A 71,845-nucleotide genomic window follows, 5' to 3' on the forward strand; every position below is an offset into this window, starting at 1 on the left:
CTTCGGCGCTAGAACCACTGGGGACGCCCAGGGACTTTGTGAGGGTCTCACCGCACCGGTGTCAATCATCTCGTCAAGGGCACAGTCGAGAAGCTGCCTCTTATGCGCACTTAACGGCCTCGGGTTACACCTGAAAGGGCGCGTATCACCCGTCTGAATCTCGTGCTGAAGCAGGTCGGTTCTGCCCGGTTTCTCTGTGAAGCAATCCGAAAACGGGAGTAAAGTTTCCGCGAGCCTTCGGCGCTGACTACTGGGTCCTGAGAAAGACGCAATAATCGCTTCTAACGGGCCACCGTCTCTCAGCGTCTCGAGGGAGCTCACCTGCCTTTCTGTCGCACAGGTGTGGACAACCACCTTTTGTGCAGGACAGCCGGGCAAGGATGCGCTTTCGAAGGGAATGAGGGGGGCGAGCTGGCTGTAACGATAGCCATTCTCCCCCATGTCGAGCACAATGCCTTCGCTCGAGAGAAAATCCCTTCCCAGAATTACTGGTATTGACAAGCCAGGCAGATAGACGAAGCGATGTCTCCGCTTTCTGCCGTCAAAACGCATCGTAAGACGCACTGCTCCCTTTGCCTTTGCCGCCCCAGCTGCTAAGCTTAACGGGGTTTCGGCCGGTCTGACACGGATGTTACCTATCCGGCAGGCCTCGTACACCTCGTCACCGACCAGTGACAGCGTTGAGCCCGTGTCTACGAGTGCGGAGTAGCATCGACCCGCTAACTGCACTAGCATAAAAGGGCTTGAGCGCGGAACGACTCCCTGAGTTCTACAGGCGAGCGGGACAAAGGCCTCCCCGTCGCCGGCGCGGGAGTTCTTTTCCTGACTAGCGCCTTGACAACCATGAAATTCTCCCGCTGACGGTGAAAGGTCGGTGCCACCAGACATCACCGCCAGCGCCTGGCGTTTCCCTGCATACGCCTAGCTTGGCATTCGCGTGCCACGTGGCCGGGCTGATTGCAATTCCAGCAAAGCCGGTCGTTGACCCGCCGCGTGGACGGAGGACCCCTCGTTCCACGAAGCGGTTGGGGACGACTCTCCCCTTTCTCCGCGCATTCCTGACGCTCGCTCCGCGCGTGGCCTGTGAGACCGGCACGACGCCGCTGCTCTAATGCGTACGGGTCAAGCGCACGAGGGACAACAGGGGGTTCCGCCTGATTTTCCACGGCCATTACCTCGGCGCGCCGAGCCCTCATCGCGCATTCTCGGCCTCCATCCCATGCGCATCCCGGTTCCAGCGATTCGGCCGGCCTGGGGGGCGGCCGGTAGCGCAGTTCGGCGAGTAAATCCGCCTGCACGGTCTTGGCCTCCTGCGCTAGGGCCTCGAGGTTTGTAAAACTGCGGCCCCGCAGATACGGCTTGAAGCGTGGATGGCACTGCCTGATCACACGCGCAACCTGATCTCGGTCGGTTGCCGTCGGGTCTGCCCTCTTGTACAGCTCTTGCATTGCGCGTACGTACTCGAGGAGGCTTTCCTCTGGGTGTTGGGTGCGCAACGCGAGCTCATCCAGCATCCGGCGCTCATAATCAGGCGGCAAGAACTCGGCGCGGAAACGGTCTTTGAAGTCCGCCAGCGACTGGAAAGTCGGCTGGCAGCGCCTCCATCGCGCCGCGCTCTCGACGAGTGCTACAGGCAGGACCTGCCCTAGCATTACGTCATCTGGGGCGCCCAGAGCCGTCTGGTAGTCCTCGAGTTGTTGCAAAAACTCGTGGACTGATTTCGCGTCCGTGTACCCGGTAAAGGAGGGGACCTCCATATTTATCCGCGGGCGCGATGCTGTCGCCGATGCTACCGATGCTGCGGCCTGGTTGGCGCCAGCCACCGAACCGAGCTGACGGGCTAATGCGGCAAACATCTCAGTCACCTGCCCCATTACGGCCGCCGCGTCGGCCGTCTCACTACCGGCCGCCCCGCCATCCAAAGCCGTGGCTGAAACATCCTTTCTGGGAGGCATAGTTCGCGCTAACTGTCCGGCCGCACCGGCTAACTGCTCATGGCAACAAGAACATTCACATACACAACAATCTATCTACAAACACGCGGAAATACACAACACAAAACGCCCGAAAACTACATAAATAACACAAAACCCCTAACAAATTTACAACACTACACAAGTCGCTACCCCGCGAACATTCCGCCTGACCCGCTCCTTAACCCTATCGGTCCGGCGTGGCCCTGAACAAAGAGGGCCTGCCACGAGTCTGGCTGCACATCCCAAAATCGGCAGAGAAATCGTCCACAAGGTGTTAATTAAAGCCCCACGTTGGGCGCCATTATTTGTGGGCAATTCCTCTGCGCGGGGGCGCACAGGCAGTCACTCGAGGCAGGACTTTGTACAAAGGGTTTATTCTCACATCAGGGGGGCCGGTCGTAGTCGTGGCAGCTGGGTCAGGTGGTCCTTTCGGCAGGGCCGGTCCAAGAGCAAGAGACCGCGAGCCTCTCCGGTCTCGCCTTATAAAGGCTTTCTCCTCGCCTCTCTCCCCCCGCCCCACCACTCGGGAAGAAGGGTTCCAGACTACCCGCGGTGAGCGGCGCGGGATTTGACTTGCCCGCGAGCAGACCCTACAAATTTCAAACATTTAAATTATGAATTGTAGGAGTTATTATTACACAACTAATAAAAATTACCTAAACAGCTTTCTAATTCCCATGAGCCACCATTTTTTGACCTAGCTCCACGAGCACTGTTATTCCTACGCTGCAAAAGCCGTTTTGATTCCTCAAAAAGCCGCTTTGAAAAATAAGAAACGTGAACCCACCGGTAACCCACAGCGAAAACCCGGCTGGCAACACGAAGTGGAGCAGGTACGTATGGTCACATTTCTCTTTAAAACGTGGGTGCCGCGGAAGGCACTGACCTAGCGTTGCGTGCTCGTTGAGTGCTGGAAGCAACTAGAAAACGATGCGCACGACTAGAGGCGCACGCCTGATGCACGCGTTGTTCTGCATCATGCACTGCCCCTTTCGGTCCTTCCAGACAGAGTCTGAGGCCCGCTTGTATGAAGGAAATTAGATAGTCTAGTTCCCAGTCTAACTTTGTTCGCAGTTTAGATCACGGTACTGAAAGTATTCTCGGCATTCTGCAGGATTTAAAGAATGGAAATGCGCATAAATGGTTCACTTTGCCGGTAGACACCTCAACCGCGCCGTGGGACGAAAATACGAACGATAGCTGCAAACAAGCTTGTACTCGGCGTTCATGTTTTTCTCTCACGGTGTTGAATGTGCCCCGCAAAGCGGGCATTGTCATACAATCTCGGATAAATTTTGATAAGTAGACTCAGAATGGTTTATGCGTTAGCCTGCAGTTGAAGCCAGGCAGCCGAATGCTCTCTAATAAGGTCTTTGTGGGGAAAAGGGTACGCTTTACCATGTTACATAGGCCTGTCAATAAACAGAGGCATCTCCAAAAAACAACAGTTCAACACCGGAGCCGTGGGAAGCTGCGGTATATTGTTGGAAGCCTGAAAAACAGCTCAAACTGGTCGACTGATCTCGCAAGGCGGCAGAGGCCACTGGGGCCCTGTACAGAGGGCCCCACCTTTGCGGGCAAATACCTCGGCGACAATAAAATTTTCCGCGCAATTGAGGATACCTCAACCGGCGCGGTTGAGGTATCCACGGGGAAAGTGAGCCAGTTATGCATCTTTCCTTTCTTCAGATCAAGCGTAAATCTAGATAACTTCTAGCTCTGTGGTCTCAGCTGCGAATAAGGCTAGACTAGAACTAGGCGGCCTACTCTTATTCGCGGTGTAAATGCCCTCTTAATCTTGTGGAAATCAGAGGCGCATAACTGGCTCTCTTTGTGCGTGCACACTTAAATGCCGCATTGAGGAAAAAAACTCCTCCCTCTCTTCCACTGCTACCACCGGCTAGACCATGTTACGCGTGGGATGCTGATACGTTAAATGGTTGACGTTGTCTCCCCAACTTGTGCTTGGTTTGAGGCTTTGGCCGCAAAAATTAGGGGCTTCGCTGACAGACCCGGTACAAAGAGATCAGTGGTGTAGCGCGCTTAGCCTGAAACTAAGCCTTTAGAATATTAATCAGCAGCAACAGAGGCCTTCGTGGATATGAAATGAATTCCTGCTTGGTGATAAAGACAAAAAGAAGCCTGAATATCAGATTTCCAGTTCTTACGCAAGTGCGCCTCTAAACAGGTTGAGTGCATGCGTTCCACGTGTGGCCGGTTGGTCTTCGACCATTGCTTTGCGTGGTGCAGTGAGAGAGGCGGTGTTTTTCTGGGACATTCTTCAGCGGACAATCAAAAAGGACATCGAGATTTCGCCTTACATTACAAGTTTCTTGCCTGTCCTGAAAGACTCCGTGATTCCGTGCTATGCGGTAATGCTGATTAGAATTTTTAGCCCGTGGAAGATCCTCATGATGGATCGACACCAGAACCATCTAGTTCATCTAAGTCTGTGGTCAGTGAACAGCGTGCCTTGGTGCCGAGCGTTAAGGCTGCGCAGGACCGGCCGCTTGGATGGTGGCCGGTTCTTCACGCATGTACAGTCTTTGTCCAAAGTAACCAGGCTGCATGGTTTGCTTCTAGCTCGTACAGTGGAGCCCTTACAGCTTCCCTGAAGCTGAAATGGTCGTCAAAGGTAAGGACTGGGGGTCTTCTTACCTTCCAACATCTTTTGGTCTTTAGGAAAGTCACAAGGGCTCCACTATACAAGCTAGAAGCAAACCGTGCAGCCCGCTTACTTTTGACAAAGACTGTACATTTTCCCGCAATTTTGATGCGCAGGTGGAGTGCAGAGGATGAAGTCGTGAGAATGTGTGTCTGCATCGCGGAAGAGTATATATGTACGTAAAGCATTTGTTAGCTCTGCGGAATTTATTTCCATGCAATAAAAAAATTAAACCGTTGGTCTAAGATTATGATTCTCGCTTTGGGTGCGAGAGATCACGTGTTCAAATCCCGGACGGGTCCGATATTTTTTAAAGCATGCTTTCTTTTTTTTTTAATGCGCGAGCTCTGATGTACTCACCCATTTCAACAGTGTTTGTCGGGCTAAGCTTGATCCAGCTGTCCCTCTAGTTGGCAAGTGAGCAACATAGTTCACGTGACTTTGTGTCTTTATCGTAACCTCTTCACAGGATTGAGAGCAAACTCCCGGCAGTGGCAGGTGACAGTTAAGTTAAGGATTGGTCCCAAGAGGTCACTTCGCGAAGGGCAACGTGCGGCTCACAAGCTCCACAAGTGGCGTCACCTGCCATCACGAGGCTGTTGCACATCACTTAGACTGCTGCGCACCACTGTTCCAGCAGTGGTATCAGGATTCCCAGCGATCGATGAATGCAAAGTAGAGAATGACCAATTTCGCATATATGGGCATTAAGCCATTAACGCTTTCGTGTCATACCCTTAAAGCCGAGAATAAGTTAGCTCTCCAGTTTTACTGTATTTCATAGAGGAGGCACTTCACCCGTACCACTTGCAGATGAACAAAAAAAAATTAGGTCACAGTTTAGTGTGGCTGAGTGCAGAATATTGTTATTTTGCACTATTTACGGTGCGCACTCAAGGTGCATACGTTCTAAAGACACAAGACCTAACGGCCTTGACTATAATGTCCTTTACCCGGAATCGAGTTTCCATGAAGGCATTCAACTTAAAGGCCATTACCATAAGGTCTTTGCCCCAAACGCGTTTTACCTAAACGAATTTGACCTCAATGCCTTTAACACAGAGGCATTCGACCTAAAGGTCTTTAATGAGGGCTTCTCACCTAAATGCCTTTGCCGTGAAGGCATATACCTTGAAGACCTACTCTCAGGTGAAAGCCAGCAAGCCAGCCAGGTGACCAAACCTGGCAGCCCTTCACCTGCATTTAGGCCTTTACCTCGGTCTTAACCCAAATTTCCTTAGGGTGCAGTGCTTCACGATAAATGCCTGATAGTGGAGGTATTCATGGCAAATGTCATCAGGCGAATGCTTTTAAGTTGAATTCTTTTTGGCCAAAGCTCTTTATATTAAAGGTTTTTAGGTAAATGCCCCTAGCGTATAAGGATCTTATGTGCCCACCGTAACTGGTGCTTTTGCACTATATTCCGCGCTTAGGCACTCTAAACCGTCTGATAATTTTGTTGTCATAGCCAGCTGCAGGCACCAGTCGCGAGGTGTTGTCATGAAGCTAGCAGTTGTGTGCACCGTAAGGTAGGGGTACATCTGCGCGTCACGCATGGTCAGCGATCAGCATTATGGCCCTTCAACTTGGTACCTTGCAATGGCACTTGCGTGATGGCAACTCATTCTGGTTTGTGAGTGCGATGAGGACGGCACATAAATGGAGCCATAGCCCTAGGAGCTGGGACGTTAAAAAAAAATTCATTTGAAACTGTCGAGTTCGAAACGTCGATGTTATCTCCTAGTAGCCACGACAAATGGTAACAAGAAATTGTAAATCGCACCTCCTTATCATTCATCGCTAGTTTGCGGCCAGTGCGAGGCATCCTCGAAACAAGTCCACAGTGGTAAACCGCGCTAGCTTACCGTTGCTCGTGCGGTGTGAAAAAGGTGTCTCAAATCTCGATTCCTTGTGGTGCCCTGGCCTGAACAGCGATAACAAAAACGGAAAAGCGAACCTTGAGAATGTTTGTTGCGTTCCACTTTGCGTGCGTTTTGTGAAACTTTGTGTTGCCAGCGGCCTCCTCCGATTTCCGAGAAGATGCAAGACTTCTACCTCAAAACATGAAAATAGAAAAAAAAAACTTTTCAGGAGGTTTCATCCTGATCCAGTACGAATTTCTGCGAAGCCTGGAGCAATTGGAAATGAAAAGGTAGTTAAGTAACTCAGGGCATGGTGTAAAACTGAGGCACACATGGCAAAGCAAGGGAACGCATGACCCTCGTATAAGACGGGCCTTCGTCCGGTCTAGTTCAGGGAAACAGCCGCAAAAAAAAAAAAAACTGGCAGTGGCTTAGCTCTGCTATGCCAGGATATACGTAGCGTGAGGTGAGGGCGAGGTGTCCACATCTCAGTGGACACCTGAACCAGAGGGAAGGCGCATAACTGCCCTCTTGGAACAGTGGACACCTGAACCGTGCTTTAAGCTAAATGGCGGTAGTGAAAGCTGTGCGCTGCATACGTTGGCATTGACAACGTCGTGTCAGAAACGCGGCGCTGAAGCCATGGCCGTCCTCGTTCGTTGCGTTCATGAGCGTTAGCGTTGTCAACTTTTTACACTCCGATCATTTCAAGGAAAGGAAGTGCGCATAATGGCTCCCTGGGTCAGTGGACGTGTATAGACATCGCACCGTACACGGGCGACAATAATTTCGCCTCTATCGCAATCAAACCCGCGTCTTTCAGCTCAGCAGCCGAGCACCATAACCATGAGCCACCTCTGCGGCTTAAACACAAAGGTCAATAATAGGTCTTTATTGTGTTTTATATTTTGAAAATCACCTTTTATAGGAAGTGCTGCAAACGTGGATAGATGGTCGCTATTATCAGAACACAGGACGCCATACAGTTGTGTTGTCGACGGAGGCGCTCCGGTTTCTTGAGACAAGTGCACAGGCGACGCCGTCCGTTCGAGTCCTGCAGCGGTCGCCATTCTCCGAGCACCGGCGACCACGCTCCCCTTCTTGGAAGAGCAGCGGGAGGCCCGAGAGACGCGGAGCCACATCTGGACACCGCTCGCCGGTTACCGGGGCCCCCTCGACATCCGGTCGGAGAGAGGGACACGAGCAGTGCCGTACGAACTCGCTTGCGGAAAAGGACATGCGTGCTGTGCTCCGTCTTTTCTGTGTTCTTATGTAACCTTCGCAGGCTAATAAACCTGCCCATTTATTTGTTTTATCTGGACGTTTGTTGTGTCGACTACATCAACTACATCTTCAGAAGTGGGATTGTGACTGCCTTGCAAAACTGGCGCCTTCAACGAGAGCTTCGACCACGTAAGCCACGATGATGCTCCGATCGAAGCCAACGACGGAAGGTCCTGCGAGCAAGGTAGCACCACGACCGGGCCTTTCAACGGACAGCGACGCGCCCAACGATGTGGGGGCAAGGGAGGCGGCACTCAGCGAAAGCGATACTCTACGAAACGACGAGGGGCAGTCTAATTCAGGGCGGGGATCCATGAACGCCGACACGGTAGACGGACACGGACTGGACAACCCCAACGGAAGAGCCCCCGGGGCCTTCGACTTCCAGGCGCTGATGCAGGCTGCGGTGCAGACGGCAGTACGTGAGGCCTTGCAGGGAGCAGCCCAGCTTCTGCAGGCGGCTCAAACGCCACATCACCCACCAACGGGAACATCAAGCGTCGTGGATGGACGACTGGCCACGGCAAGCGCACAACTTGTGCCAAGTTATGACCCGTCATCTAACGACCAGCCAACAGTCGAAATGTGGCTGAACAAGGTAGACAACCTGGCTGCAGCGTACGGTTGGAGCGACCAGCAAACGACGTGCTTCGCACTCACAAAGCTGCAAGGTGTTGCCAAGACGTGGTACGACGGCCTGACGAATGTCCAGCGCACTTGGGCAGAGTGGAAACGCGAGTTGAAGAAGGCATTTCCGTCAGCATCCAGTTTCCAGCACACCTTCCGGGACATGGAAGCACGCAAGAAACTGCGCCATGAAAGTATAGAGGCGTACTTCTACGACAAGCTGGCGAAAGCAAGGCGCTGCAATGTCGGTGACACGGCCTGTATTGAATACCTTATCACTGGACTCGACAATGAAGATCTTGTGCGGTCCCTCGGCGTAAGAGACTACGCCAGCCCCGACGAGTTGCTCAGGTGCATGAAGCGGCTCTACGAGCGTACAGAAGTCGTAAAGGAAACTAGAGCCAAGACGCTGTATCAACCACCAGCTATTCGGCACCCTCAACGCGTCTTAGGAGGAAACAATTCGTCACCAGCAGCGCCTCAGCTTCAACACTGCGCTGGAGACAACGGATCGACGAGGGCTCCCCGACGCAAATTCAACGACAAAGGCGAGCCACTTTGTTTTAATTGTTCTTCATATGGACATTTCTCGGCAGCATGTCCAAAACCTCAGCGTAGACCGCGCTGCACGAATTGTGGAAAAGCAGGCCATGAGAGCAAAGACTGCTATTCGAGGAAAGGCTCGACAGCCAGCGACACAGCTAAAACAGCCGTCCTAGCCCAAGAAAGCAGCAGTACAAGTGGCAGCATGGTGCTAAATCAGAAGTACTTCATGGATGCCAACGTGAATGGGAAGGCGATCAAAGCGTACATCGACATGGGCTGCCAATGCTTAACGATACGAGAAAGCGAAGCGGAAAAGTTACACCTCTCTTATGAAGCACTCAGCCGTCCATTCACTGTCAGAGGGTTTGGAATGGGAAAAACAACACCCCTGGGAAGCTTCGAAGCGAGGCTGACGGTGGACCAGGCTACGGCCGACGTCAAGGTACACGTTGTCCGCGACGAAGTGCAGGCTGTCCCATTGCTTGTCGGTCAACCCTTTACTGAGCAGCCTCACATTACGGTGGTGCGCCGTAAGAACACCGTGCGCATTTTCGAGGAGCGTAACGGGTCGGAGGACGAAGACGGAACTCTCACCAATCTTGCTATACCGGCCCTACCTCCACGACGTGTGAACTTGTGGGCGAAGAAGGCCGTTGTCATACCTCCTAATTACGTCGGGTTCATTGCGCTTGGGAGTGACAACGTTACGCACAGCGACATCTTCGTTCGCGGCAGGCTGCACGAGACGAGCGGCGGGTATGTGCCAAGCTGCGTATTAAGAGAAGATGAACTGGGCGAGATATGCCTGCCCGTGGCAAACGTATCCGAATCTCCTCTGATTGTCGCTCAAAACCAGAAGATCGCGAGAGGAACGTTGTGCATGGAAGAAGAAAATACCGAACCCTCCCTGATCGCAAACAGCAACGAAAGAAAACTGGTAAAGGCGATCTCGGGTGAAGATTTGACGGTTGGCACAACGATTTCTGCCACGCAGAAAAAGGCACTCGTCGCCGTGATTAACCAGTACCGTGACTGCTTTGCGACGTGCCTTTCTGAAATCGGGTGCACGGCCGCGGCGCAAATGAAGATTGAGGTGACCACCGACGCTCCTGTAACGTACCGCCCATACCGCCTAGCCTACTCCGAAAGGCAGGCTGTGAGAACAATGACTGACGAACTCAAGGAGGCTGGAGTAGTAACGGACTCTAACTCTGCTTACGCGAGCCCTATCCTACTTGTTTCAAAGAAGAATGGCGAGAAGCGGCTTTGCGTAGACTTTCGAGCCCTCAACAAAATAACGAAAAAGGACAGGTATCCGCTACCGTTGATTGATGACCAACTTGACAGGCTACATGATAAACGGCTGTTCACTAGCCTAGACCTTGCGTGCGGCTATTATCAGGTGCCAATCGATAAAGAGAGTCGAGAGAAGACAGCGTTCGTCACTCCGGATGAACACTACGAATTCACACGCATGCCATTCGGACTTGTGAACGCACCGAGCGTGTTCCAGCGCATGATAAACACTGTCCTCGGCTCCCTTAGGCACACGAGGGTCATGGCCTACATGGACGACCTGCTGATTCCATCGGCTTCGTTTGAAGAAAGATTAGACAGCTTGGGCGAGGTACTTGAGCTCCTTCGTTCGGCTGGTCTCACGCTGCGCTTGAAAAAGTGCTCCTTCTTCCAAGAGAAAATTAGCTACTTGGGTTATGAAATTGCCGCATCGACCATCAACCCCGACAGCCTCAAGTTGATAGGAATTGCAAATTTTCCTACACCAGCAAACGTCCACGACCTCCGACGCTTCCTGGGCCTCTGCAGCTATTTCCGACGTTTTGTGGCTGGATTTGCCATGATAGCCAATCCACTTACGATCCTGCTTTGCAAGGGAGAAGAATGGCGCTGGGACGACGATCAAGAGACTGCATTCAGGCAGCTACAAAGACAGCTGATGAGCAAGCCAACGCTGGCACTTTACGCACACAGAGCGAGAACGGAAGTGCACACCGACGCTTGCAAGGTCGGCCTCGGAGGAGTGTTGTTGCAAGAGCAACCAGACGGCCTCATGCACCCCGTTATGTATGTTAGCCGTAGCACCACGCGAGACGAGGAACGCTACCATTCATACGAACTGGAAGCTTTAGCCGTTGTGTGGACAATTGAGAAGCTTAGACCATACCTGTACGGAACCGAGTTTCTTGTTGTTACGGACTGCAACTCATTGAGAACTGCTTTGTCAAAGCGAGACCTGGTGCCACGTGTCGGCAGGTGGTATCTAAAGTTGCAAGAGTATACGTTTGATGTAGAGCATCGTCCAGGAGCTAGAATGAGCCACGTCGACGCCCTCAGCAGGGCTCCTGCGTCGGAAGCTGAAGAAGTTGACGTTGCAAGTGGCATTAATGTCTTTGTAACAGAGCTCTCCAACGAAGACTGGCTAACGCTAGCACAGAAGACGGACGTAACATTACAGTCGATCGTGGATTCCCTAAAGGGATCATCAGAGACGAAAGAAGCTGAGCGCATCAGAAAAGAATATGTCCTGGTTGAAGGCAGGCTTTTCAGGAGAACGTGTGGCAACAACGGCGACGAGCGTCTGCTATGGGTAGTGCCACGAGCGGCACGTTGGCAGGTCGTGAGACGATGCCACGACGATGTGGGTCACTTTGCAGTTGACAAAACCATGGCCTTGCTCGAAAGCAAATACTGGTTTCCAAGAATGCGCCGGTACGTGAAGCGACATATCTCGTGCTGCTTAGAGTGTTTGTATCGAAAGGTTCCGTCCGGAAAAAAACCTGGAAAGCTGCACAGCATCGAAAAAGTGGCCGTGCCATTCGACACCATTCATATGGATCACTTGGGCCCATTTATCCGCAGCAAGAGTGGCAATACACACGTGATTGTGGCAGTGGACGGCTTCACTAAGTTTGTGCTCATTCGGGCCGTGCGAAGCATCGCGTCGGGCTACGCCAAAAGCTTTCTCAGGGACATCGTCTCCATATTCGGGGCCCCACGAAGGTTGGTTACCGATCAGGGAACTGCCTACACCAGCCGACAATTCGAGCACTACTGTAGGACTCTCAGCATAATCCACGTGAAAAACGCAACCTGCACGCCTCGTGCCAACGGACAAGTCGAGAGGTACAACAGAATGATAACCCCTGCGATTGCCAGCTTATCCGAACGAAGCGACGGGAAGGACTGGGACGAAACGCTCACGCAGGTGCAATGGGGAATCAACAACACGGTAAACCGAGCTACGAAGACGACTCCATTCACTCTGCTTTTCAACTTTCGCCCCCGGAACGTGACAGGGGACTCAGTTGACGACGAAATCGCACTGGAGCTGGACGCCAGTATGCTGAAACTAAGAGAGAAGGCCATCGACAACATACGCCGGGACCAAGAAAAGCAGAGAAGTAACTACAACAAACGAAGAAAGACCGCGCCGAGCTACCAACCAGGCGATATGGTATTGCTCGAGAGGGAACCAGCTGCAACGGGGGAGTCGCGTAAATTGTTCCAAAAGTACAGAGGCCCATATATCGTCGTGGAAACACTTCCCAACGACAGATACAGGGTGCAAGACTTCCCAGAGGTCCAGCGGACGCAGCGGTTCTACGAAGGCGTCGTGGCGGCGGACAGGATGAAGCGCTTTGAGCTGGGAATGGTGGCAAGCGAGGATCATTCGTCGGACAACGACGAGGGTGAGGAAACTGAGGCTTGAGAAAAGAAAGCAGATGAAGCGAAGATGCACACCAACCGAGGGCGGCTGGAAAGGAAAAGGATGGCCGACTGTTGTCGACGGAGGCGCTCCGGTTTCTTGAGACAAGTGCACAGGCGACGCCGTCCGTTCGAGTCCTGCAGCGGTCGCCATTCTCCGAGCACCGGCGACCACGCTCCCCTTCTTGGAAGAGCAGCGGGAGGCCCGAGAGACGCGGAGCCACATCTGGACACCGCTCGCCGGTTACCGGGGCCCCCTCGACATCCGGTCGGAGAGAGGGACACGAGCAGTGCCGTACGAACTCGCTTGCGGAAAAGGACATGCGTGCTGTGCTCCGTCTTTTCTGTGTTCTTATGTAACCTTCGCAGGCTAATAAACCTGCCCATTTATTTGTTTTATCTGGACGTTTGTTGTGTCGACTACATCAACTACAGTTGCCTCTGTAAGAATGTTTGTAAAGCACAGATAAATCAGCCTGTTTTATTGGGTTGTTACCCTAGCGGCCTGGGGAATTAAATTTTCACAACCAATTGAAAGCATAACTTCTACAAGTTGCCATTTTGGTTGTTCAGTTGAAAACAGGCAAACATAAAAATCGGCGACAACTACGTGCCATTTTTTCCCATTTGCGAAAACCGGCACTCTGTAAGAAAATTATGAAGAATGCCATATGCAGGGCGCTCAAGTGCTGTACGACACACATCGCAACTGTTTCAAAATTACTGCTCACACATGTGAAATCTGTCTAACATTCACACGGATGATGCTGTGCGCGTAGGCGCGTGGAGCATACGCTTCGCATGCTTAGGGGGCCCTGACGTATTCCAAGCACTGACGATTCATTTAATCCATATAAGGGCCGAATCAAGGAATTTTTCAAGCCCAGACAACGTGAATTTAGCGCGCCCTGTCTCCCTCTCGATGCTATATTTTCATCTAATTGTGAATTTCAAGTGCTCTTAGCACAGGAGCCTCACTTGGCATTGCTTGTTACCATTACCTTCCCTCAACTAGACGCCGCAAATAATGGGCGCAGATCTTGCGGCGCCTTCTGCATCCTTTTATCAGAGGTCAGCATTTTAGACCGTAGCAACGAGAGTGCAGATGATTTTTTTAGTAGCGCTGAAAATTTAGCGTCGATTCGCCGGAACATGTGAATAGCCGTCCTTCGCATTACTTTTTGCATCTACACTGCGCTTTTCGCCTCCAGTGTTGAAATAACTAGTTTTCTAGCACCGACATTTTGTTCTGATGAGGAGTGTTCCTTCCCTCGTTATGAACAGTCGCTTTTGCTCTTCACACAACGGTGCCACCAAGAGGATTGGTCATGTTTTCTTTTGAGAGATTGTCGAGCATGTTGTTTTCAGGCATTCAGTCGGAATGTCTGTCTCTTCGGACTGAGGCCTGCTGTATTCCACCCCTTACTTCAGCACGCATTTTAAATATCTTTGTATTCGTGCCCTTCTACACCTTGCTTTCGGGCCGCGGCGGTTGAATTTCTATGGAGACGAAATTCTAGATGCCCGTGTACTGTGCGATGTCAGTGCACGTCAAACAGCCCCAGGTTGTCGAAATTTCCGGAGCCCTTCACTACGGCGTCCCTCATAGCCTGAGTCGCTTTGGGACGTTAAACCTCCATAATCCAAACTTGTTGAGGTACCCGACCCCGCAAATGAGAAGTCAAATTATTACTACTTTAAGAGCTGCGGTGCATTATTAACAAAGATAACTTGTACGGTAATTAATTACTTTCGCTTTAAAATTAATGCTGAATAGCAATTAATTACATGCTACTTAATTACTGGACTAGAAATGTAATTCAATAATTTAAAATTAAGGAGAAATATATTGAAATTTCTGTAACTGCATTACAGGAATTTAATACTGCCATGTCTGCCAGCTACTCCTGCCGCAGTTGCGCAAGGGAGCGGAACGGTGCCTCAGTTGAGCATAAAAATAAAAGACCTGCCGCAAAAAAGTACTTTGTTCATCAGCATGACGGAGCACACATTGAAAAAAAAAAAAAAAAACGGGCCCGTCCGGGATTTGAACCCGGGACCTCTCGCACCCAAAGCGAGAATCATACCCCTAGACCAACGGGCCCCGCGCGGCGATCGTAAGAAACACGTCCTTGCGTAAGATGTGGAGAATACCGGTCTAAATATTTCGTTCAGTTTTATTGTGCACCAGAGTGTCATCCTCCGCTACAGCTAGTTAAAATTCGATAGGCGTTGCTTATGCTTTATCGAACTGTTCTATTGAGGTGTCTTTGTTTATTTTTTTCTTTTTTTTCAGGGTTTTGCATCCGTTACACCGCACAAGGTATACCATAAGGGTGCGGTCATAGCAAGGCGTAGAAGGGTACGAATACAAATATATTTGAACGGCAAGCTTAAGTAAGGCGTAGAATACAGCAGGCCTCACTCCGCAGAGACAGACATTTCGACTGAATGCCTGAAAACAACAGCCCCTACAATCTGTCAAAAGAAAACTTGGCCAATACTCTTGGTGGCACAGACGTGTAAAGAGCCAAAGCGACTGTTCATAAGCAGGGAAGGAACACTGCTCATCAGAACAAAATATCGGTGCAAGAAAACTAGTTATTTCAATGCAGGATGTGAAAAGCGCAGTGTAGATGCAAAAAGAAATGTGAAGGACGGCTATTCGCGTGTTCCGGCGAATCGACACTAAATTTTCAGCTCTACTTGAAAAATTCTCTGCATTCTCGTTGCTGCGGTCTAAAATGCTGAGCTCTGATAAAAGGATACAGAAGGCGCCGAGCGATCTGCGCTCGTTCTTCGCGGCGTCCAGTGTGTGTCGTCCTGCAATTCAGCGCTCTGCCTATGGCATTCTTCATAACTTTCTTACCTTTGTTGAAAGAATTCTGGTTTTTTCAAATGTGAAAAAATAGGCATGTAGTTGTCGTCGATTTTTACGTTTACCTGTTTTAAGCTGAGGAACCAAAATGGCAACTTCTCGAAGTTATGCTTTCAATTCGCTGTGAAAATGTAACTCCCCAAGCCACTAGGGTAACAACATAATAAAACAAGCTGATTTATCTGTGCTTTACAAACATTCTTACAGAGGCAACTGTATGGCGTCCTGTGTTCTGATAATAGCGACATCTATCCACGTTTGAAGCACTTCCTATATACGGTGATTCTCAAAGTATAAAACACAATAAAGACCTATTATTCACCTTTGTGTCAAAGCCGCAGTGGTGGCTCACGGTTATGGTGCTCGGCTGCTGAGCTGAAAGACGCGAGTTGGATCCCGGCCGCGGAGATCGAATTGCGATAAAGGCGAAATTCTAGTCGCCCGTGTACGCTGCGATGTCTATACACGTTGAAGAACCCCCAGAGGTCGAAATTTCCCGAGCCCTCTACTATGGCGTCCCTCATAGCGTGCGTCGCTTTGGAAGGCTATACCGCATAACCCATAAACCAAACCATCCCTACTTATAAGGATTCGGGGGGTAGTGGGGAAGCCGCGCTTTGATTCCGACAGAATACCGAATCTATTGGGCAAAAGGTGCACTTGGTAGCAAGGTAAGAACTCTGGGCTCTTTCGTTGCTCACATGTGTAACAGCTTCGCCGCTACAGCGGCTCAGAATAGAGATCGATTGATGAAACGGCTAACATGCGCTAATTCGATCACTCAGACAGGTTGTAGTACGCGAAAATAAACAGCCATCCCTTGCGGTTTTTGAATCAGAAAACCCATGTCGCACGAAGTGTGTGCGTGAGCAGGACAGCGGGGTTAGAAGAGGCGCATAAATGAACGCGCCGTCAGATGTCGCTGGCGAGCAGTTCCGGCACAGTTCTGATGGTATGTCCACTTTTGCTTACCTGCGATCCAGGTGGACTCAGTGACCAAATGAAGTAGAACAAAATACGGCTCCGCATTCGTCAGCAGTGGATAGCAACTAACTTCGGGTGCCAACAAAAACGACGTAATCTGTACATGAGGTTTGAGAGCACAGGAATGCCTCACATATCTCCGAAAGAACCCGACCATCTCCGTAGGAAATAATATTCGCCGAAAGAAACCGATTATTTTTTTATATAAACACCGAAAAAAGCTGGCTGAATTTTCTAAATTGAAATCGAAAAGTCAAACCCCTAATCAGGAAGAATACTTTCAGTTTTGCAGCGTCCCACGGCAAATTAGCCGGCTCTGTGGCCCTGTCAGCGCAATAGGATCTACTTTTTTATCGGTTTGAAGAATCATCTAATCTGTTGTTATAATAATAGCACATTTAGCGTCTGCAGCATTTTTATTTATTGCTAGCGTTCGTAACGTGAATTTATTCGTTTTTTAGTTTGTTGACTTAGGTGGATCATTATCCCATTTCGGCCAACTGCCTGAGCCACAGTCACTTTACTCACCTTTATCTAAGTTAATGAGCTCTTTGTTTTAATGCGTTAATTCGGTAGCTCTTTAAGATTTATTCATTCACGTTGTGTTTTGCTCTGCGAATACTAACATAAATCCTGTCAAATTCAGCTACGAGGGGGTACCCAAAAGAAACCGGACTAAATTTTTTGGTCGGCAAAGCTTCTGTGGTACCGCGTTTTGCCACTAGGAGCGCATAGAACGAACATTCCAGAGTCAGTAAGCCGAGTGCCGTCGTTGAAGGAGGTCAGACTAGTTTAGGCAGAGTTTTAGAGTGACGACTGTTTTGTGTGAATGTCGTTTTTGCAACGGCTGATTTTCGTGAACAGCGTGCGCCGGTGAAATTCTGATTTTTGCTCGGAAAAAGTTGAATGGAAACTCTTGAAATATTAAGAAAGACGTACAAGGACGATGCTATGGGGACAACTAAAGTGTTCCTGAATCGAATCCTGAATCAAAGCAACAATCATGCCAATGGAAAACTTCAATTTCACCTCGCCTCAAGAAAGCTCGTCAGGTGAAACCAAACCTCAAAACAATGCTGATTTGTTTTTTCGACGTAAGAGGAGTCGTCCATTGAGAATTTGTTCCGCAGGGTCAGACAGCCAGGCTTTCTACTTGGATGTTTTGAAAAGATTGGGCAACAGTGTGCGGTGGAAGCGGCCAGATTTGTGGCGGTCGGGTGACTGGTTTTTCCATCATGGCAATGCCCCTGCTCACACAGCCCTGTCTCTACGACAATTTTGGACCAAAAATGGCATGACCCCTATTCCTCAACCCTCATACTCTGCCGACCTTGCCCCGTGCTACTTTCTTTGTTTCCTAGAATGAAAAGACAGGTGAATGGAAAGCGTTTCGCTGATGTTGCTGAGGTGAAGAAAAAAAAGACGGAGGCACTGTCAAGCATCACAAAAGATGAATTTAAACAATGTTTTGAAAAATGGGATGAAAGATTCGACAAGCGTATCATTGCAAGTGGGGAATACTTCGAAGGAGATTGAAGGTCTGTGCTTAAAATGTGAACAAATAAGTTCAAACAAAAATAAGTCCGGTTTCTTTTGGGTACCGCCTCGTATACGTTTCCAGATTCGTGCGATCCGCATTGCGCCTTCTGCGGTGAAGTGGCTGACTTGTACCATATAACATGGGCATGTCAGAAATAAACCCAGCTATAAAAAGAATCTCCAGGCCAACAACTGAGCACTGCGAGGCGGCGCTGTCCAGCTCACATTTGGAAGACGAGCTTTCGGTGTTGAAACTGGCAAGAGCGGCGGCGGAAGTCAATGGGCTCCTGGAATGAAGGCCCACCTAACCAATTCGTGCATTAAACGTTTTTCTCTCTGTCTCTCTCAATGAGTTCGGAGGCGCAGCAAAATCATGTGAAACCGCCTCGCGCTGGTTACTATGATTGATCAATTACTCGGAATCCGTCGAAGAAAGCATGGCTCTTATGTGCGAAACGCATTCTGTCTTCTATGCCCAGCATACTTTGGAAAAAAGAATAAAAAAAGTAATGGGCCCGTCCGGGATTTGAACCCGGGACCTCTCGCACCCAAAGCGAGAATCATACCCCTAGACCAACGGGCCACGTGAAGCGATTATGCAAAAACACGATCATGAGTAAGATATTCAGAAAACCAGTTTTACGTTATCTTTCGATTTTTTCCAGTGCCTAAAGTCTCAGCAGCTAGTTAAAATTTGGTAGGCATTGCGTCTGTTTTATCGCACTATACTGTTCAGGTAACCTCTATATTTGCGTTGTCATAATTGCACAACAGTTACATCACACAAGGAATGCTATAAAGATGTGGTCAAAGCGAGGCGTATATAGGGGGCACAGGTTCGAAGATATTCCAATTGTCATGCACAAGGCGGAGAATACACCGTGACTCACTCTTGAGGACAAATGCTCGCTATGCGCGCAATACCCGGCGCTTTACCACGTTACATGGCCCTGTCAAAAAACACAGGCAGCGCCAATAAACAACACGCCAACACCGGAGCAGTAGGAGGCTGCGCTGTCCTGCTCGAAACCTGGACGGCAAAGGCCACAGGGGTCCTGGACTGCGGGCCTCAGCTTCGCCAGGAGAGTCCCTTTGCAACAGTAAAGTTTTCACTCACTCAATCACTCACTCACTCACTCACTCACTCACTCACTCACTCACTCACTCACTCACTCACTCACTCACTCACTCACTCACTCACTCACTCACTCACTCACTCACTCACTCACTCACTCACTCACTCACCCACCCACTCACTCACTCACTCACTCACTCACTCACTCACTCACTCACTCACTAACTCACTCACTCACTCACTCACTCACTCACTCACTCACTCACTCACTCACTCACTCACTCACTCACTCACTCACTCACTCACTCACTCACTCACTCACTCAAGAACGACAAGAGACGTTCTGAGTGCATGCCTCAAAACAACGGTGCGGCAAATCTATGAAAACCAAACATGATCGCTGCTCTTGGAAGCATGTAAAATCTGTCCACGCAGAGGAAACGGACATACTGCTCACCAGATTCAAATATCGCTACTAGAGTACTACTTATTTCAATAACTGACGTCCGAAGCGCATCCAAAGTTCGGTTATTTTGCGGCGAACCTTCCGTGCAGCATCCCGTTCAGTAAAGTTATTAGAACATTTAACATTCCTTCGCCGTTACCCCGCCGCGGTGGCTCAGTGGTTACGGCGGTCGGCTGCTGACGCGAAAGACGCGGGTTCGATCCCGGCCGCGGCGGCCGATTTCGAGGGAGGAGAAATTCTAGAAGCCCCTGTACTGTGTGATGTCAGTGCGCGTTAAAGAACCCCAGGTGGTCGAAATTTCCGGAGCCCTTCTCTACGGCGTACCTCATAGGCCGAGTCGCTTTGGGACGTTAAACCCCAATAAGCTTGAGCCATTCCTTCACCCCAAACTGGAATACGCAAGCGCTGTTTTGGACCAGTATCAAAGCAGCCTTTCTACTTACTAGAAGAACAAGAAATCCCTGCACTGAAATTCATCCGCTCGGCCTATTTCTATCATGTAAGTGCGACTTAACTAAAAGGTGACGCACATCTTACAAACTTAGCAAATCGCCGTACTATTGCAAGACTTTCCCTTTTCATAAGTGTTACTGTCTTCCCATGATTAATTCTGTTATCAGACCTGTATACGGTATCTCCTGCGGCACGAACCACGACAAGGCCGTTTACCCTCCTCCTGCCAGGACATCTGCCCATCTGTCGTCATTTTCTGTTTGCACCGCAAAGGGCTGGCATGACTTGCACACCGCCGTCGTAGCATCATCCTGCAGATCATCTATCGAATCAACTACGTGCCAAGGAATCCACTCCTTCATGTAATAACCTGTTAAAGGGGCCTTTGACGTAGTAATAAATATTAACAGCAATAAAAATGATCCGAAAAACAGCGGTTCGCACCTTCAGACCTACCTACTCTAAAGTTTTAGTGCGGCTGGAGAATGACCGGGCGGGGAACATTTGCGGGCGTTAAGGGGTGGAGGGACACATTTGGCAGACCATTGTGCGAACTGCAGAGCGTGCGAGCCGCGGCTGAAGGAGATAAAGATACTTGGCAGAGGCGGTGACAAGACGGCACGTGAATTATTAGAAGCCTTTCACATCAGGAAGACGGGGCGTGACTGTGTGAGTAACACGTCGGTTATTCTTTGGCAGGCAGAATAGAGATATCTTGAGCACGTATTGTGAAATGACGATGTGTTTCTTTACTGCGCATGTCTTGTTTTATGTATATATTTTTGTTTTCTTACCTGCGAATAAATCAGATGAAGTTAGCGCCTGTCCTGTGTGTTTCCTCCTCTTCTGTGCGTGTTCTTGTGCGCTTAAATACATTTCAATATAGGCTGGAGAAATAATCACCGATCGTTGTCTGAAGCCTGCATGCGCTTGAAAACCCAGCTTCGAACCTAAACAGAAGCCGAGTGAAAACCGCGATGCTAGCGCTTTTGCACACCTAATTCGCATTTGGCCTAACCAGGCTATCTCGTACATCCTTTTTTTTTTCTTTGCACCTCAAGCGCTATATCAAGGCGTACGCATAGCACGCCTGCGGGCGCGCGCATATGCCGGCACTCGTCTTTGCGCGTGCGGCAGGAGACTCTATAGCGACGCTCTGGCGTGGCCGGCTTACAGAAACGTTCGCTTATACCAATCGGAGTACGCGGCTTCCTCGCTTCTTCTGGAGCGAGTCCGTAGCTGACTGCAGCTGCCACAGCTGCTCTTTTCTTAGCGATGCGAAAGCGTGAGGACGGGAGCGACACAGCACGAGGCACCTGGAGATGCGTGTTTCCCTGCAACCATGCACGACAAAATTACTGCTTAAATGTAGCTTAATTACATTGCTAATTACTCTCGCGAAAACTGCTAAAATGCCATAAATTCAATTACAGTTACTTTTTTTACCTTTACCTGCCGCCGCGGTGGCTCAGTGGTTACGGCGCTCGGCTCCTGACCCGAAAGAAGCGGATTCGACCCCGGCCGCGGCGGTGGAATTTCGATAGCGGCGAAATTCTAGAGGGCCGTGTACTGTCCGATGCAAGTGCACGTTGAAGAACCCCAGGTGGCCGAAATTTCCGGAGCTCTTCCCTACGGCGTTCCTCATAGCCTGAGTCGGTTTGGGACGTTAAAACCTAATAAGCCAACAAAAAATTTTTTACTTTTCACATTCACAATAAGTTCAGTGGGCGCACCTCCCACAACCATTCGGACTTGTCAGTTTATCGCACTATCAGCTCAGCTTCAATGCGGCCGTCGACGTTTTTGCCCTGCTTTGAAGACAGTGTGCCCGAATCGCCATGCTGAACAGCTGTCCTGATGATGCATTTTATAGCAGCTCTATTTTTTGCTTGACGAAAAGGTTTAATGTCCTTGCCTTGAACTGGAAAATGGTAAAATCAGGTGTATGTATGCGCCAGAGGCCATGTAACTTTCCGTTTTTCTCGATTCCAACGTTGTGGTTATGTCTGCGCCTCACATCGCCATCCGCCCACGTGTGCAACTCAGCCTGCTTGCTGGCCCAGGCTTTTCCCGCGCTGCTGCTGCTGTTGAGGTGGACGTCCCCGCAATTGAGAAATTATTACCACATTAGAAGCAGTGGTGCATTCTTAACCAAAATAACTCGTACAGTAATTAATTACGTTCGCTTTCAAATTACTGCTGAATAGCAATTCATTACATGCTTCTTACTGGACTAGAAAAGTAATTCATTAGGTTAAAATTAAAGAGAAATATAATTAAATTTCTGTAACTTCATTACAGAAATTTAATACTGCCATGTCTGCCAACTACTCCTGCCGCAGTTGCCCAAGGGAGCGCAATGGTGCCTTAATCCACCCTAAAAGGGAGAGACCTGCCGCAAGTAAGGTACTTCGTCCAGCAGCATGACGGGGCGCACATCGAAAAGTAAACAAAAACAATGGGCCCGTCCGCGATTTGAACCCGGGACCTCTCGCACCCAAAGCGAGAATCATACCCCTAGACCAACGGGCCACAATGGAGAGCGGTTTAGAAACACGTCCTTGTGTAAGATACAGAGCATACTGGTTTAAAGATCTCGTTCGGTTTTATTCCTCAGCCGAGAGGAGCTGACCCCTTGCACCCTTTTTGAAAATGCACCTTTTTTGAAATTGAACCCTTAAGTGTCCTTCCCAGGGTATTACGTAAGGAGGGGGAGGGGGGTGACGCACACGGAACAATATATGAAGTAAAGTCGACATAAATAAATAAATAAGAATAAAAATTTAATTAGACAGATATAAATACACAATGAGTGCAATGAAGAAAAAGGCAGTAGAATCAAATGAGAACACTTACTCATCAACTAGAATGCAATCAACTAGAGCAGGGGAAGTACAAAGTAGTTGCTCAAGTACATCAAACTAAGGGTGTGAAACGAAATTTAGATAATTTTGTAATGTTCTAAGCCAGACAGTTACAGATATTTAAATTTGATAGGATCACGTGCCATGACACAGGAATCTGGCAATTCATTCCATTCCTGTATTGCTGTGGGTAAAAATGAACCAAACACCTCCAATTCACAAAGGCCTCCGTTGCAGCTAGTTAAATTTGCGCGGGCGTTGCGTCCGAAATACTCTGTAGTATGGGGTGTTTCAGATAACATGTTCTGCAATTTTTCAAAGTAGTGTTTTTGAGTTCGAATGGCGCTTTCTTAGCCATAGCATCGACGGTGGTATAGAGCATTAGAATGTAGCTAAGACGGGATAACTCGAAGGGTGGTTAACTAATATCGATGGCTGTTAGTATATTGAGAGGCGTGGAGTCCACCGTAAGTAATATTCATACCAGTTTTACAATTTATAAAACGCAGTTACCCTCGGCGCTGTGGCCCAACATATTTTGGTTATTTCGACGAGCTACGTGTTCTGGAGAGGTTGCTTTCCGTGCCAGCTTTTCTAAAGTACATGCGTTTTGGCGCGATGTAGGAAAACTAAACTGAGTGATAGGAGTGAGGCAATCCGCGCCAAGTTTCACTCAGCATGGGAAAGTGGTAACTATGGGAACCTCGACTAAACGCTCGTGTGCTAAGAGCGCTGAAACTGTGATCAAAATATAGTATTAAACTGGAGAGCGGGAGCAATAATTTAACGCCACCTGTGGTGGCAAAATTGCTAGATTCGGCCCTGCCTTGGGTTCCATTGTTATTCAGTGCTCGAAATACATCAGTGTCTACACATGTGAGGCGTACGTTCCGTACGTCTGCCCGAGCAGCGCCACTTCTCGCCGAGCGTTGTAGGAAGACACGCATCTCCCCGAGCTTCGTGCTGGCTAGCTCCCGTGTTCTGATTTCACACCGCCAAGAAAAGAGCAGTTGTGGCAGCTGCAATCAGAGAAACCGGAAGCTGCAGGAGCCGCGTTCTCCGATTGCTGCACGCCAGCCACGCCGGTGCGTCCCGCTCGCGTCTCCTACAGACACGAGTTCCGGCAAATGCGCGAGCGCGTAGGCCTGCTATGCGTACGCCTTGAAACTATCTTCGGTGTCGTGGCTTGAGGTGCAAAGGAAAGAAAACGACGTGAGATTTAGTGTGGTTAGAGTAAATGGGAATTATGTGAGCTAGCACATCGGTTTCTGGTTTGGTTCGAGGCTCGGTTTTAAAGGTCAAGAAAGATTCAGAAAAAGAACGGCGAAATCGATGAGTAGGGGTCTCAGAGCTAGCGCGCTTTCAGTGCGCACTAAAAAAAAATGCTTTCTTAAGAGAATGGGCTCGTCCGGGATTTGAACCCGGGACCTCTCGCACCCAAAGCAAGAATCATACCCCTACACCAACGGGCCCCACGCGGTACGTAAGCACTCAAACTGCATATAATGGCGCCCTTGCGTAAGAACTCTGTATCCGGTATTGAGGCTTCTACTTGTTTTTATCACCGAGCTGCAATTCAGTTCGTATCCATTAAGCCCTCTGTTGCTGCTCATTAATATTACAGAGCCTTTGTGTCAGTTCCAGCGCACTACACCGTTCACCTCCATAATACCGGGTGTGTGAGCGAAGTCCGTCCCTAATTTTTCATCGAAATCTGTTGTGGCTGAGCTCAAGAGAAGCACAAATTAGCCGCTTGAACGTCAGCCATGTAGCGAATTAGCATCCCGCCTGTCACGTGGTCTAGCCGGTCGTAGCAGCGGTGGGGAGGAAAGCTTTTTGTTTCTCACTGCGCGATTCAAGTGTCCACGTACAAAGAGAGCCAGTTATGCGCCTTTCGTTTCCTCAAGATCAAGAGAATGTTCACACCGCGAATATGATTAGACGGTCTAGTTCCCAGTCTAGCCTTATTCGCAGAATATACCACGGTTCTAGAAGTCATTGAGGCCCTCCGCTTGATCTGATCGGGCTTGCTTACCCGTGGACACCTCAACCGCGCCGTGAGTGAGTGAGTAAGTGAGTGAGTGAGTGAAAAACTTTATTGGCACCGAGTAATTCTCCCGGCAAAGGTGGGGCCGTCTTGCGAGCTCTGTCGATCAGTTCCAGCTGTTCTTCATGCTTCGAGCAAGAGAGCGCAGCTTCGCACTGCTCCATTGTTGGCTTGTTGTTTTTTGGAGGTGGCTCTGTTTTTTGACAAGGCCATGCAACGTAGTAAAGCGTACCCCCTTCCCCACAAAGTCCTTAGTAGAGAGCAGTCGGTTGCCTGGAGGCAACTGCAGACTAATACATACCCCAATCTGAGTCTACTCAGCAAGATCTATCCTATAACATATGTCAGTAAATGCGCACTATGCGCGGAACACCTAACGCCGTGACAGAAAAACACGAGCTCCGACTGCAAGCTTCTTTCTATCTAGAGTCCGTGTTTTTCTCTCAAGGCGTGGGTGAGGTGTCGACCAGCAAGTGACCCTATATATCATGCGCTATTATTTGCTCAAAATAAGAGGAGGCGCTAGAAATGTTCAAGGACCCTGGTCTAAACTGCGAAGAGGGCTAGAGTGTGAACTACGCTGTGTAGTTTGCCTCCCGCAAGCTGGCTCTGGACTGCGCCCGGGAGAATTTCAAGAGGCAGTCCATGGTGCAGAACAACACTATGAATCAAGCGTGCGTCCTCGTTGCGCACAGCGCTTTCTTGTTGCGTCCTGCTCTCCACCAGTACGTGACGCTAGGTCAGTCCCGGCAGCGGCATCCGAGTTATAAGGCGAAATGTGATCAAACTGACCTGCTCCCGTTCATTTTCGCAGACATGCTTTCTCTGCGGGTTACCTTAACCTTACTGTTTTTTTTTATTCAAAACTAGACCTTTTGAGGCACAAAGAAGGGTTTTGCGGCGTAGTAACACCAGTCCAGATGGACGTACGTCAGAAGAAACGTTAATCGTGTTAACTAGTTAGCTAGTTAAGTAATTCCTAATAGCCATTTTTCTTTTACTATAATTAGGGGCCGGGTTGATATTGGAGATTTGGCACAGCACAGATCTGATATAGAATATCATGCGACACTCGCGCCACCGAGTGACGTGTACGGTACTCGTTCCTAACATCGCTACACTGGCGCGTTTTTCAAATGCCGCATGAGATGGCCTAAATTTGTTGGGCCGCAGCACCCAGGACAAAAGCGTTTTCGAAATTCTAAAAACTGATATGAGTATTACTAACGGCCAACCACAAATCTCTAATTGCAACCAGGCGCCCAGATGTTTCAGCCAAAAATTTAATTGTTTGAATCCGCCAATGTGGGTATTACTATGCCGCTCAAGTATGTTTACGACTAAAAACGACTATCATTAAAGATTATTTATTTATTTTCTATTTATTTAGTACATACTGAGTACCCTTGGCTCCAAGCAGAGGGGCATTAGGATACACGAAAAACATGAATGACCAAATCGTCAACAAGCAAGCACCAAATTACACAATTTTTTATCACGCTATGCAGCTGTCAGTAATTCATCGTTCCAGTTCAATTCTGTACAAGCAAAGAGAAAACTTAAACATATCTTTTCGAGCGTAGTAGACTGTCAGTGAATCAGGATGCTATGTCATGTGTGGCGTGTGATATAAGGCGACTGGTTTATTTCAAGCTTATAGTTAAAAATCACGGATAGAAATTCAAGCCTCAGCTGTTTTCGGCATGATTCAAGGGTAGGTGTAGAATTTTCCGTGATGATTTTAAAGCGGAAGTCCAGTCTTTCGAATCGATTAAATATAAACCTTAATGTCTTTCTTTGTATTCTTTCGAGACGCTTAATATTTGACTTAGGGGCAAGGATCCCTTGCAGTACATACATACTCTAACTTCTGTCTAACAAATGAATAGTAAAAGCCAAATTTTACATCAGCAGGGGCATTTTTGAGTTTGTGTCTGAGGAAGCAGAGTTCACGAAAAGCGAAAGAAAAAATTGTACTGATATGCATGTTCCCCGATCATGTACAATCCAGGGTAGCAAACAAGTGTGGCCGGCAGTGGTGAAGAATCTAGTGCACAGCAAAAATTCAGTGAGGTTTTTTACGAGTGATATGGAGAAATACTGATACTGAGCGTTAATATGCATGCCCCATTCACTGCGCAACGTAAGAATGCCTTTTAGATTTCTTTCTAGGACAATATGATCATTAGGACAAGTTACATCGGTATGCAAAACACAGTCGTCAGCAAACAGTCTCATTTGCACATTTTAGTGGCCAAGTGTGCGGGCCTTTTCACAGAGAGGTCGAAGAGTGCCACCATATTCTGCACTGGGCTTTAGGACTGCTAACATCTGCTTGTGAAACAGAAAGCTCCCACACACTATTCCTACATCCCAAAGGCCATCAGCCTGAGGGTGGCGGAGAGTTCCATGGAACTTCAACAAAGTTATGTCATGTAAGTTTAATGTCCTTAAAACATCTTGTAAACGAAGGACGCGTCACGGCACAGATACGCAGAGGTATCTAAACTCCAGAAACCCGTAAGGTCAGATCAACAGTCTACTTCATTTGGAAAAGACATTGGTGTTAGGAAGTTGTACAGCTTTATCCGAGCCTTGGAAAGTAGGAGTAAACAAGTAGCGGTAATGTCCGCTCTGTTGATTAAATAACAGAGCAATAGAGACGATAAACCTAGCCGCGAGTCAACTATATTTTCGGCAGCCAACCCAGGTTATCAGTCTATACTAAGAAAGCCCACGTGAAGAGCCCGCCTCAGAAGGAAATTGCCGCACTTTTCTCAATCACGAAGTAGTCCACTGCACTTCAACAAGTCCGCATTACCAATGCGCAAAGAAAAATTGGAATAACCAGTGTGATGACGCGGAGAGTTCTCGGAGACGAAAAACACGGCCTGTTAAACTGCATCACTAAACTTACGGTACAAGGAAACTCTAATAAATCAAGTGACTCACGTGCAGAGGGCGCTGCAGTCGAAACCGAGCAAGGTCCTTATCTTTTTACCGAACATTTGTGAGTATTCCATGCGCGGATACTAAAAACAAAGATTTCGAAAATTCGCACGCGGATCACCTAGTTGAGCTCTTAGAAGAACTGACTAATTTCAGCAGGGGAAGAGTATATTTCGGCCAGACATGAGCATTAATGATTTTTCATTCGTATTACAAATACTGAATATTATCAAGAGGGTCAATAATAAACAGCTCCATCTCAGCATACCGGTAGTGGCAAATATGAAGGCTGCCTTTGGTATCCTCACATACGAAGTGATAATTCCAGCAAGCGCATCCTGGCAAAAAGAAGCTCCCGTTCCAAATGCTCTCGTAGGCTATGACACCCTGAAAACACGATCTGGTGACAATACTGCAACTTCACTGGAGTAGTAGTAATGAACGGTAGGGAGGAGTGGTTGCTGTGGTGACGCTGGTGTCAACGACAAAGATGGATGAATAATTCTAAATTCTCCTGAGAGGCAAATCTTCACTATACCACCTGCTATTTATTACTGCGTGAGAAAACCTAAATGCAATTAGCAGCTTACAACTTACATCTTTGGTTAGTTATAAAACTGATCTTCACGGCGACAACTAGTAACCCCATATATTGACTCCGTTATTTAAGAAAGCCGACGATTCTTCCATCGAAGATAATATTCCCTGAAAGAAACAAAAAAAAATGTTTTAATAAACATCTAAAAAATCTCCGGCCTTTTCATGAAATCGAAACCTAAAGTCCAACCCCTAATTAAAACACTTTCAGTATTACAATGTTTGAAAGCAAATTAGTCGGCCCTGTGGCACAGTAACTATAACAGGAGCTTGTTTTTACGGTTTGGTGAATCCTCTAATTTGCTAATTCTTAATCTTAATACTTCACTTTCGTTATCTGGATATGCACTCACTGCCTGCATTACGTAGCCGTATTTTTAAACCACTTTCAGCGCCTAGCTACGAATCAAATTGCTGCTCCCTTCCGAGCCTGTTGGACATTATTTTTCTGCTTATTAATTTTTAGGTCCATCGTTCAGCTCTGCCTGCTCGTAATTCGTCGGGCTTTGCAGTTCTTCCCCTGCCTGACTTAGCAAGGCAATCTCATCAGGGAATCGCAGATTTTATCCCCGACTCTTGCCCATCGAGACCTCTGAATACCTCCTGTAAACAGGCGATGAACAGCACTATTTTTTTTATCGTAATTTTATGCCTGACTTTTTGCACGACTGTGGTGACTGTGCAGCTGTAATAGATATATTCCAATATGTTTGCATAATGCTCATCTGCACTCTGATTCTGTAATGCCTGCAAATCTGCTAAGCTTTCGACTGAGCAAATGCTTTCTTGTAATCTATGCAGGGTATATATAGAGGTTGGTAATATTCTGCCTTTTTCTCAAACACCAAACTGACACCCTGAATGTGGTCTATTCTTTAGTAGCCGTTACAAAAGCCTGCCTGATCAATTGCCTGATTGAATTCTGATGTTGTCCTAACACTATCAGCGATTACCTTACTAAATGCAGTGTATAAAACGTGAATGACCCTTAAACCTTCCTTTAATTCGTATTTCGTTAGTGGCGGGATGTCCAATTGCTGTGCGCTACAGGCTTTCTCATTAACGTCCCGATTACATAGGCTGCTGCATAGATCTGTGAGAACTCTTCGTCTACTTTAGCTATATAATCCATTTTGAAATGTACACTACTATCTGTGTCCTAACGCATAACCTGATATTCGTCTATGCCTAGTTTCCTCTTCATCGCTTTAAGGCTACTTCCCTTCTTTAGAGCATGCTCGGTTCTCTTCATAATAGTTCTTTATCTCGTCTACTGTGCGCTTATTGATCAGGTTTGGTAATTCTGTGAGTGGAGTTTAAGGCATTCAAAACTTGTCGCTTTTTAATCAGGTATTTCGTCTCATGAGACAGCTTACCGGTATTCCGGCTATTGGCTTGGTTTCTGCTTTCTGCGGTTTAACGTCCCAAAGCCACTGAGAGACGCCGTAGTGAAGAGCTCCGGAAATTTCGACCACCTGTGGATATTTTAGCGTACACTGACATCGCACAGTACACGGGCCTCTAGAATTTCGCCTCCGTTGAAATTCGACCGCCGCGGCCGGGATCGAGCCCGCGTCTTTGGGGCCAGCTGCCGAGCGCCTTAATCACCGAGCCACCGCGGCGGTTGTCTATCCATCCTAGCGTCTACTTCTACCACGCGCTCCGCAATAATAGCTGTGGGATTATAGTTCAGTGCTCTAACATTAATGTCGTCGTCCTGATTTAAAGCCGAATACCTGTTATGCAGCAAGGTCCTGAATTTCTCTGCCTTCCCTCTTACCGCTAATTCGTTCATGGACTTCCGCTCCCAAGCTTCTTCCGTTCCCTCTTCAAGTCCAGGCTGATTCGAGACCTTACCACATCCTATGGTCGCTGCAATGCACCCTTTTGAGGACCTCTTACATTTTTCACGTTTCCAAGGTTAGCGCACAGTATGAAGTTTTTCATTTCTAGTCTAACCTTGCGCTCTTCCAAGTCGATTTCCTGTTCTTCCGTTTGCGGAAGAAGGTATTAGGTATTCATGATCTGCGTATTTATTCCTGCGAACTCTCCTGCTATTCCAAGCACCTATCCAGTAGTCGTCCACTGCCTGGTCTCCAGCCTGCTTCTTACCTACCTTGTCATCGAAGTGGCTCATGTGTACGGTGTACTGTTTTTTCTTTGCACGTTGCTGATACCGAGCCCTCATAAAAGCTTTCGATGATCTGATCATCTCGGCTGGATGTAGGCACGTACGCATGTACCACTTTCAGGTTGCACCTGTTAGTAAGCTTAATTACGATAACTACCACCCTCTCATCAATCGCATAAAGTTCCTCTGTGTAGCCAGATATATTCTGAATGATGAGCAATCCCGCACCTAGCTCTCGTCTGTCCGCTAATCCAGGATAGCACAGTACGTACCCGCCCTTTATCACCGTATACGCTTCGTACGCTCTCCTAAATCCACAAAGCCCTAAGGCATGCCATTGAAGACCCGCTAGTTCCTTAAAAAGGTGTGTTAGACTAGTCTCAGTGGATAAGGTTGTAGCGTTAAACGTTTGCTATGGTCATATACCAGGTGTTTCAGGAAAGCTGGCCAGTAATTTTTAAATATAAGGGCTTTGATGTAAAGCGAGGCTTTTTGCGGCATAGTAATACCATTGTGGTGGTCATAATAAAACAGGCGACATGTTGACCAGTGAAGTGGTTAACTAAATTAGAATAGTTCACTTTTTAACTATTACCAATTTACGGCTGTTGCAAAGACAGATATGTGGCCGGCCTTTAACATTGTCCATATTAGTTTTAAGAATTCCGAAAACGCGATTAGCCTCGCCACTGTGTCTCTACCAATTCGTGCATTTCTCGCGCCATTCGAAAATCGCGCATCCGAGAAGACCCAAAGCGACGACAACTGAAGCGAGACACAGCGTGCCGCAAGCTCCACGCGACTTCTCAGCACTGCCCGTGCTGATGTGCTGCCCGCTCTTCGCCACTAAGCTGCTCCAGCGCGGGTGGGGCAGTAAATCTTGCGTTGTATGCGCGTCATGGATTGTCACTTTTCCTTTGGCGTTTCTCTACGCCTGCGCGCTAGCGCGTGGTTTACAAGTGGCGCGAGAAGTGGTCAAAAAATTCTAGAAACTGATATAGATATCACACAGTACCGGGTAGAAATCTCGCATTTCAATCAGGTGCTTATCGGTAACAGGTTGCTTGGCTTCAACTGCAGGCTAACAGACACCCCATTCTGAGTCTATTCATCACAATTTATCCGATAGTGTCTGACAGTAAATGCTCGCATTGCGGGGAACATCCAACACCGTGAGAGAAAAACATGAACGCCGAGTACAAGCTTGTTTGCAGCTAGCGTTCGTATTTTCGTCTCACGGCGCGGTTGAGGTGCGCATTGGCAAAGTGAACGAGTTATGCGCCTTTCCATATTTAAATCCTACAGGATGCCGAGGCTACTTTCAGCACCGTGGTCGAAACTGCGAACAAGGTTAGACTGCAGGAAGTAGACTATCTAATTTCCTTCATGCAAGCGGGCCTCGGACTTTGTCCGGAAGGACCGAAAGGGGCAGTGCATGATGCAGAACAACGCATGAATCTTGCGCGCGTCTCTAGTCGCGCGCGGCGTTTTCTAGTTGCTTCCAGCACTCCACGCGCACGCAACACTAGGTCAGTCGCTGCCGCGGCACCCACGTTTTCAAGCGAAACGTGACCATACGTACCTTCTTGAGTTCGTGTTGCCAGCCGTATTTTCGCAGTGGGTTACCTGTGGGCTTCCATTTCTTATTTTTTAAAAAGGCTTTTTGACGCATCAAGACGGTTTTTGCGGCGTAGTAATAACAAGGTTAGTGGATCTAGGTCAGAAAAATGATGGCTCATGTTATTTAGAAAGCTGTTTAGGTAATTTCTATTAGTTATGCAATAATTAATCCTATAATTCGTCATTGAAACGTTTGCAATTTTAGCGTGACCAGCATTTTATTTCTAACGTTCGTCGCCTGCACTTAGGCTCTGTTTACATTGTTGCCTTGCAACCGCTATTATCCTACATTTGCAGAATGCCTGCTTCAGTTTTCCCATGTCTATCTACGCTAATAATATTTTGTGTTCCTTCATTTCGGTAACCCTTTCAGAGCTATTCATTCATGTTAGATTTTGTTCTGCGAATATTTGTTTATTAAGTACGGTTTGCACACGTCAGTTCAATGCGCATTAATGCAAAACGGGAGATCGCGTGCAATAATCGGACTTGGCCGAGGACGGTAAAATTATAGGAAACCGCGGCGGGTTGGCTATCAAGAACTCGGAACCGTGGAAGCAGAAGTCGCTGTTGGCGGTGAAAAGCTGTCTGAATTCCACCTCTAGCGCAAAATTTGCAGAACGAGCCTGGGTAAAGAAGAAGAGCGGGCCCGTCCGGGACTTGAACCCGGGACCTCTAGCACCCAAAGCGAGAATCATACCCCTAGGCCAACGGGCCACGAGTAGAGCCTTTACACAAACATGCACTTGAGTAAAATATCTCGAAATCCGGTTTTACGTTTATTTTTTCCGTTTTAATCTTCACCCGAGAGTCATCTTCGTATCCACGAAGCCCCCCGCTACAGTTAGTTAAAATTTTAGAGGTGCTGCGTCTTTTTATCAGACTGCGTTTTTCAGGTGCCCTTTAATTTTCTCAGAGTCTCCAAACCTTTAGATCGCACTAGGAGTAGCATAAATATGTTACCTGAGCGAGGCGAACAAGTGTTTAGATACAAAGATATTTTAGTTGGCATGCGTAAGGCGGAGAATAAACCGCGCCTCTCTCAGAAGTGACAAAGACATTGTGAGTAAATGCCTGAGAACAGCGGGCCCGACAATTTATGAAAAGAAAACACGAACCCTCCTCTTGGAGGAGCAACGGTGTAAAGAGCGGGAGCGACTGTTCATAAGGAGGGAAGGAGCACAGGTCACCCCGACAAATTATCGCTACTACAAACTATATACGTATTTCAGCAACTGAGGTCAAAAGTGCAGCGTGGATGCAAAAAGTGGTACGAAAGATTACGGTTCGCTTGTTCAGATGAATCGACTCTAAATCTTAAGCGCCGCTAGAAAAATAATATCGTTGCTGCTGTCCAAAAATGCTGAACTCTGGCAAAAGGATACAGAAGACGGCGCGCGATCTGCGCTGATTTTTCGAGGCAGCGAAGGAAGAGTAATGTGAACGAACAGTAATAAGTGAGGCAATACGCACGATGTCACTGCGTGGGCAGTGTTGTTCACGAAAACCTCGGCATAAAGCTGTGCGCTGAAATTTCACCATTAGATGAAAATGTAGTATGAAAACGGAGATGGGGCGCACTTATTTCACTTCGCCTGTGCTGGCATAATTCTTGAATTCGGCCCTTATATGAATTAAATTATTCATCAGGGCTCGGAATACATCAGGGCCCTCTAAACATGCGAGGCGTATGCGTCGTGCCCCTGCGCGCACAGAGCCAAACCGCGCCGGTCGTAGCACAGACACGCATATCCGTGTGCCTCGTGCTAGATCGCACTCCTTCTGGCGCTCGTTTCACACCGCGAAGAAAACAGCAGCTGTGGCAGCTGCACTCAGCTTAAGGACTCGATGCCGAAGTCGCGGCAGCCGCGTCCTCCGATTGGTGAACGCCATGGCCACGCCAGCGCGTCGCGCTTGCACCTCCTGCCGCGCGCACAGACAATCCAGTTCCGGCATACGCATTCGCGCTTAGGCGTGAGACGCGAATGCTTCGAAAGTATCCATGCAATCGGGGCTAAAGGCGTGAAGAAAAAAAAAACGAACGCTTTTTGGAAGAAGAGTGCCCGTCCAGGATTTGAACGCGCGACCTCTTGCACCCAAAGCGAGAATTAAAACCTAAGACCAACGATCGTTTTTTTTTAACATGGTATTTAGTACCATGATGCGATGTTTATGTACGTGGGATATCTACAAACATTAAGCAAACAGTGGCACATAAACACACATAAACAATGAAGGACGAGAAAAGAGTCAATTCTGAGCACATAGATAATAGATTATAACACGACACATCTAAGGAATGAAGAGCTAGGGAAAGGCGATGAACAACACAGATCTAAAAGTGAGTACCACTTCGGTTCATACTCGGTCCGGGCATACAATTCCTTTAGGCGTACAGTCATTCTACAGAAATCTTTCTTTAGCAGAAACAAAAATTCACAATGTCAGTCCATCATGCATGTTTTCCACAGGCTGTGTAAGCCAATTAAAAATAACATATCTAAGGGTTCATCAAAAAGTGGTAGTGCAGTGAGAAATGGTAGATAATGTGGTGTCCAATTCGGACTTTTTTGAATGTCAGTTGCATTATGCAAAAGAGTATTGCATAAGATTATTACATCTTTACAACTGATGAAACCATGCTCAATCTTTTCAGGAGCCTCACAAAGGTGACAGTTCACCGTGAACAGGAAAATACCCTTTTTATCTAAGCACGTTTAAACTCATATTGTCTCAGTGTCTGGCTTAACGAAAAATGTTTTTGTACATGAAGAGAGGGGTATTTTACGTACTCTCTTGAGTACGTCATGTCCCCGTAAACCAATATACAGAGGGTGATTGATTGGCGCAGAAAAAAGCATTGAGATTGAGTCCCTGTACAACCGTTTCCTCGACAGCGGAAAGAGGAACTCGGGGGAAAAACGAACAAGTGGGAAACGAACAGACAAATACGAGGTCTGTTAGAAAAGTATCCGACTTTATTTTTTTTTTGCGAACACCTGATGGATATGAAACAAGCGCGCTTACAGAAGCCGACCTTGAACCCTCGTGCGCATGCACGAATTTTTCCCTCCTGCCGATAGCGTCAGTCGCTGGGAAGCAGCGTTTGAGTGAGGCAGTGCGCAGTGCCCTCGTCGGTTTTTTGTTGCAAGGTGAATGGCGGAGCGAGAGGAGCAGCGCTATACCTCAAATTTTGCCAGAAACTTGGCGATAGCCAAGTGGAAACCATTCGAAATGTTCAGACGGCTTTCGGTGATGATGCTATGAGCAGCACACAGATTAAGCAGTGGTGCATCTGGTTTGAAGACGGCCGCACATCGGCGGAGAGAGAGCCATGCTCCGGTCGGCCATCAACATGCCGAAATGACCAGGTAATTGCCGAAGTGAACGCTGTGGTGATGCGGGACTGTTGTGTGACTATCCGAGAAATTGCGGAAGAGGTGGACATCACCAATATTCCTGCACATTCCATTATCACCGAAGATTTGGCCATGGAGAGAGTTGCGGTGAAATTCGTGCCGAAGCTGCTGACGGTGGAGAAAAAGCCGCTTCGTGTTGAAGTCTCACAGGAGATGCTGGATTCCACAAACAGTTACCCTGACTTCACCGACGCCGTAATCACTAGTGACGAGTCTTGGGTGTACGGGTACGACCCGGAAACCAAATCCCAGTCGTCACAGAGGACGCATTCCACGTCACCAAGACCAAAGAAGGCCCGCCAAGTGCGCAGCAAAGTCAAAGTGATGCTGACCTCTTTTTTGACTCCCTCTGTGTGGCACACCACGAGTACGCATCCCACAGGGTCAAAGAATGACTAAAGAGTACAACAGGGATGTCCTCCATCGCCTACGTGGTGCTGTGCGACGCAAGAGACCGGAATTGAGGTCAACAAGAAATTGGCGCATTCCTCGCGGCATTGCTCCTGCACATTCATCGCATTTGATTCAGACTTTTCTGGCGAAAAACCGCACTCCTGTAGTTCAACAGGCTCCTTACTCTCCTGATATGTCCCCCTACGACTTCTGGCTGTTTCCTAAAATCAATAGGCCATTGAAAGGAGCGCGATTTCAAAAAAGAAAGGACATTATGGCTGCAACGACAGCAGAGCTAAATTCCATTCCGAAAAGGGCCTTTTCGGAATACTTCCAGCAATGGCAGCACCGCTGGGAGATGTATGTGGAGTCCCAAAGAGACTACTTTGAAGGTTATTAGGTTTCTAACGCTCCAGTTATGCCAGTTTTTTTTCTTCGGCCAAAGGTCGGATACTTTTCTAACAGACCTCGTACACCTCAGGCATGAATCCCCACCAACACGGAAGATCATAAACATCAGAAGACACAATGATGCTTGGTAAAGCATGGACTAAATTTACTTGCAGGAATGCACGCAGTATTGAGTGTACAGTGTCCCGGAAAAACATGAAACGTGAAACGATCTGTCGGACATACAGCTGGAGTAAACCGAGGCCGCCAGCGCTTGTAGGCTGGAAAAGGTTATCATGCCCCACTGATTCAAAAGACGAATCCCGCACCAAAAGTTTCGAAAATTCTATCGAAAATCTCGATATAAAGTCTTATGCAATGAATAATTTGCAGTGCATAATAAATTTTAGTGACGCGAAGCAGATTGCATGCGGTCGGGTTTGGCTTTTCAGAGCAGAAAAACGTGAGGTCATCCACATAAGCCAATATCTTCTGTTCGTGAGCCAGGATACAAAAGGCACTGAAAGCCGCACTGTTTATAGCACTTAGACAAAGTGGCTTCAAGTGGCTCCAACGAGTCGCACGGTTGGCATATGCACTTAACATGCATATAAAAGCACATTTACGCACCAGTATTGAGGCTTCTTTTTGGTCATATTACCAAGCGGCAGCTGATTTAATGTCCAGGAAGCCCTCTGATGCTGCTGATTAATAATCTACAGGCTTAGCACCAGTTCCGGCGCACTACACCATCGGTCTTCTTTACACCCGGGGTGACAACGAAGCCCGCCATTAATCTTTAAACATAGCCTTTATGAGGGAAAGAGATGGCTTTTGCGGCATAGCGATAGCAGTGTTAGCGGTGTTCGGAAAAAAGGTGAATTTTATTCACAAGCAAGTTGGTTAAAAAATTTCTTAAAGTTACCTTTTAAACGACTGTAATGAGTGGCGGGCCCTGGTTGAGTCAACGTCTACAGGTGGCTGTTGCTGAGAGCGCTAACAGTCACGCGCTTTTCGAATGGAGCACGGGATTGTCTAAATTTGTTGAGCCACAACATCGGGCAAAAGCGCGCCTACGAAGTGCTAAAAACCGTTACGGGTATTACCAATGGCCAGCTACAAATCTCGAAATGCAGCCAGGCGCCCAGATGCAGCAGTTAAATTGTGAAGTGCATGAATTTCGGAAACAAAGGTATTATTGTGCCGATATATGCATGTTTATACCATCCGAAATGTTAGACCAAAGTCGTTTTAGAGAAAGAAGCAATCGAAGACTAAGAAACCTGGAATCATATTCTTTGAGAACCTGACGGCAACCAAGACACGGCTGCGCTGGCTCGCAAAACGCAAAGCGAAAGAAAATGGCTACCAGTGCGTTTAGACTTCAGAAGGGCGAGTCCTTGTGCGCAAATGACCTGATGCAAGTGCTGCTAGGATTTCAAACGAAGATGACCCCGAAAAAATTGCCTAGCACTCGATAGAGATCGATTGATGAAAGGGGTAACATTCGCTAATTCGATCACCCAGTCAGGTTGTAGTACGCGAAAATAAGCATCCCACCCTTGCGCTTTTTGCATCAGACAACCTACGTCGCACCAAATGAGTGCGTGAGCAGGACAGCGCTGTTAGGAGGGGCGCATAAAGGAACGCGATGTCAGATGTCGATGGCTAGTAGTTCCGTTACAGTTCTCATGGTATTCAGTAAAAATGGCGAGTTGACCGAGTTGGTACATCTTGAGGAAAACAGCGCACGAACAGGGACAAGAGAAAAGAAGACGACGGAACAGGCGCTGTTACGTCGTCTTCTTTTCTCTTGTCCCTGTTCCTGCGCTGTTTTCCTCAAGACTCTCATGGTATGTCCGCTTTTGCTTACCTGCGATCCAAGGAAACTCAGTGACCAAATGAAGTAGGACAAAAAACGACCCTGCATTCGTCAGCAGTGGACAGCAACTAACTGCTGGTGCTAACAAAAAATGACGCTATCTGTACATGAGGTTTGAGAGCACAGCAATGCCTCACATATCTCCGAATGAACCCGACAATCTTTCCTTCCGTAGGAAATAATTCTCGCCGAAAGAATCCGATGTTTTTTTAAATAAACACAGAAAAAAGCCGGCTGTATTTTCGAAATTGAAACCCAAAAGTGAGACACATAATCAGAAAGAATACTTTCAGTTTTGCAGCGTCCCAGGGCAAATTAGCCGGCTTTGTGGCCCTGTCAGTGTCATAGGGTCTATTTCTTTATCGGTTTGATTAATCATCTAATTTGTTATTATAATGGTTGCACATTTAGCGTCTGCAGCATTTTTATTTATTGCTAGAGTTCGCAACGTGGATTTATTCTTTTTTTAGTTTGTTGACTTAGGTGGATCATTATCCCATTTTGGCCAACTGCCTGCGTCACTTTACTGAGCTTTATCTAAGTTAGTGAGCTGTTTGTTTTAATGCGTCATTTCGGTAGCTCTTCCGCATTTATTCTTTCACGTTGTGTTTTTCTCTGCGGATACTTTTATAAACCCTGTCAAATTCAGCTATACGTTTCCAAATTCTTACGATCCGCATTGCGCCTTCTGCGGTGAAGTAGCTGACTTATACCATACGGTATGGGCATGCGAGAAAAACTCACGCTATACCAAGAATCAAGAGCCCAACAATTGAGGACTACGAGGCGGCGCTGTCCAGCTCACATTCGGAAGACCAGATTTCGCTCGCGAACCGGGCAAGAGCAGCGGCGAAAGTCTGTGGGCTCCTGGAATGAGGGCCCACCCAACCACATAACGAATTAAACGTTTTACTCTCTCTCTCCATGACTTCGGCGGGGCAGCAGAAACATGCTAAACGGCCCTGCGCTAGCTACTATGATTGATCAATCACTCGGAATCCATAGAAGCAAGCATAGCTCTTATCTGCGAAACGCCATCTGCATGTTACGCCTTGCACATTTTGGAAAATAAGATTGAAAAAAAGAGAGGGCCCGTCCGGGATTTGAACCCGGGACCTCTCGCACCCAAAGCGAGAATCATACCCCTAGACCAACGGGCCACTTTTTTTTTCTTTATTGCATGGAAGAACATCTGTAGAAAGGAGGAAAACTTCAATCAGACTGGATCGCGTCTCAAGTTGCCGGGCTGATTAATAGGAGCCCGCCATTGCCCTAACTCAACACTGCAGCCCCATCAAAACATCAAAATCCAGGGAGGCACACACATGCATCTAGGCACGGCAGCCAGCTTGGAGGTTCTTCGCGTGCAGCATATACACTCCTCACCAAAGCACACTGTTCTCGAAACACAGATTTGGACGATCTTGGTGGCTCGGCATGTCTGTCCATCATACGGCTTTTCCAAAGACTGAATAGTCCCATCAACATAAACGGATATCGATAATACAAAAACACGCACATGAGCAAGACATCTTGAAATCCGGTTTTATGTTGTTTTCCGGTTTTATTCCAGAGCCTGAAGTTCCTAAAGCTAGTTAAAATTCGGTAGGCGTTGCGTCTGTTTTATCGCACTATACTGTTCTGGTAACCTCTATATTTGTATTTTCAGAATTCAACAACAGTTACATCACGCAAGGAATGCTATTGTTATGTCTGAACTGTCTGCGAAGGCACCGGTGCGTCTCATTGATGCCAAGTTGTGGGGACGCCTTCGTCCCCTGCGTTCACTTTCCCGCACTGCACCCCACTGTTGTTAGCTGCCCCTGAAAAGCACTCTCTTTAGTTTGGTTACTCTAGCTAACAGGGGAGGGCGCTCGCGTCGCAGCGACAGCAGCGCCACGGATGGCGTGTTTGGCCGCTCGCGCGCGGGGGAAGGCGAGGTCTCTTCTCTCTGGGATCGGGAAGCGAGCAGACGTTTCGCTCGCAGCGTCGCTCTTCGTCGACGGGCGCCCCTCGGTCGGAACTTACTCCCGCCGAGCCCGTCCCGCTCGACCTCGGAGTTCCCTTTGCCCTACCGTGGGCGGACGTTCGCTCGTAGCCGTGCTGGTGAGTCGGACATCCTAGATTCCTCAGTGTATTTTGTTGCTAGCTGGCGTTATTGTTGCTATAGCAATAAATGGCTTGTTTGTGTCAGCCAGTGTGTCGTTCCTTTGTTCCCGTAGAGCACGGCACGCCGTGGTCGGCGTGCGCTCAGTAGCGTACGCGACCACGGGGTGGGGTCCGCGCGGTTTTGAACTGGCTCAGCCGCGCTTAAGCGGGGAATACGTGTTTATCTCCCCGATTTTAAACCCCACATCTGGCGCCGAACGTGGGGCCTGCTCTTGGAACATTGGACGACTGTCGGTTCGGTTCGAGGAACGCTCTTTGTCCGGACTTGACAAGTGGTAGGCCTAGTGTGAATTTTGATCGCTAGGACCTGCGGCATGCTTTCTTGAGTGCGAGGTGTATTGCGCTGCAGCATGTTTGAACTTTTCGACATGCTCAGCATCTTTTTTTTGTGAAGTTTTCTTCCTGGAGTTGCTTCAAGAACCACTTGGTCCGCATCGAGGGAGCGCGAGGCCTAGCGCCCGCGGAGTTGCCGAGCCCGAAGCGAGTGAGTACGGAAGCCGCGTGGGTGGTCCGAGTTTTCTGTATATATTTTCTCGCTGTCTCTTTTTCGACTCTGGGAGTCGCGGCTCTGGGAGCCGGGTGGCCTGGGGCCACGGGTGCCGTTACGAGCTCGCTGGTATTGCAGCTCGGCACCGGGCGTTCCGACACCGTCCGATACGGTGGGCGCCGATCACTCAGCAGCTGCTTCGTGCAGTGAGCGGGGAGGACCACCCCACAACGCTGATGTCTCCTCGCGGCTGCGCGCACGAAACCCGTTTCGGGTCTTTCTTTTGTTGGGGGTCGTCGACCTTCACTGTGGCAGTGAGGCCTAAGGCTATTCATAGCTGCCTGCACCTTGTCAAAAGTGACACGACCACCGGACCGTGGTGTTGAGAGGGGGCGCACTTTGCTGGCCGCCCTTTTTTTTTAACCTCGCATGAACCGAGCATTCTCGTTCAACTCAAGAAAGGGCTTTGTTCACTCGAACTTTGCGTTGCACAGCCGCCCGACACGTTTTGCTAGCGAGTTGAGCATTGAGCCACCAGGCCTTTGTGTACGCCGTTTCCCCTCCCGTGACCTATGTTAAAGGCATGCGGAGTGTGTTTTGGCAATCTTTCAGATCCAGCGGAGCCACTGCGGCTTGCTGTCCTGTGCACATCGTCTCGCTGCCGCCTGCTGCGACGGAGCGGCCTGTATCCTGTTCGCCGCATCCATCCGGGGCAGCTGTGGCGAGACCAGACAGCAGCCACCTCGCCCTGGCGACTACTGCGGAATCTTGGACTGCAGTGGTCAACCGGCCCTCCTCATCGCGGGCCTGCGGGCACATAGTCCGCGGGCCATGCGAGTCGTCCCAGCGGAGACCTTCACGCCGCCTTCGGAATACCGCGGAAGACTGCGTGCACTCTGTCGGCGTGACCTCCGCTGCACGACCTGCCTCAAGTGCATGAAGACCAGGAGACTCCTCCATAGCATGTAACTTGCAGGCGCGTGGGTCTATTTAAGGTTGGGGGGATGTGGGGACGCCTTCGTCCCCTGCGTTCACTTTCCCGCACTGCACCCCACTGTTGTTAGCTGCCCCCGAAAAGCACTCCCTTTAGTTTGGTTACTCTAGCTAACAGGGGAGGGCGCTCGCGTCGCAGCGACAGCAGCGCCACGGATGGCGTGTTTGGCCGCTCGCGCGCGGGGGAAGGCGAGGTCTCTTCTCTCTGGGATCGGGAAGCGAGGAGACGTTTCGCTCGCAGCTTCGCTCTTCGTCGACGGGCGCCCCTCGGTCGGAACTTACTCCCGCCGAGCCCGTCCCGCTCGACCTCGGAGTTCCCTTTGCCCTACCGTGGGCGGACGTTCGCTCGTAGCCGTGCTGGTGAGTCGGACATCCTAGATTCCTCAGTGTATTTTGTTGCTAGCTGGCGTTATTGTTGCTATAGCAATAAATGCCTTGTTTGTGTCAGCCAGTGTGTCGTTCCTTTGTTCCCGTAGAGCACGGCCCGCCGTGGTCGGCGTGCGCTCAGTAGCGTACGCGACCACGGGGTGGGGTCCGCGCGGTTTTGAACTGGCTCAGCCGCGCTTAAGCGGGGAATACGTGTTTATCTCCCCGATTTTAAACCCCACAAAGTATACCGTGGAGAGCTTAAGGGCGGAGAGCAACCATGGCCTGGCAACGAGCACGCGTCGACGAGGGTTGCCGTAGCCTGTGACCGTACACGGAGCTCCAGTTCGCATCGTATCGAGTATCCGGATGAGGCAGAAGCTACACAAGACTACCCTACAACGGCGACCTCGCCAAGGTGCGACGGCGTGAACATCACGCAAGCAACGCTGGTTCCGCGCGGGGGTCAGTTTACCGTAACCCGCCGGTTGGAGAAACGTACACGTCGCTGAGAAGCAAGCCTACAGGACGAACGGACACGCCGAGAACACGATCTTCCTATTTCGCAGAGTGAGAAACAGCGGTTGCCTGCGGAAGGCTGGTGGTGTGTGTGCCTACGTGCTGTGACTAACGTGCAGAAATTCGAGGGCGGGCTTTTATGGAGCCGTGTGTAAAGAATCGCAATTTGTGCTCATCGATTGGTGCATGCCCAAGGACAACGAATTCCCTTCCTAGGGACTGTTAAGTTTGGCGAACACGGGCCTGGGAAGAATTAGTACCGGACGTGACACATCGCGAAGCAAAAGATACGGCAAAGCCTGGCGCCGACGGGAGCAGCGGCGGAAGCATAGACGACGGCGGCAGCGGCAGAGTGGCCGAGTCTGTCCTCGGGTCACCGGACGGGGTGATGGTACACAAGGTCGAGTTGAGGCTGCGAATTGAAAGACGGCTGTGTCGTCGACAGAGGTCTCGTGCTTCGGACGTCCGGTGGGGGAGTTCGAGGACGTTCGTTCACCTGCTGGGAGACTGCTGGAAACTTCTTCTCCGAAGGCAACGCACAGAAGACTTGCCGCAGTGATCAACGTAATACAGCGGTACTTGATGACTCAGCCTTTATCCCTTTCCATCGACCGAGCTGCGAGAGGGCGCGACCCCAGCATCGAACCGTGCCGTGGGTGGTACCACCAGTGTCCACATCGGCCCACCTGTTTAGTCATCGATCTCCGAACTTTGTTCCCCAGTCAGGGATCTGGGGAATCTGAACCCTATTTAACGGGATGTTGTTTTGTGACCGGAGTATTCCCATCTCGACTGTAAATTTGTAAAATAAACCTTCTGTACAGTTACCTCGATATCGGAGTTCAACTACGTCCTTCGGAGCCGGGACGTGCAGGGCTGAACCAATCAGTCAACTCCAGGACCCCTCCGTCTTCAACAGGACCTAGGGGCATTACAAGGCTTAAAACTCGGGGCTTCCGCCTCGTACGGGGGGGGGGGGGGGCGGGATTCTCTGAAATTTCTATCTGTAAAGATGTAAATAAATTCTAATTCGCCTACAAGACCTCCTCGCCACCGAGGTTCCTCGTCGGCTCGCTGGTCTTCGCTACCCTCGACTTGGGCCCAGCGTCCGGCGTCGCAACACTATAACGATGTGGTCAAGGCGAGGCGTATAAAGGGGGCACAGATACGAAGATATTCCATTTGGCATGCACAAGGCGGAGAATACACCGTACCTCACTCCTGACAACAGATGCACGCCATGCGAGGAACACCCATCGCTTTACTTCGTTGCATAAGCCTGTCAAAAAACACAGGCAGCGCCAATAAACAAGACGGCAACACCAGAGCAGTGCCTGGCTGCGCTGTCCTGCTCGAAGCCTGAATGGCAAAGGCCATTGGCCCTGGACCGAGGGCCCCACCTTCACCAGAACCCCTTTGCCACAGTAAAGTTTTTCACTAACTCACCCTCTCACTCACTCACTCACTCACTCACTCACTCACTCACTCACACTCACTCACTCACTCACACTCACTCACCCACTCACTCACTCACTCACACTCACTCACCCACTCACTCACTCACCCACTCACTCACACTCACTCACTCACTCACTCACTCACACTCACTCACTCACCCACTCACTCACTCACTCAGGAACGACAACAGACTTTGTGAGTCCATGCCTCAAAACAACAGTCCGGCAAATCTATGAAATCAAAAATTGGAGGACGCTTAAGCTTCGTTTTAAGTGTGGGACGCGACCGCGTGTTGCAGCGTTGCCAAGGAGCCCACGGAACGCCATCACCCGTTCGGCTCGACGCCTTGCCCGAAGGAAAGGAAACGACGCCTGTCTCTCATATCTAGGTGGAGACCCGAACCGTGCCGTAAGAGACTTAAGGAAAATGAAATGAAAATTGGTTTTAAAGGGAGTATGCAATAAATTAATTGAGATTACGTAAAGCAGACGGGTGATAAGCATTCCATCACTCGTCACCCCTGCGATAGAACTTTTGAGCTGGCATCAATAACAACGAAGTTATGGACGATTAAAATTACGCTCCTACTCTCTGAAGTGAAATGAAAACTGGTTTTGGTCGACACCCGAACCGCGCCGTAAGAGACTTAAGGAAAATGAAATGAAAATTGGTTTAAAGGGACTATGCCATAAATTAATTGAGATTACGTAAAGCAGAGGGAGATTGAATCCAAACTTTATTTCACAAATGTGCATACAGTCTTTAGAATGAGCCACAGGCCAAAAGCTAAAGAAAATAGCTTGAAAATGCCTGTGGCTCATCTAAGAGCCATTACAAAATAATAAATAAAAAAATTCAGGGGGCACTTTGACTGTCTAAAGTGCGTAGAGGCGAAAGCGTTTTCCGCACCACTTTCAGTGCTTCTGTGGCACTGGTGGCGTCACATGTAATTGAGTACTAATTAATAAGTGATGACAAATGACTAATTAATGGTTAATTACTGATTAATGCCTGAATACTAATTAACTGCTAATTAAGCTTAAGCTTCGCCTTTAGGAGTGGAACGCGACAGCGTGTTGTAGCGCTGCCAGGGAGTCCACGGAACGCCACCACCCGTTCGGCGCGATGCCTTGCCGTTTCAACGCAACGGTTTTTGAGGAAAGGAAATGGCGCAGTAAATCTCTGTCATCTCGGTGGACACCTGAACCGCACCGTAGAGGAACGGAGGAAGTGGGAGTGAAAGAAGAAAGACGAAGATGGCCCGTAATGCAGAAAATGAAAATTGTATTTGAGGAAAGAAAATTACGCAGTAACTGTCTCACATATCTCGGTGGACACCCGTCAAAATTCAGGGGGGGGGGGTGCACTTTTTTGACCTAAAGTGTGGTCACTGATGTGTGGTTAAGATGTTAAGCTTCGCCTCTAAGAGTGGAACGCGGGAGCGTCTTGCAACGCTGCCAGGGAATCCATATAACGCCATCGCCCATTCGGTTCTACGCCTCGCTCGTCGGTAAATTGGTTTTTGAGGAAAGGAAATGTATTTCTCTCTCATATTTCGGTGGACACCTAAACCTCGCCGGAAGGGAAGGGAGGAGGATGGCAGTGAGCGAAGACACCGTATTCACTAGACGTGCCATTGTTCATTCCAAACCATCGAGCTGGCATGGCGGAGTGGATAGCATGCTCGTCTCGCACTCCAAGACCGGGGTTCGATTCCCGAGCTCAACCAATTTCTTACTAGCTTTTATTTATTTATATGGCCTGACTAGAGACGTTAATTAGGCCAATTGGGTAATTATGCAATTAACTAAGCTCAGTCCCACTTGGAGCATCACTATATGGTCCCTTCAATTGGTTGCATGGTTACTAGCCAAAGTACAATTGGCCCCGTTTGAAATTGGCGCACTGTGACGTCACGACCGTTTCGACCAACTGAAAAGCGTGACATTCTCTGTCGACAACTGCTGCTTACAACGATGAGACATTAAAGGCTTTCGCCTTAATAAACACATACATACAACGGTGGCAGGTCGCATACGAGCACACTATAGAAATAATTTATAATATTTACGATTGAACGGATTGCTACACAGAGATGTAGTTTGAAACTAGAAAAAAACAATTAAAACTGAACAAATGCATTCGAAAGTTATACACTGCTGTGTTGATGACAAATGGGAAAAGGACACCGATACATACACAAACTACAATATATGAAAAGAAGTTATGGAATAGCAGCCTTCCATCACTCGTCACCCCCGCGAAAGAACTTTTGAGCTGGCATCAATAACAATGAAGTTATAGACGATTAAAATTACGCTCCTACTCTCTTCCCTCAACTCATACACGCGTTGCACCAGGAAAAAAAAATGAAGATAACAGTTCTGGGACCGGGCTCCGCCCATGGTTATGTCATTCGCTGACATTCGCTTTGCGACTTCCGGCTTTCGCACCCAGCACCCCAGCAGCAGCGTCGGCAGCGTCTCTCTGGTCTCTTTCTCGCCTTTCTGGATTGCGGTGCGCGTCGGATTTCTTTGCTTGTCACTGCGACAAAGGTACTGTGAGTGGCTCCCGAACTCCCCGACAGAAAGAGGCGGCAGAGGAAAATTGAAACCATATGCGCGAAGGCAATGCCCTGGCTCACGCTTGCCAAAGAGGGTCGCGCGGCGGGACGAGCAGACGATTTTCACACCTTCCGGAAGTGTGCCCGTGACATCGTGGGTGCCGTGGCTCCAACGAATGACAGCGTGTGGTGGCCTGCCGACGTCACGGGGCTAGTGACGTCTATTTTCACGATTTTAGTTTCAAAATTGGTCGTTACGAAGACGCCAATCGGCATGCGAATTTAAAAAAAAAAACAGGTTTTTTAAAAAATTAATAATGAATTGCCGGCTCAGTTCCGAAGACTCATACTTGGTGCGAATGCTTCTATAGCATCATTTCGAAGCGCTGAAAACATTTACAAGCGACTTTAAATTCGTTGCATAGTCCCTTTAAGGAAAGGAAATAGACACGAGAGTACATGTCTCTAAAGCACCCTTCTAAGACACCACCGTATTCACTAGACGCGCCTTTGCTCATTCCTAACTATCGAACTGGCGTGGCGGAGTGGTTAGCGTGCTCGTCTCGCACTCCGGAGGTCCTGGTTCGATTCCCCAACTGGACCGTTTTCCTCCGCGGTTCTATTTATTAATGCTTCTGTGATTTTTCTCTCACGGCCAACGCCGCCGACGACGACACCGGCTTTTCTGCGACACGGGGCCCTTAACGCTATCACATTAAAACATCATCGCTGGTGCTGGAAGCATGTAGAGTCTTTCCAAGCAGAAGAAAGGCGCACACACTGCTCACCAGATTTAAAAAATCTCTGCCTCTCCCGTAACCGAGAGTAGAGTAAGCATGAAATGTTTACGGGCATAGCACAAGTGTACGCGGACACGACGAGACGCAGGCCTGACAAGAATGTATATGCAGCGCGTTCGAAACTGTGTAAAGTGCGAAGAGGCGAAAGCGTTTTCCACGCTACTTTGTCTATGTGACACTGGTGACGTCACCACTTAATTACGTCACACATAATTGATGACAAGGTAATGACAAATTACTAATTAGTGACTAATTACTGAATAATTACTAAATAGTCACTAACTGCTAATTAATGACGTTTAAGCTTCGCCTTTAGGCTGCCAGGCAGTCCACGCCACCACCAGTTCGGCGCGACGCCTTGCCCTTCGAACGCGACGCTTTTTGAGGAAAGGAAATTATGTAGTAATTCTCTATCATCTCGGTGGACACCCGAACCGCACAGTACAGGAAGGGAGGAACGCCACCACCCGTTCGGCGCGATGCCTTGCCCTTTGAACGCAAGGCTGTTTGAGGAAAGGAAATGGCGCAGTAATTCTTTGTCATCTTGGTGGACAGCCGAACCGCCCCGTAAAGGCAGGAACACCACCACCGTTCGGCGTGATGCCTTGCCCCTTGAACGCAACGCATTTTGAGGAAAGTAAATGGCGCAGTAAATCTCTGTCATCTCGGTGAACACCCGAACCGCATGGTACAGGAAGGGAGGAACGCCACCACCCGTTCGGCGTGAAGCTCCCGGCGCTTGTATGCCGGTCCTGTAGGAGGGCTTAGAGAGTCTCGTTAAAACTCGTTAAATCTCGTACGGTGCCCGGATGTTCTCGTTTCAGTGCCCGGATGAGTGGATTTCAGTGCCCGGATGATGGCTCGCGGTCTCGGCGTGACGTCACCACATTACCGACAACGGGAGCTAAAAGCATTCCATGCTTAATATCGCTACAATTAGCTGCCGCGGTGGCACAGTGGTTATGGCGCACGGCTGCTGACCCAAAAGGCGCGGGTTCGATCCCGGCTGCGGCGGTGGAATTTCGATGGAGGCGAGATTCCAGAGGCCGGTGTACTGCGCTATATCAGTGCACATTGAAGAACCCCAGGTGGTCGATATTTACGAAGCCCTTCACTACTGCGTCCCTCATAGCCTTAGTCGCGTTGGTACTTTAAACCTCCATAAACCAAACCTGCGGAAGTACCCGACCCCGCAAATGAGAAATCAAATTATTGCTACTTTAAAAGCAGTGGTGCATTCTTAACAAAAATAACTTACACAGTAATTAATTGCTTTGACTTTCAAATTAATGCTGCATAGCAATTCATCACATGCTACTTAATTACTGGACTAGAAAAGTAATTCATTAGGTTAAAATTAACGAGAAGTATATTTAAATTTCTGTAACTGCATTACAGGAACTTAATACTGCCATGTCTGCCAGTTACTACTGCCGCAGTTGAGCAAGGGAGGGCAACGGTGCCTCAGGTCACACTAAAAGAGAGAGGGCTGCCGCAAAAAAGGTCCTGCGTTAAGCAGCATGGCGCGGCACAGATTCAAAAATAACAAAAAACGGGCCCGTCCGGGATTTGAACCCAGGACCACTCGCACCCTAAGCGAGAATCATACCCCAGACCAACCGTTAATGAGAAATGTCGTTTCAGAAACACGTCCTTGCGTAAGATATGGAGGATACTGGTCTCAACATTTCGTTGTTTTATTGTGCACCAGAGAGTCATCCTTCGCTACAGCTAGCTAAAATTCCATACGCGTTGCCTTTGTTTTATCGAACGGTTCTATTGAGGTGCCTTTGTTTATTTTTTTATTTTTTTCGGGGTTCTGCATCCGTTACACTGCACAAGGAATACCATAAGGGTGCGGACAAAGCAAGGCTTGGTTTGCTTTGGTTTATGGGGTTTAACGTCCCAAAGCGACTCACGCTATGAGAGACGCCGTAATGATGGGCTCCGGAAATTTCGACCACCTGGGGTTCTTTAACGTGCACTGACATGGCACAGTACACGGGCCTCTAGAATTTCGCCTCCATATTTATTCAACCGCTGCGGCCGGAAAGCAAGGCGTAGAAGGGCACGAATACAAAGATATTTAAACTGCACGCTTAAATAAGGCGTAGAATACAGCCGGCCTCACTCCGAAAAGACAGACATTCCGACTGAAAGCCTGGAAACAACATGCCCGACAATCTGTCAAAAGAAAACATGACCAATCCTCTTGGTGGCACCGTCGTCTGAAGAGCAAAAGCGACTATTCATGAGGAGAAAAGGAACACAGCTCATGAGAACAAAATGTCGGTGCTAGAAAACCAGTTATTTCAACACCGGACGTGAAAAGCTCAGTGTAGATGCGAAAGACGGCTACTCGCACGTTCCGGCGAATCGACGCTATATTTTCGGCGCTACTAGAAGAATTATCTGCACTCTCGTTGCTGTGGGTCTAAAATGCTGCACTCTGATAAAAGGATACAGAAGGCTCCGCGCGATCTGCGCCCATTGCTCGCCGCGTCCACCGGACTGTGGGTGGTGGGAATGAGTAATCCCAAGTGAGGCTCCTGTGCTAAGCTCTTCTGCTAAGACCGCTTGAAATTCACAATTAGATGAAAATATAGCATCGAGAGGGAGAGGGGGCGCGCTCAATTCACGTTGTCTGTGTTTGAAAAATTCCCTGATTCAGCCCTTATATGGAGGAAATGAGTCGTCAGTGCTCGGAATACGTCAGGGCTCCCTAAGCATGCGAAGCGTGTGCTCCACGCGCCTACGCGCACAACGTTATCCGTGTGAATGTTTGCAAGATTTCACATCTGTGAGCAGTAAACTTGAAACTGTTGCGACTGTGTGTCGTACTGTATTTCAGCGCCCTGCCTATGGCATTATTCATAATTTTCTTACCTTTCTTGAAAGAGTACTGGTTTTTGCAAATGTGAAAAAATGGCATGTAGTTGTCGCGAATTTTTATGTTGACCTGTTTTTAGCTGAACAACCCAAATGGCAACTTCTGGAATTTATGCTTTCAATTGGTTGTGAAAATTTAATTCCCTAAGCCACTAGGGTAACAACACAATTAAACATGCTGATTGATCTGTGCTTTACAAACTTTCTTACGGAGGCGACTGTCTGGCGTCCTATGTTCTGATATTAGCATCTATGCGCACTTGCAGCACTTCCTATAGACGGCGATTCCCAAAGTATAAAACACAATAAAAGACATATTATTCGCCAGAGTGTTGAAGCCGCCGCGGTGGCTCGGTGGTTACGGCGCTCGGCTGCCGACCTGAAAGACGCGGGTTCGATCCCGACCCCAGTGGTTGAATTTCGATGGAGGCGAAAATCTAGAGGCCCGTGTATTGTGCGATATCAGTGCACGTTAAAGAACCCCCAGTGGTCGAAATTTCCGGAGCCCTTCACTACGGCTTCCCTCAGCCTGAGTCGGTTCGGGGCTTTAAACCCTAATAAACTAACCAAAACTTTTTTACTTTTCACATTCACAAAAAGCTCAGTGGGCGCACCTCCCACAACCATTCAGACTTGTCAGTTTATCACAGTAGGAGCTCAGCTTCAATGTCGACGTCGATATTTTTGCCCTGCCTTGAAGATAGTGTGCCCAATTCGCCATGCTGAATAGCCGGACGAATGATGCATTTTATAGCAAGTCTATATTTTTCATGTCGAGGAGCTTTTCTGTCCTTGCTTATAACTAGAAAATGGTAAAATCTGGTGTCGGTATGCGCCATATGCCATGTATCATTCTGTGTTTTCATTCCAAGGTGGCGGTTACGTCTGCGCGCACATCGCCCACGTGTGCAACTCAGCCTTCTTGCTGGCCCAGGCTTTTCGCGCACTGCTGCTGCTGTTGAGGGGCCCGACCCGGCAGACGGGAGGCGAAATCTTTGCCGACATTAAAAGCAGCTCTGCATTGTTAATAAAAGTAATTTCTACAGTGATTAATTACTTTCGCTTTAAAATTACTGCTCAACAGTAATTCACTACATGCAACTTGGTGGACCAGAAAAGTAATTCATTAAATTAGAATTAACTGGAAGGATATTAAAATATCTGTAATGACATTACAGGAATTTGATATTGCCATGTCTGCCAGCTACTCCTGCCGCAGTTGCGCAACGGTGCATCACTTCACCCTAACAGGGAGAGAGATTCAGCAAAAAAGGTATGGCGTTAAGCAGCATGACGGGGCACACATTGAAAAAAAAAAAAGAAATGGGCCCATCCGGGATTTGAACCCGGGACCTCTCGCACCCAAAGCGAGAATCATACCCCTGGACCAACGGGCCCCCTTTTTTTTTTTTTTTCTTTATTGCATGGAAGAACATCCGTAGAAAGGAGGAAAACTTCAATCAGACTGGATCGCGTCTCAAGTTGCCGGGCTGACTAATAGGAGCCCGCCATTGCCCTAACTCAATACTGCAGCCCCATCAAAACATCAAAATCCAGGGAGGCACACACATGCATCTAGGCACGGCAGCCAGCTTGGAGGTTCTTCGCGTGCAGCATATACACTCCTCACCAAAGCACACTGTTCTCGAAACACAGATTTGGACGATCTTGGTGGCTCGGCATGTCTGTCCATCATACGGCTTTTCCAAAGACTGAATAGTCCCATCAACATAAACAGATCATAAGGCACAGCAGAGTTTTTTTCAATAGGCAGAAATCTAATAGTGTACGGTGTAATTTCAATGTCCTTCTTGAGAGTTCGTTGTAGTATGTCCCAAAAAAACATGGCATCACGGCACAGGATAAAACAATGATCAATTGTCTCAGGCACGTTACACAGACGGCAATTCACATTCCAAGGTAGAAACATCCCCTTGTCATTAAGAAATGTCTTGACAGGCAGCGTCGCTGTGTGTAGTTTGAAAAAGAACGTTTTAGCGGCTGCCTGAATACACATCCGCCTAACATGCTTTAGAACACTGATGTCCAAAGACCCCAGATAAGGCTCCCGATACAATGGTGTAGGGAACGAAGACTCAGTGAGAGCCTGGGTCATCTGTTTTCTCGAGAGGCTATACAGGTAATCTAAAGAGAAGCGCACAGTGAGAAAATTGAAAATGTCAGCAACCTCCTTGAGGATTCCCCACAAAGTCCCCTCACGAGCCTGCACAGTCGGTGCGAATAAGTAAGGCAAATGAAAACTAAGCCGCCTAATGAGCACAGCTACCAGAAACGGGTGGTTTGCCGATTTTAAAAAGAAAAAACGGGAAACAAGTTGATGCACGAACAAGTGAACAAGACCCACTCCACCACCCTCTAAGGGAAGGAACAAGTTGTCACGCCTCATGGGCTCCCATTGAGAGCGCCAAACGAATGTTGCAAATATTCTGTGTATTGCTTGCACCTTCCTCCTCGCACAATGCAGGACTTGAAGGACATACGCGAGCTTTGCAAACAAAAATATGTTACAGACCTGTGCCCTCGCAAACACTGAGAGTTCCCTACCCATCCAAGCCTGTGTTTGCCGCCGTAGAGTTACAATTTGTGAATCCCAGTAGGCTGTACTGTTGCGAACTTGGTGCAGCGGAACGCCTAGGTACTCAAGAGGGCTACTGTCCCAGCATATGCCACCGAACTGGCTTGGCCTAGTTCCCCAATAACCCAACCAAAAGCCTTTGGATTTCTCTAAATTAAGAGCCGCGCCTGATACATCACAGAACTGTTTAGTCAAGTTTAGAGCCTCAAGTACACTCTTTTTGTCAGAACAAAAGAGGGCGACATCATCAGCATAGGCTAAAACTTTAACTTCACATCGAGCCAGAGAGAAACCGCGGATAACTACGCTGTTAATTATACTGAGACAGAGGGGTTCCAGATATAGGGCAAACAACAATGGAGACAGTGGACATCCTTGACGAACAGATGCTTCTAGTGGTATTGGTTTCGTTAGCTCCTGATTAACAATAACCCTTGTATAGGAGTTCTTATAGCACAGCCTTATGCCTTTGAGCAAGACGTCACCAATATTTGCATACTCCAAGACCGCGAACAAGAAATCGTGCCGAACTTTATCAAAAGCCTTCGCCAAGTCAATTTGAATCAGAGCAACTTGGCCTGTCTCATCTGATATTGTCTCTAATACTGAACGTGCAATATGGATATGTGTTTGAATACTACGGCCTCTAATACCACAGACCTGATGCGAACCTATCAAGTCCATAATGACGAGCTGCAGACGACTGCTAAGAACCTTGGCAAAAATATTGTAATTAACATTGCAGAGGGAAATTGGACGATATCCCTCAACAGTTTTCAACCGATTAGTATCTTTGCTTTTGGGAATTAATATTGTGTGCCCAGAATAGAAAGTGGGAGGCAGGACACCCACATCATAAGATGCTTGGAAAACTTCCATCAAAACAGGCACTAGGCAAGGCGAAAAAGTTTTATAGAATTCGCTAGTAATACCATCTGGCCCAGGAGATTTCTGGCTCTGCAGGGCAGAAATGGCTGATTGAATTTCATCCAAAGTGATAGATCCCTTCACTATAGCACACTTCTCATCGTCTAGTCGAGGGAAGTTTCCGAGTAAGGAACTGTAATCGAAACCCTGATTTGGATCATCGCAACTACCAAACAGCTTTCGATAATAGTCGAAGAAAGCAGCAAGAATACCAGGCGCATCGCTGTATGTGCAATCACCATACTGAATTTCCAATATTTCCTTCGCAAGAGCATTCTCTCTTTTATCATTCAGGGCCCGACGAGAAGGTTGTTCATCAAGAAACCTTCGGGACCGAGATCGTATCAAGGCCCCCTTATATCTTTCTGTCGTAAATTGTTGAAGCTCTGCTTTTACGTTATTAATCTCTTCGAGATAGGCACCCGGGTTTATCCTGTCTAGCTAATGTAGCTCCGTTAGGGTGCGCCCAAGCTCACGAAGGTGGTGTCTCTTCAGGAAAGCGATTCTTGCTGAGGCCTCAATTGCCAAGTTTTTGATCTCCTGTTTAAACAAATCCCAACGGGCCCCGTGCGGCGTCTGTAAGAAACACGTCCTTGCGTAAGATGTGGAGAATACCGGTCTAAATATTTCGTTCAGTTTTATTGTGCACCAGAGAGTCATCCTCCGCTACAGCTAGTTAAAATTCCATAGGCGTTGCTTTTGCTTTATCGAACTGTTCTATTGAGGTACCTTTGTTTATTTTTTTTATTTTTTCAGGGTTTTGCATCCAATACACCGCATCCAATACACCAATACACCAGTACACCAATACACCAGGGTGCGGTCAAAGCAAGCCGTAGAAGGGTACGAATACAAATATGTTTGAACTGCAAGCTTAAGTAAGGCGTAGAATACACCCGGCCTCACACCGCAGAGACAGACATTCCGACTGAATGCCTGAAAACAGCAGCCCCTACAATCTGTCAAAAGAAAACTTTACCAATCCTCTTGGTGGCACAGTCGTGTAAAGAGCCAAAGCGACTGTTCATAAGCAGGGAAGGAACACTGCTCATCAGAACAAAATATCGGTGCAAGAAAACTTACAAAGCACGCACTTGAGTAAGATATCCAGAAAGCCGGTTTTGCGATTTCTTTGAGTTTTATTCTTCAGCCGAGAAGAATTGAATTGAACCCTTAAGGACCCCTTCCAGGGTATTACAAAAGGGCGGGAGGGGGGGGGGGGGGGGGAATGGCGGTGACGCACATGGAACAATATATGAAATAAAGTCAGCATAAATAAATCAGAATAAAAATTTAATTAAACAGTGATAAATACACAATGAGTGCAATGCAAAAAAAAGCCAGTAGAATTAAATGAGAACAGTTACTATGAATGCTATCAACTAGAGCGGTGGAAGTACAAAGGAGTTGCTCAAGTACATATAACTAATGGTGTGAAAAGAAATGTAGATAATTTTGTAATGTTTCAAGCAAGACAGTAACAGATCTTTAAATGTGATAGGATTACGTTCCATGACAGCAGACTGTTAATTCATTCCATTCCTGTATTGCTGTGGGTAAAAATGAAAAAAAGACCCAACATTCTAAAAGCCCTCCGTTGCAGCTAGTTAAAATTACGCGGGCGTTGCGTCCAAAATACTCTGTAGTACGGAGTGTTTCAGCTAAGATGTTCTTGAATTTTTCAAAACAGTCTTTTTGAGTTAGAATAGCGCTTTCTTAGCCATAGCATCGACGGTGGTATAGAGCATTAGAATTCAGCTACGACTCTATAACTCGTTGACTGGTTAACTAATATTGACTGCTGGTAGTCTATAGAGAGGCGTGGAGTCCACCGTGAGTAATATCCTTATCAGTTTTACAATTTATGAAACGCACCTACCCTCGGCGCTGTGACCCAACACATTTTGGCTATTGCGACGAGCTAGGTGTTCTGGAGAGGTTGCTTTCCCTGCAAGCTTTTTGAAAGCGCATGCGCTTTGGCGCGATGTAGGAAAGTTAAGCAGGGTAATAGGAGTGAAGCAATCCGCGCCAAGTTTCACTCAGCATGTGAAAGTTTTTACTGTGGGAATCTCGACTAAAAGGTCCTGTGCTAAGAGCGCTGAAATTTCTTACTGTGATCAAAATACAGTATTAAACTGGAGAGCGGGAGCACTAATTTCATTCCACCTGTGGTGGCAAAATTCCTAGATTCGCCCCTGCCTTGTGTTTCATTATTATTCAGTGTTCGAAATGCGTCAGTGTCTACAAATGTGAGGCGTACGTTCCGTATGCCTGCCCGAACAGCGCCACTTTACGCCGGGCGTAGTAGAAAAAGACGCAGATATCTCCCCGTGTTTCGTGCTGGCTAGCTCCCGTGTTCTGATTTCACACCGCCAAGAAAAGAGCAGCTGTGGCAGCTGCAATCAGAGAAACCGGAAGCTGCAGGAGTCGCGTTCTCCGATTGCTGTACGGCAGCCACGCCGGTGCGTCCTGCTCGCGTCTCCTACACACACCAGTTCTGGCAAATGCGCGAGCGCGTAGGCCTGCTATGCGTACGCCTTGAAACCGCCTTCGGAGTCGAGGCTTGAGGTGCAAAGGAAAGAAAACGACGTGCAATTTAGTGTGGCTAGGGTAAATGCAAATTAGGTGAGCTAGCACATCGGTTTGTGGTTTGTTTCGAGGCTCGGTTTTAAAGGTCAAGCAAGATTCAGAAAAAGAACGGCGAAATTGACGAGTAGGGGTCTCAGAGCTAGCGCACTAAAACTGCCGGGGTAACTTATGGTCGGTCTTGAGGGTATGACCCGATGGCGTTAATGGGTTAATGACCATATATCCGGAATTGGTCATTCTAATTCGTCAGACCACTACGGGCGCAGTGGTGCATCGGTTAAGCGGTGCGCCACTACTCTGATATATGACAAGTGCTGCCACCGGTGGGGCCACGTTCTTCTTTCCAAAGCGACCTATGGCGACCAATCATTAACAGAACTCTCACATTCCCCTGTAGGTAGTTTGATCACAATCGGGTGGGCAGCTTGTGATGTCACTACAGTCAAGTGACGGAGGTGGCCCTCCCAGTCAGCTAGAGGGACAGATGGGTCAACTTAGCCAGGCAGACAGTGGCGAAATCGGTGAGTGGGGGCTCTTAGTGCTTGCGTACTAAAAAAAAACGCTTTCTTAAAACAATGGGCCCGTCCGGGATTTCAACCCGGGACCTCTCGCACCCAAAGCGAGAATCATACCCCTAGACCAACGGGCCCCGCGCAGTTGCTAAGCACTCAAACTGCATATAATGGCGCACTTTCGTAAGAACTCTATATCCGGTATTGAGGCTTCTAATTGTTTTTATCAGCGAGCAGCAATTCAGTTCGTATCCATTAAGCCCTCTTTTGCTGCTCATTAATATTACAGTGCCTTTGTGTAAGTTCCAGCGCACTACACCGTTATACGCGTGTGAGCGAAGGCCGTACCTAATTCTTCATCGAAAGCTGCAGTGGCTTAGCTCAAGGGAAGCACAAATTAGCCGCTAGAACGTCGGCCATGAAGCGAATGAGCATCCCACCTGTCACGTGGTCTAGCCGGTCGTAGCAGCGGTGGGGAGGAAAGCTTTTTGTTCTCACCGCGCGATTCAAGTGTCCACGTACAAAGAGAGCCAGTTTTGCGCCTTTCGTTTCCTCAAGATCAAGAGAATGTTTACACCGCGAATAAGATGAGATGGTCTAGTTTCCAGTCTAGCCTTATTCGAAGTATATACCATGGTTCTAGAAGTCATTGAGGCCCTCGGCTTCATCTGAAGAAGGGAAAGACGAATAACTGGCTTGCTTGCCCGTGGACACCTGAACCGCGCCGTGAGTGAGTGAGTGAGTGAGTGAGTGAGTGAGTGAGTGAGTGAGTGAGTGAGTGAGTGAGTGAGTGAGTGAGTGAGTGAGCGAGTGAGTGAGTGAGCGAGTGAGTGAGTGAGTGAGTGAGTGAGTGAGTGAGTGAGTGAGTGAGTGAGTGAGTGAGTGAGTGAGTGAGTGAGTGAGTGAGTGAAAAACTTTATTGGCCCCGAGTAATTCTCCCGGCAAAGGTGGGGCCGTCTTGCGAGCTCTGTCGATCAGTTTGAGCAGTTCTTGATGCTTCGAGCAAGACAGCGCAGCTTCGCATTGCTTCATTGTTGGTTTGTTTTTGGAGGCGGCTCTGTTTTTTGACAAGGCCATGCAAGGTGGTAAAGCGTACCCCTTCCCCACAAAGGCCTTAGAGAGCAGTCGGTCGCCTGGAGACAACTGCAGACTAATACATACCCCAATCTGAGTCTACTCAGTAAGATCTATCTAACATATGTCAGTAAATGCCCGCTATGCGGGGAACGCCTAACGCCGTGAGAGAAAAATATAAACCCCGACTACAAGCTCCTTTCCAGCAGGCGTTGGTGTTTCTCTTTTAAGGTGTGGGTGAGGTTTCGACCAGCAAAGTGAGCCTATCATGCTATATTATTTCCTCAAATCCAGAGGAGGCGCTATAACTCTTCAATGACCCTGTTCTAAACTGCGAAGAAGGCTAGAGTGTGAACTACGCTGGGTAGTTTGCTTCGCGCAAGCTGGCTCTGGACTGCGCCCGGGAGAATTTCAAGAGGCAGTCCATGATGCAGAACAACGCCATAAATCAAGCGTGCGTCTCTCGTTGTGCACAGCGCTTTCTTGTTGCGTCCTGCTCTCCACCAGCACGTAGCGCTAGGCCAGTCCAGGCAGCGGCATCCGAGTTATAAGGCGAAATGTGATCAAACTGACCTGCTCCTGTTGGTGTTCGCAGTCATGCTTTCGCTGCGGGTTACCTTAACCTTCCCGTTTTTTTTATTCAAAAATAGGCTTTTTGAGGCATAAAGGAGGGTTTGGCGGCGTAGTAATACCAGTACTGACGGACGTACGTCAGAAAAAAGGTTAATAGTGTTATCTAGTAAGCTGGTTAAGCAATTCCTAATAGTCAGTTTTCTAATACTATAATTAGGGGCCGGGTTGATATTGGAGATTTGGCACGGAACAGATCTGATATAGAAGATCATGCGACACTCGCGCCACCGAGTGACGTGTACGGTACTCGTTCCTAACATCGCTACACTGGCGCGTTTTTCAAATGCCGCATGAGATGGCCTAAATTTGTTGGCCCACAGCACCAAGGACGACAGTGGTTTCGAAATTCTAAAAACTTATATGGGTATTATTAACGGCCAACTACAAATCTCTAATTGCAACCAGGCACCTAGATGTTACAGCTAAATTTTTAATTGTTTGAATCCGACAATGTGGGTATTACTATGCAGCTAAACTATGCTTATGACTAAAAACGATTATCAATAAAGATTATTTATTTATTTGTTATTTATTTAGTACATACTGAAGACCCTTGGCTCCAAGCAGAGGGGAATTAGGATACACGAAAAACATTAATGACCAAATCGAGAACAAGCAACCACGAAATTGCACAATTTTTTATCACATTATGTAGCTGTCAGTAATTCATCGTTCCTGTTCAATACTTTGCAAGGAAAGAGAAAACTTAAGCATATCTGTTCGAGCGTAGTAGGCTGTCAGTGAATCGGGATGCTATGTCATGTGTGGCGTGTTATTGCTCGTGTGACATAAGGCGACTGGTTTATTTCAAGCTTATAGTTAAAAAGGACGGATAGAAATTCAAGCCTCAGCTGTTTTCGGCATGATTCAAGGGTAGGTGTAGAATTTTCCATGATGATTTTAGAGTGGAAGTCCCAGTCTTTCGAATCGATTAAATATAAACCTTAATGTCTTCCTTTGCATTCTTTCGAGACACTTAATATTTGACTTAGTGCAAGGATCCCTTGCAATGCATACGTACTCCAGCTTCTGTCTAACAAATGAATAATAAAAGAGTAATTTTACATCAGGAGGGGCATTTTGGTGTTTGTGTCTGAGGAACCAGAGTTGCAGAGTGCACGAAAAGCGGAAGAACAAATTGTACTGATATGCATGTTCCCCGGTCATGTACGAGCCAAGGTAACACCCAAGTATTTGTGGTTCTTAGTTTCGCCAGTGGTGAAGAATCTTGTGCGCAGGAAAAACTAAGTGAGGTTTTTTTACAATTGATACGGAGAAATGCTGATTTCTCAGCGTTAATATGCATGCCCCATTCGCTGCACCACGTAAGAATGCTGTTGAGATTTTTTTCTAGCACAATATGATCATTAGGACAAGTTACGTCGCTGTACAAAACACAGTCGTCAGCAAACAATGTGACTTGCACATTTTAGTGGCAAAGTGTGCGGGCATTTTCACAGAAAGGTCGATGAGCGCTACCATATCTAGCAATGGGCTTTAAAACTGCTAACATCTGCTTGTGAAACAGAAAGCCACCACACACTATTCCTACATCCCAAAGGCCATCAGCCCGAGGGTTGTGCAGAGTTCCATGGAATTCAACCAAAGTTATGTCATGTAAGTTTAACGTCTTTAACATATTGTCAACCAAGGACACGTAACGGCACAGACACAAAGGCATCAAAACACCTGACACGCGTAAAGTGAGATCAACAGTCTACTTCATTTGGAAAAGACATTGGTGTTAGGAAGTTGTACAGCTTTATGCCAACCTTGGAAAGTAGGAGTAAACAAGTAGTGGTGTGTCCACGGTGTTGATTAAATAACAGAGCAATACAGACGATAAGCCTAGCGACGAGTCAACTATATTTGCTGCAGCCGACCCAGGTTCTCAGTCCATACTAAGAACGCCTGGGTCAAGAACCCGCCACAAAGGAAATTGGCGCACTTTTTTCAATTACGAAGTCGTCCACGGCATTTCAACAAGTCCTCATTACCAATGCCCAAAGAAAAATTGGAATAACCTTTGTTACGACCAGGAGAGTTCTCGGAGACGAAAAACACGGCCTGTTAGACTGCATCACTAAACTTGCGGTACAAGGAAACTCTAATAAACCAAGTGACTCACGTGCTGAGGGCGCTGCAGTCGAAACCGAGCAAGGTCATAATCCTTTTATCGAACATTTAGGGTATTACTTGCGCGGATACTAAAAACAAAAATTCGAAAATGCGTGCGCGGATCCCCTAGTTGAACTCTTAGAAGAACTGTCTAATTTCAAGAGAGGAAGAGAGTATCCCGGCCAGACATGAGCATTCATGATTTTACATTCGTGTTACAAATACTGCACATTATCAAGAGGGTCAGTAATAAGCAGCACCATCTCAGCATACCGGTGGTGGCAAATATGAAGGCTGCCTTTGGTATCCTCTTCTACGAAGTGATAATTCCAGCAAGCTCATCCTGACAAAAGGAAGCTCCCGTTTTAAATGCTCTCCTAGGCTATCAGACCCCGAAAACACGATCTGGCGACAATACTGTAACTTCACTGGAGCGGTAGTAATGAACGGTAGTGAGTAGTGGTTGCTGTGGTTACGCTGGTGGTAACGATGGATAAATAATTTTAAATTCTCTTGAGAGGTAAATCTTCACTATACTGCCTCCCATTTGTTACTGCGTCAGAGCAACCTAAATGCAATTAGCACCTTACAACTTACTTCTTTTGTTAGTTATAAAACTGATCTGCACGGCGACAACTAGTTACCCTATAGATGGACACCATTATTAAAGAAAGCGGATGATTCTTCCATCGCAGATAATATTCTCCGAAAGAAACCAAAAAATGTTTTTTTTTTTCTGTGAAACCGCTGCGCTCTGGCTACTATGATCGAACTTGGAACCGTGGGGGCAGGAGTCGCTCTTAGATGCAAAAATGTTTGACATTTGCTGAACGAACATGGGGATTTAGAAATTAATGGGCCCGTCAGGGATTTGAACCCGGGACCTCTCGCACCCAAAGCGAGAATCATACCCCTAAACCTACGGGCCACATGCGTTGGCGGTTTAAAAACACGTTCTTCCGTAAGATACCGAGAATACCAGTCTAAAGATCTCGTTCGGTTTTATTCCGCACCAGAGAGACATCTCCGTATTCACGAAGCGTTCCGCTACAGCTAGTTAAAATTCCATAGGCGTTGCCTTTGTTTTATAGGACTGTGGTATTCAGGTACCTTTATTTGTTCTTTGCAGGATTGCGCAACCGTTACATCGCACAAGGAATGCCATAAGGATGTGGAGAAAGCAAGGCACACAAGGGCACAAATACAAAGATATTTAAACTGCATGCGTAAGTAAGACGGAGAATACAGCGCGCCTCACTCAGAAGCGACAGAGACATTCGGAGTGAATGCCTGAGAACAACGAGCCTGACAATCTGTGAAAAGAAAACGTGGCCCTCCTCTTGGACGGGCAACGGTGCAAAGAGCGAAAGCGACTGTTCATAAGGAGGGAAGGAACACTCGTGGCTAGAACAAAATGTCGCTACTACAAAACTATATGTATTTCAATAGCTCTGGACAAAAGTTCAGTATGGATGCAAAAAGTAATAAGGAAGACGGCTGTTCGCTTGTTCAGGGGAGTCGACTCTATATTTCAGCGCCACTAGAAAAATAATCCGCCATGTCGTTGCTGTCGTTGCGCTCTGGCGTAAGGATACAGAAGGCGCCGCTCGATCTGCGCCCATTGTTCGCGGCGCACAGCAGAGGAAGGTTAGTGGGAATGAGCAATGCCAAGTGAGGTAATCCGGGCCATGTCTCAGCGTGTGACTTTGTTGGGCACGAGAACCTCGGCATAAAGCTCCTGTGCTATGAGCGGTTGAATTTCAGAATTAGATGAAAATATTGCATCGAGAGGGAGATGAGGAGCGGTAAATTTCAGTTCGTCTATGCTGGCAAAATTACTTGATTAGGCCATTATATGGATTCAATGATTCATCAGCGTTCGGAATACGTCAGGGGCCCCTAAACATGCCAGGCTTAGCTCCACGCGTCTATACCCACTCAGAGCACTCCGCGCGAGGCGTAGTATATAGCATAGGGAGAGACGCATCTCTAGTAGACTTTGTTGTTCGGCTAGATGATACTGTAAATTGAAGTTCATAGTTTTCCAGCTCTGCGATGTTTATGACCTTCTTTTCGTCCTTCTTCTTCCCTTCTTCTTCCCCTCTTTGGCCTTGCGGAGTAGCGCTGGAAAACTACGAACTTAAGACAAGCATCTCCATGTGCCTCGTGCTGGATCGCACTCCTTCTGGCGCTGATTTCACACCGCGAAGAAAAAAGCAGCTGTGGCAGCTGCAGTCTGCTCAAGGACTCGATAGGAAGTCGCAGCAGCCGCGTACTCTGATTGGTGAACCGCAGCCACGACAGCGCTAGCGTATCCAGGCTTTAGACGGGAATGCCTGGAAAGTATCCCTGGAATCGGCTAGAGGTGCAAAGAAAAAGAAAGTTAACGGGCCCGTCCGGGATTTGAACCCGGGACCTCTCGCACCCAAAGCGAGAATCATACCCCTAGACCAACGGGCCGCACTCTGGAGATGTGTATTCAACCCGCATATACAAAGCGCATTGACGTAAGAAATCCAAGATCAGGATTGAGGCTTTTTTTTTTTGGTCTAATTACCTGGTCGAAACTCATTTCATGTCATCAAAGCCGTCTGCTGCTGCCGATTAATAATTTAGAGACTTAGCATCAGTTCTAGCCCACTACACCATCGGTCTTCTTTACACCCTGTGTGTCAACGAAGCCCGACACTAATTTTTAAATATAGTCTCTATGAGGCAAAGAGATGGCTTTTGTGGCATAGTAATATCAGTGTTGACGGAGCTAAGAAAAAAGATGAATCATGTTCACTGGCAAACTGGTTAAGAAATATTTTCAAGTTATCTTTTGAAGTACTGTAATGAGGGCCCTGGTGCACAGAGGCGCTAGAGAAGGTCAAGTGACGCGTAAGCCCTGGAGTCACGTGTACAGGTGACAGTTGCTGAGCGCACTACACCGACGCGCGCTTTTCAAATGGCGCACTAGAAGGTCTAAATTTTTTGAGCCACAGCTCCGAGGGCATCGCGTATTCGAAATTTTAAAAGCCGATAAGGGTATTACTAATGCCCAGCCATAAACCTCTGTACCAGTTGTACCGGTACCCGTTGTTGTACCGGTTTTTGTTTGCGCATGGCTTAAATTTTCTATATATTTGCTGGCTTTGTAGTAAATAAAATCAGACGAAGTTAGCGCACGTCCTGTGTCAGTCTTTCTTGTGTACGTCTTGCTGTAGCGCTATTACCATTTCTGTCTCAAATAATGCGCCATCTAACCCAAATTGACATTCTTCTAAACCATAAACCTGTAGCAGAGTTCAGTATTTCGATTCCGCTAACTCTGTTTTGAAATGCTGATAAACAAATGTTTAGGCCTTAGAAGGCCTACCACTAAAAAATAGTGTCGGCTTCGCTTAAACACCTGCTTTATAGTCCTTTCACAGAGGGGTCGAAGAGTGCCACTATGTTCGGCATTGGGCTGTGGGAAGCAGCCGTCAACATCTTGTGGAACACGAAGCTGTCTCACATTCTTCCCACAGCCCAAAGATCCCCTGCCAGAGGGGCGTAGAAAGTTCTGTAAAACTTCCCGATAGTTATGTGATGCAAAATGCTATTCACATATAGTAGACGACGGACCCAAAACGACATAACTGCAAAGGTAATAAAAAATGATTTCCATCAGGTGAGATGAACATCAAGCTTCATTTGAAAAAAAAGCAGTTGTTCGGACGTTGTGCGGCTTTATCCGAGCCATGTAAGGTAGGAGTAAACAAGTAGAGATAGTGACCATGCTGTTCATTGGATAACAGGCCAAAAAAGAAGATGAACCTGGCTGCGGGCCAACCATATTTCCTCCAGCTGACCCAATTTTTCTGCCCTACAACGAAGGCCCTGGTTAAGAACAAGCCACAAAGGGCAGTGAAGCCCTTTTTACAATTACGAGGCAGTCCACTGCACTTCAGCAGGAGCTCCGCATTAAGGATATGCCAAGAAAAGTTATGGTAGCTGACATAGCTGACATGACACCACCACAGGGTCGCAAGTTGGGATCGCATTGGTAAACTCTACACCGAGACGAATCATCAAATATCTTACTGTCGTGTAGTTACGTTAGGATGAGGTCAGGTTCGTATTAGTGGGATGTGAGCGTGGTACGTGTCGACAGCGGAGTTAAATAATTCTCACTTGTTAAGAATGCTTCTAGCACCACCTAGCAGCATGTATATGCGTGAAGGTAACGCACTTCCCTTCGTGTCATACTATGGGTAATCCCCTGCTTCTTCGCTCACCGAAATTTCGACTGCGTATAGGGGGAGGGGGCTCGCAGTTCCTTAATGCTGTTAGTTTTAGGCCCCTCTCGGAGGATTTGATCCTCGGCGCTTGGCCAGGTAGTTCGAAAACTCTACAGGCAACTCGAGTCCTCCAGCGCTTTCTAAGCGGCACGAGCCTTGACTCGCGTTTGTAATGTTAGCAAGTGTGCCTTGTCTTTTTTCATCTGCCTCCTCCCACCATCGTCATGCCCCATCTTGACCCTTTTTTCTCCTCTTCCCGTTCCCCAGTGTAGAGCAGAAGGCCAGGTATTCATTTTTCCGGCCAACCTCTCTGCCTTTCTCGTATATAAACCCTCTCTATCTCTTGGCTCCCTGATTGACGCGTGGTCTGTGTTGTGGCTTTATAACGAGCTGGGCTGCTTCAGAATAAACAGTTTGCAGTCAGCGCCCGTCCTGTCTTCAGTGTTTCTCTATCTTTCGCATAACGAAAAGCTTTTCCAGCCTTGGGTACAAGTGGAAAACGGTAAAATCTGGTGTCTGCAGGGGACAGAAGCCGCGCAGCTTTCCGTGTTGCTCAATTACAAGGCGCCGGTTATGTCCCTGCACACATCGCCATCTGCCCACGTGTGCAACTCAGCCTTCTTGCTGTCCCAGGCTTTTCGCGCACTGCTGCTGCTGTTGAGGCGCCGGGCCCGGTAGACGGGAGACGAAATCTTTGGCGGCACTAAAAGCAGTGCTGCATTATTTATAAAAGTAATTTCTACAAAAATTCCCAACATCCCGCACTTTTAAGCGTGAAGTTCCCAGACACCCTTAGAGCGTGTGGGGGCAGCGGTTCGATTTAAAATTACTGCTCAAAAGTAATTCACTACATGCAACTTACTAGACCAGAAAAGTAATTCATTAAATTAAAATTAACTAGAAACATATTTAAATATTTGTAATTGCATTAGAGGAATTCAATTACTGTCATCACTGCCTGCTACGCCTGGCACAGGGTGGCGCTTTGCGCGCGAGACAGCTGGGATGCTTCGTTGGCAGTCTTAAAGGAAAATACCTGCCGCAAAAAGTCTACTTCACTTAGCCGCACGACTGCAAGGGCACAGTCCGAAAAATAAACATGGATTTAAAAAGTAAACGGGCCCGTCCGGGATTTGAACCCGGGACCTCTCGCACCCAAAGCGAGAATCACAACCCTAGACCAGCCGGCCACATGCAAAGCCGGTCTAAAAACAGGCAGTACGGCAGATATCCTTAAATCCGGTTTTACAATTCCTTTCAGTTCCATTCTTCATCCGAGTGATCCTCCCATTTACGAAGCCCTTCGTTACAGCTAGCTAAAATTGCGAAGGCGTTGCGTCTGCAACCCGTACTACAGGGCGTTACGGGGTGTTTTACGTAAGATGTTCTGCAATTTTTTAAAATGTTTTTTTCGGATTCAAATAGCGTTTTCTCTCGGTACAGCATTGTCGGTGGCATACCGCATCAGAATGCAGTTCAGACGTGCTACATAGAAGGCTGGCTAACTGATACTGAATTTTTAACTTTTTTACTATTACTGCTGGTAATTTTATGACAGGCATGTACGCCACAGTAAGTAATACATCCATAAAAGTTTTTTTTTTTAATTTTGCTGCCGCGATGGCTCAGTGGTTACGGTGCTTCGCTGCTGACCCGAAAGATGCTGGTTCTATCCCGGTCGCGGCGGTCGAATTTCGATGGAGGCGAAATTCTAGAGGCCCGTGTACTGCGTGATGTCAGTGCACGTTAAAGAACCCCAGGTGGTCGAAATTTCTGGAGCCCTTCAGTACGGCGTCTCTCATAGCCTGAGTCGCTTTGGGACATTAAACCCCACAAACCAAACCAGTTTTTAGAATTTTGAAAACGCAGTTATCCTCGGCGGCGTGGCCCAACGCATTTTGCCTCTTCCGACGAGCTACGCGTGTACTGTAGGGGTTAATTTTCCAGCAAGCACTTTGAAAGCGCGTGCATTTTGACGCGAATTAGGCAGAATAGGGTGGGTAATAGGAGTGAGGCATTCCGCGCCATGTCCGCAAGTAGATTGCGCTGTAATAAAAGGTCATTCTCGATATCGCTTTATTGTGAACAGCATCATCTCACAAAAAAAAATAAAAATATGGTCAATCTGCGCGACGCCTTCGGCAGCGGAGCTGGCGCACGCCAGCCGAACCGGACTGCAACGGCGGGCCAGCGGCAGCTGCGAGGCGGTTATCGCTACAAATTTGTTCGTACCACAGTTGTCACTTTTACCAGCAACTCGGTATTGACCAGTGCTCTACAAAAATGATATATCTTCTACATTTCTGCATCCCAGGGTTCATTTAAAGGGTCCCAGAAAGGGGTGTCTGAGGTTGGCAAAAAAATACTTGCATTATGTAGAGCATAGGCCACTGAAAGTTCATGCCGCGTACAATACATAAAAAACGAGTAGATAATTTACAATACATTTTCCTGAGCCTCGCGGCGACCAGCGGCTGTGAACTTCCGCCCGAATCCGCGCTCATTATGTCATTTTAGCGCTCGTTATGTCACCAGCGTAGGGCCATCATTGGTTCGCCGTGCCAAAGCGAAATCACGCATTTAACGAACTAAAAGCTCTAGATACTTCGCATGGTTACTCTTTTCGGAAACATTTCGCATTTCAGGAAGCAGAGTCGTCGTTTATGTGCATGTTTACGCGGTTATTCTGTGCAACGTTAATGGAACTGATTGTGTGTTCGGCGTCAGAAATTAGTGCTGCACTTCCGGTACACAATGTTGTCGTCTGCTCGTACCACTAGTGTCACTCCGCCGGCGCCACTGTCGAATCGCATCGAGAATCGAGGTGCGATTCGGAGTCAGCGCGCTACTGATTTCTGTCGTGACCACCGTCGCATGCGCAATCAAAATTTATCGGCAGTGCTGTGTCGTTGGTTGCAAAGCCAGGGACCGGCACTGCCTGCCGAAAGATAGAACCGAGCGAGCTGCCGTCGTCGTAAGGATTCAGCGCTGGATTTCGGAACGGCATGTCCTTAAGTCTTAAATCCCATTTCGGCACTCATTCGCAATCGTCGTTCCCTCAGCTCGGGGTCCATAGTTCAAGAGAAGCCGCAGCGACGGTTGCAAGCCATAGGTGAACACAGCAGACAGCGGAAGAGCGAGCGAGCGAAAGAGCGCGTCAACCTGACGTAAACAAACCGATCTCGTCGAATACGTATTTGTGGGCGGAGCATGGTCCCGGTTTGTAATCTTTATTTTTTATGGTTTATGGTTCGCTCCGGTGTACGAGTTGAGAGGGAAAAAGCTCGTGGTCATTTTTAATAGCAATTACCTCTGGTTCCACATCAGGTACATAAAAATTCTTGCGGTAGGATGATGGATGGTTCAATGTCTATCAGTATTTCGACTTCTCTTTGCCTACATGGCCACCTTTTCAGGGACCCTTTAAATCAAGAACAATCTTCAGATCATTTTTATCACGCCGGCGCACGTGATCAAACCTGGCCGACCCGCATTCTGGCTTGCTCCATTTCTGCCTATCAATACTACTTGACTCCATTAAAGCTACGCGAAACAACCGAAAACCTATGAGTTAGGTGTACGTACACTGAATTAAGCTAATTTCTGCTCTTGTAGGCGTGCAGCACAATTTCATCCGCAAGAGAGGTTCGTAACTGATATATTGCGTTGGTCGCCTCGCTCGCTGTTTATCAATTTAAAATAAGCAGAAATTGAACTGCTTCTATGCGAAACACTTGTATGCGACAAAACATGATCAGGAAATGCAGCTATCTCGAAAACTGATTCGTGTGGGCTTCGCTGTCTCGTACCGAGAGAAAGGATCCGTAAACGTGTTGGACAGGAAACGTCGAAATGTATTCTACGCTGCGTTGAGGATTTTTCGATAATCTGAACAAATGCATAGTAAAAGTGTTCTAAACAAAAAAGTGCATATATATAAGGAATGTTCAGTCCACGTTCGCAATGCATTTCACCTGTAGAATTATTCTTTCCCCAGTTTCTTGCATTTTTGTTTTTGCAGCGTTGTTAGTATTAGTGGTAAAGATGACGCATTTATCAGTCAGTATATAGTCTCGTTTTTGTTGAAATGGAGCAGAAAAATGACAGTGCAATTTATTGGGGATTTGCGTTACATTACAATATATGTTAAGTTAAAATAAAAATAACTGCATCAACAATCACGGTCGCTCGTCCGGTTTTGATTTATTAATTTCTATGCGTGTTAACCTGAATCCTTTCTGTTATTCGTCTGGCATCGCAGATATTCCAATTAAGACTCAAGCGACTGTAGCGAGCAACGCATTGTTGAGGGCATTCTTGACGGGTGGAAGGTAGGATTTGGCTCGTGTCTGATGAGCCTCGCCAGAGAGCGTAGTTCTGATTTCATGTAGCACTGTGTCGTTTTTTTTCTTTTGCTCAGGGACACGTGCCACAACGAGGGGTTACCCGAAAACAAGTCCACGTGATTCGAAACCATACGAGGGAAATTAAGCGTCCGGGTGTTTATCTTACGCTATTAGAAAATGAAGAACAGAGCTAACAAATAGAGCTTAAGCTGGCTGTGAAGCAAAACGATTTCTTTTAAACATTTTATTGCTGCTTTAATAAAAGGCTAATCATAACCCGAAATTATAAGCGAAATAATTTCATACCTCTGGTATGTTTGTTGGAGTGAAGCGTTAAATTGTTCATTTCGTTCAGAGTTGCGACTCGTGAAAGGAGTAACACAGCACCCATCATGCCGTCTGTCCTTGCTGAATTATTGCTTCTTCAAACGATATTCAATCACGAGTATGAAAACACATGCACCGAATATTAGTGAATATTTTGATCGTTAGCAGCCAAGAGTCAATTTACATGCGCGATGGTTGTCGTGGCCGATCGCAGCCAATACCCCTTTTTCCAGTAGCGTTCTGTGCATCCGCCAAGCTTCCTCAGGTCAGGCGGACATGGGGAGAACATCGCTGTACGTGTTTTTCAAAGAAAAGCTTCTGGTTCCTCGCAGAAGGGTGGAGGCGCGGTCAGTTTCGCCAGCGCGGATGAAAATGATCAATGCAGTGGAGAGCCTGTGTCCACAGATAACTCACGCCTACCTGCTCTGGCTTGGCGAAGCCAGCGTAGCTCTCAACTATTGCCCTCGAAGTAACCCCTCTCCGCCACCCCGCTTTCGGGAGAGGGTGGTCTTCGAGAGGGGAGGCGGTGAGGGCTGCATACTTTTCTGTACAGCGTCTTCGCGCAGAGGGAACAGAACTGGTTTTAACAGAGTAAAACAAGGGCGTCAGTTTTCTGAATGAGGCTAAAGGCCTCCACGCGGGTGTTAGCAGAGTGCAATGTTAGTCCATGCGTCTTCAGATAGCATAAATTGTGAAGATTCACCCTTTTTACACCTTTTATTCTTAGAGTGCGGGAAACTACAGGAGTAGAAGTTGAGCGCTGCGATTGCCTTACACATTGACCTATTTGAGCTTTTTCCGCTCTTTAACTTCAAGGTTGTTAGACTACCCTTAATATACTCGGCGTAAGCAGTTTAAGAAGCGTTCACATTTTAGTCCGCTTAAAATGTAATGAAGATGTTTTTTTTGTGTGTGGTTTGTGGTGCTTTAACGTCCCAAAGAGACTCAGTTTATAAGGGACGCTGTAGTGAAGGGCTCCGGCAATTTCGATCATCTGAGGTTCTTTAACGTGCACTGACAGCGCACAGTACACGGGGCTCCAGAATTTCGCCTCCATCAAAATTCGACCGCCGCGGCGTGGATCGAACCCGCGTCTTCTGGGTCAGCAGCCAAGCGCCGTAACCACTAAGCCACCGCTGCGGCGAAAAGCAATGAAGAGGAAAATTGCTTCCGTTGCGGTAAAAACCAGCCATAATTGTATACACTGATCTGGGCTGTTTGTGTGAAAGTGCAGTGCAGCTGGGTTTTGCCCGCAATTTCACACGTATCCCACATCATCACAAGTCTCAGGTTTTATTTTCAACACTCTTGCATTTATTGCATTGCCATACTTCACTGACGATAACTTCCCATACATTGTGGGCTACATGCTGCCTTTACATATGGATTTGGGATTTCAAGTGGCACTTGAATGGCTCGACGGGATTCTGCGACGCGCACAGAATACTACATTCAGTATAAACGTCTGAGCCCCAGGATGACAGCACTGAAGAAAGGTTCGAAATTTAATGAATTGTTTCCTCGCCTCAACGACAGCTTTGCTTGTACCCTAAATTCGAGAGCTTTGCAAACCAATGTCGCAGCAATGCCGTACAATTTCAGCCGCTGTCCACAGGCAACCGTATTAGGACGCGTTATGTATTACGGTGCGGTATTCCAGCACAGGCGCATTCATACGCGCAGCTATTTATGTATGTAGTTTTTTTTCAGTCCACAAGTGCCAACTGCAAACCAGGACGATTTAGTGCCGTTAGAGTAGAGCCTCCTAAGTGAAAACTGCCGCACCACCTTCCTGAGGGATAACGTGTTGTCACGGCAGACCTCCCCTTGAGGTGAGTTTTAGC

The 71,845-nt window shown here is 47.8% G+C and overlaps 8 non-coding genes across 8 annotated transcripts; all 8 read right to left on the reverse strand.

Moving 5' to 3' along the window:
- Window positions 1–14,715: 14,715 nt before the first annotated feature.
- TRNAP-UGG (transfer RNA proline (anticodon UGG)) lies at window positions 14,716–14,787 on the reverse strand. The gene has a single exon. It is a non-coding gene; the product is annotated as a tRNA-Pro (tRNA).
- Window positions 14,788–18,595: 3,808 nt separating this feature from the next.
- On the reverse strand, window positions 18,596–18,667 carry TRNAP-UGG (transfer RNA proline (anticodon UGG)). The gene has a single exon. It is a non-coding gene; the product is annotated as a tRNA-Pro (tRNA).
- Window positions 18,668–22,538: 3,871 nt separating this feature from the next.
- Window positions 22,539–22,610, reverse strand: TRNAP-UGG (transfer RNA proline (anticodon UGG)). The gene has a single exon. It is a non-coding gene; the product is annotated as a tRNA-Pro (tRNA).
- Window positions 22,611–32,931: 10,321 nt separating this feature from the next.
- On the reverse strand, window positions 32,932–33,003 carry TRNAP-UGG (transfer RNA proline (anticodon UGG)). The gene has a single exon. It is a non-coding gene; the product is annotated as a tRNA-Pro (tRNA).
- Window positions 33,004–39,458: 6,455 nt separating this feature from the next.
- TRNAP-UGG (transfer RNA proline (anticodon UGG)) lies at window positions 39,459–39,530 on the reverse strand. Its single transcript has one exon. It is a non-coding gene; the product is annotated as a tRNA-Pro (tRNA).
- Window positions 39,531–51,939: 12,409 nt separating this feature from the next.
- On the reverse strand, window positions 51,940–52,011 carry TRNAP-UGG (transfer RNA proline (anticodon UGG)). Its single transcript has one exon. It is a non-coding gene; the product is annotated as a tRNA-Pro (tRNA).
- A 5,292-nt stretch (window positions 52,012–57,303) lies between these two features.
- On the reverse strand, window positions 57,304–57,375 carry TRNAP-UGG (transfer RNA proline (anticodon UGG)). The gene has a single exon. It is a non-coding gene; the product is annotated as a tRNA-Pro (tRNA).
- A 6,076-nt stretch (window positions 57,376–63,451) lies between these two features.
- Window positions 63,452–63,523, reverse strand: TRNAP-UGG (transfer RNA proline (anticodon UGG)). Its single transcript has one exon. It is a non-coding gene; the product is annotated as a tRNA-Pro (tRNA).
- Between the last annotated feature and the right edge of the window lie 8,322 nt (window positions 63,524–71,845).

Source organism: Amblyomma mixtum, chromosome 3 (genome assembly GCF_055824585.1).
Source record: "Amblyomma mixtum isolate Tamu chromosome 3, ASM5582458v1, whole genome shotgun sequence".
Lineage (NCBI taxonomy): Eukaryota > Metazoa > Arthropoda > Arachnida > Ixodida > Ixodidae > Amblyomma > Amblyomma mixtum.